The 71,772-nt window shown below is 42.3% G+C and overlaps 2 protein-coding genes across 2 annotated transcripts; both read right to left on the reverse strand.

Moving 5' to 3' along the window:
* Positions 1-17,674: 17,674 nt before the first annotated feature.
* Positions 17,675-19,431, reverse strand: LOC148185173 (serine/threonine-protein kinase pim-1-like). The gene is made up of 4 exons (XM_088058208.1): positions 19,387-19,431; positions 18,706-19,072; positions 18,132-18,308; positions 17,675-17,829 (listed from the first exon to the last, which is right to left on the reverse strand). Exons 2-4 carry the CDS (start codon positions 19,034-19,036, stop codon positions 17,726-17,728), a joined length of 612 nt encoding a protein of 203 aa, XP_087914334.1. The 5' UTR covers positions 19,037-19,072; positions 19,387-19,431; the 3' UTR covers positions 17,675-17,725.
* An 8,681-nt stretch (positions 19,432-28,112) lies between these two features.
* LOC102102777 (serine/threonine-protein kinase pim-1-like) lies at positions 28,113-29,866 on the reverse strand. The gene is made up of 4 exons (XM_014260407.2): positions 29,822-29,866; positions 29,141-29,507; positions 28,567-28,743; positions 28,113-28,267 (listed from the first exon to the last, which is right to left on the reverse strand). The coding sequence occupies exons 2-4, from the start codon at positions 29,469-29,471 to the stop codon at positions 28,164-28,166; spliced, it is 612 nt and encodes a 203-aa protein (XP_014115882.2). The 5' UTR covers positions 29,472-29,507; positions 29,822-29,866; the 3' UTR covers positions 28,113-28,163.
* Positions 29,867-71,772: the final 41,906 nt, after the last annotated feature.

Raw genomic sequence — 71,772 nt, forward strand, 5'->3', positions numbered from 1 at the left:
GTGTCAAACATGGACATGAATATTTCAGCATCCAACCTGAAGAAGATATACTAAAAAGGCAATGTAACAAACAACTAATTACCTGGTAGATGGTTAGGATTTGTTTCAATGATCAGTACTGTGAGCATTCTCTGTTCCCTACATGTTCTCTCAAAGCAGTGGCTACTATCAGAAATAGAATCCTAAGCTTAATATAAATTTGGTCCAGTGTGGAACAACTGTTATGATGCATAGGTGTTTATAAACTCACACATACAAGGAAGATATTTAATAACAGTCTGGGGCTTATCTTAGGCAAACATATAATTTTTGTCTGCTAAACATAACGCAAAATGTGACTACAAGCTCAAAATCCACAAAAGGGTATAGGCAGCTTCTTGAGGATTAACTGTAAAGATTTAGATTTTTCACAGACCAAATTTAAAACTCATAAATGAGCCTTTAAAAATCCAAACCAGAAAGACAGAAACACAACAGCCAAATTGCCTCCGAATTTGAGCCATTCCCTGCATATGTTATGGACTGGCACATCCCATTGGAATTCTAATAATGTTTCCCTCGTATTCATCAAAATAGTTCCTGGGAGGCATTGCACTTCCTCAAAACCTCTAGTAAACTCAGGCAAAACTCCATCACAAATTTGTCTGGAAGGCATCACTTCCTATTTTCTTGACAACATATGGATATATTTAGGTAGTAAGTTGAACTAGGATTCCTTGAGTTTGAGAACCAGTGCTGCATAGATATCTGATATCCACATTCCTTTCATAAAAAATGTTTTAAACTCCTCAAATGCATTTTTCAGCTGGATTTGGTCCAAATCTTCTCCATGTCCTTTGTGACTTGGGGTATTCTGGTCTCAGTAGTGACAAAAACCGTAACTAATTTCCAAACTGAGCAGTGTCTATATAGATCCTCTGAGGGTTTCAACTCACCCTGACCTTCTCATTCAGGGCCTTCCTGCCTGTCACTCCTTTGCCCTACAAAGGAGTTTCCCATTTGACCTCCACTCCTGATGTCTTTCTCTTTCTGCATGCACATCCCGCTCCTGCTATTTTTCCAGCACAGCAAGCTACACATCTTTCAGTAAGTAAGAGATCATTTGACAGTTTTAACTAGATTATTCTCCTATGTTTCTGTCTATGCATAACAATTATACTTATCTCCATTGAATATTAAGGCTTTAACTGAAGTTTAATAATTATCCCAACCACAGATTTAAATGATGCAGAACAGTAAACTTTGTACCTTACTGGTCATTTGGATTTTACAATGCTTTACAAAAATACCCTAGTTTTTTCTTACCTTACAGTTAGAGAGGCTAAGGAGGAGAATGACTTGACTGCAGTGTTCATTAGAACCAGAATGATACTGATAATACAATAATAAGTGATGCAAACATATGTATAATAGTAAACAATAGTAAAATAAAATAAAGTGTTCTTTATCAAAGGAATACAGAGAAAATAACAATAGCCAATTAAGGAATTTCCTAAAATGTGTCAGTTACTTTTAAGTATAAAAATTTTTAAAAAAAGACTAGATGCATCTTCTTTATATTTTTTCAAAACCCATTCTAAAGAAAACCCCAAAGTCTTCAAGCTACATATAAAACATTATTTATCTCAATAAAAGCATAGATGCACTAGGGAATGCAATACCATTAGGCATATATATATATATATATATCTACACCACTGGAATGACTAAGTTGTGTGCTTATTTATGTGATGATAGCAGAAGTGTTTGGTAATGTAATGCAAACATCATACTCTGGTATGACTCTACAAATTATTGTAGAAAAGTCCATTACTTTTAATACTAAGGGATCACTTAAATACTTTCATTCTTAGAATAATTAGTCCCTTCTAGATCACAGGAATATGAGTTGATGACCAACTTAAACATTTTTCAGCTCAATGCAACTCTGAGAACTTCTGTCTTCAGCCTTTAAAATGCTTCTAACACTGAAAAATAAGCATGGATTCCTCTTATTTCTTCCTCCCCATTCACTGCTGACAAAAAAATTGATCCAATGAACTTGTTTAGCTGCTCAGTCCTTTCACTCCTTATTGAACAGGCTAACAGGTAACTGACTTCTTCAATAGAGACAGAATCAGATCCAGATGTACCTAATCCTCAGCTCTTTTCCACCTGAAACCATGGGACTAATGACCAAACAAGAACTGCTTCTAATAAAGTCTAAAAAATGTTTGGGTTGTTTAGAGTAAGGAAAGCTGTTGCAAGCATTTATTTTACTGAAAAATAGACCTTTGATGATTCAAGATTTGGATGCAAACCTGTGATTTTTGTGAGTGGCTGAACTCCTGCTGAAGTTTCAGGATCAGGAAATAATACAGAAAGAGGTAAAGGGAGAAAGAAAAGCCCCCCTAAGTTTAGCAGCCCTGTGACAGAGGAAGTAAGAATTTGTAGCATAATAGCCAGATGTTAATTAAATAATTGACTTTTCCTTGAGGGAAGGGGGCAGGACAGAAAACAGGTAGCGTGTATTTCACCATGCTATGAATCAGACCAGACATGTTAGAACCAACTCAGTCTTGAGCAGGTAACACTGCATTGTTCAAGTGCTGTGGAAAGCTCTTAGCTTAGTCTTGAGCATAGTATAGCTCCATCAGGGCAGTAATTACAAAAGGGTTACTAAGCTTTCCTTCTTAATGGACTGTCATTCTGGCATTGTAATACTACACTGTACCTGACTCACTCTGATGTAGCTTCCATTATTTTATCCATTTCTGAAGTGCATGAAATGTGGTCTGTCACCTGAATTCTTACTTGTTGAAAGAGAATATGCTGATTGCATTTACTCATCTTTTTCAATCTGTGTGTCATGTCAATGAAATATGTACATTCCTTAATATATTAAGACTATATTTCCCAATAAATTAGGCCTTTCAAGAAATTAATTAGGCATGTTGAATGCATTTTTCTTTAATTTTTTTTTTCTTACAACATATATTGCATCATGTAGCCTGCTTTAAGCACCCTGATGAGAACTTTGTATACCTATACAAAAACATTCACTGGATTTCTTAATGTATCAATTTAATTTTACCAATGAAAACCCAAAAAACATAATGCTTCTTTTTTTATTTGAGTGAATGCTGGAGAATTATGAATAGATAAGTGAAATTACAAGATGCTTTCAGCTGTCCACAGGATATTTTAAAAATAGATCTGCAAAAGGGATTAAAAAATAAACAATAATATATAAGTCAAGAAAATCACAGAGTATCACAGACTATTCTATGTTGGCAGGAACCCATAATGATCATCAGGTAATTTTATCCCCAGTAATTATAATTCTGATATACATTAAAGTAAACAATACTTTTTTGTGTAACCAAATACTATTTGCAACTTGAAGAAATAATATTTGGAATTAAAGATGATCTTGCCCGTCATCTCACAGTCTTCAACAATTATAATTGCATTTTTAAAATAAATGTCCAATGAGTTGATTAGGATAGCCAGAACAAGCATACTAATGTTCAGCCTATAGATATAAACCTTTAATTTTTAATTTTTTTTAAAGAATCTAAATTGTATAACAGACTATTGCCTTCAACAATGGAATAAATCATAGGATAAAGAGTTTAGATATCAGAGTCTAAGTAAAGGAGTTCAGAGATTTTTGCCTATTAGCCTTTAAAATGTAATTTTGGAAAGACTGGATAATGGCTCTCTTTCCACTTTTGGCCAAATCTCAAAGTCTGTTTTCATTCCAGGAGTCTGTAGCAAGCAGAAGGGCAGCTTCATGGGATCTTAGCCAGGTTTCTTTGTATCTTAACACAGATGTAATTGTAGCATCTGCACCAAATATAATACTCAGTTTAAAATAAACATCCAAAATTTAAAAATGTATCAGTACTCAAATACACTTAATTTTTTGAATATCCATGTCATTGACATTTGGATGTTGATGTGATCATGTGTATCTGTACCTATGAAAAAAATCTAGACTGATTTAAGCCTTCTATGACTGTGTTTAGACAACAAAACTTTCACTGCCATTGCCACACATGTATAGGTGTGTCAGTGAAGATCTCCAGTGCACACACAGGATGTACCATGCGAAGTAAGATACCAATGCAGTTACATTGCTCTGTGAGCAAAAAACAAACACCAGCTGATGTCAACTAAGATGCAAGCACGGGTTTTGCTGCAACATCTATATACAGCCAAGTATTATAATGTGTTTTTTCACAGAGTTTTCTCTTCACTTTTAGTAAAGCATTTGTGCAGACTGCTCTCTCTTATACTTCTCACTAAAAATCAAATCCTGGTCCAGAGATTTTCAGTCTCAATAACATTGTTTCTGTACAAACAACTGCCATTGTCAGTCACCAAAAAAATGCAGTAGTTCAAATGACTTAGATTTAAGCAATTTCAGTACAAGGAAATGAGTGAAAAATAAGTTTTATTCTTCTTTGTTATGAAAATCCTGAAAAATAAACTACCTAAATAAATTGCAATTTCTTTGCTCAGTTCTAATGCAAATTTGATGAAAACTTGTAATTGTCAAAAATATTTATAAAATCTTGACTCAAGTATTCCTAACAAACTTTACTTGCCCCTGACATTTCAAGTACTTGTTCTAGTAAGTACTTAAAGGTTACTCAAAGTTTGTGTTGTTGCATTCTAGAACATTTGGAGTTTCCATGATGATACACTGACACAGCTTCACAAACTCAATGGTACTATTATAACATTTGAAGATCTAGTTTTCAGGGCTAAAACTGAATTCAGATTCATCTCTTCTTCCAAATATGCCATATTTAAGATTAGTTCTTGAGTGTATTTTGAGAGTAACTCAAGTAGAAAACAAGCACAGTGAGTGCATATCTTGACAAACATGCACTCATTAGACAAATCAGGGAATAGTTTTTTGAAGCTGGCAGTCATATTTTGCAGCAGTTTTACTCATAAAGATTAACAGGAAGAGTTTGGAGGTCCAGTTAGACAAAATACCCACCATTCTGTTATTTATCCATTTTTTCCCCAACCAACAAAACTGGACTGGAGATCTGAACAGCCAATCTCATAGTGGTTTCAGTATTCCTATCCCACCCTACAAAGTTTAAATATTATAGAGGTGTCAAAAATGAGAAATAGCTAATTGTTTTTTTGTTTTGAAGGTACTGTCTAGAGTTGATTAGTCTTGTTTCAAAGACTGGTCAAAACCCAAATGTTTACAAACGTGAAATAGCACACATCTTCTTAGCTGTAAGAAAGAAATACTCTAGAAAATACATACTAAGTATCCCCATGAGACCTTAGAAAAAATTTGGTACTATTATTAGGATTGATTGTATAGTTTTTGAATTATGGTGGCTTCAGAAAATGAATGCAACCTCTTATTTTTTCTTTGGAATCTGCAGTTCTGCCCACACTGAGCAGCTGAAGGGGTAGATGGCACTCCACCTGTCATCTGATGATCTGGCATTTTTGCTACATTCTCACTGCAGAGAGTGAGAAAAGTCTTGTTTTCATACAAAACCCAGGAATCTGAGCTCTAGTAGGCTGCTCCTATTGGTCTATCAGATCAGTATCTGTGGGTTGTGGACTACCTATGCCTGAAAGACAACTGCATCGTTGGATTCTGTACTGTTTATTACTTCTGTGTGTCATAGCGCGTTAAGTTTACAGTGCTTCTGGGCATTCTTCATGCTTTGAATGGGATCAGACATTGAAAGATCTGCCTTAGCACACTGACTAAATGCATCTTCCAAAGGCCTCAGTGACAAATTTTGGTCTCTTTTTAACATATCACCTCACATGCTATATTCTAGTAAAGTTGAGTATTGGCTATTCTAGTTTTTGTTTGGTATCTGGGTAAAAATTGAACCTTACTGATTTACAATATACTAAGGAGCAGGAAAGAAGAGATAATGCATCTGAATTAAAACTCTACAAAAAGATGAACCCTTCCTTCCTTCCTTCCTTCCTTCCTTCCTTCCTTCCTTCCTTCCTTCCTTCCTTCCTTCCTTCCTTCCTTCCTTCCTTCCTTCCTTCCTTCCTTCCTTCCTTCCTTCCTTCCTTCCTTCCTTCCTTCCTTCCTTCCTTCCTTCCTTCCTTCCTTCCTTCCTTCCTTCCTTCCTTCCTTCCTTCCTTCCTTCCTTCCTTCCTTCCTTCCTTCCTTCCTTCCTTCCTTCCTTCCTTCCTTCCTTCCTTCCTTCCTACCTTCCTTCCTTCCTTCCTTCCTTCCTTCCTTCCTTCCTTCCTTCCTTCCTTCCTTCCTTCCTTCCTTCCTTCCTTCCTTCCTTCCTTCCTTCCTTCCTTCCTTCCTTCCTTCCTTCCTTCCTTCCTTCCTTCCTTCCTTCCTTCCTTCCTTCCTTCCTTCCTTCCTTCCTTCCTTCCTTCCTTCTTTCCTTCCTTCCTTCCTTCCTTCCTTCCTTCCTTCCTTCCTTCCTTCCTTCCTTCCTTCCTTCCTTCCTTCCTTCCTTCCTTCCTTCCTTCCTTCCTTCCTTCCTTCCTTCCTTCCTTCCTTCCTTCCTTCCTTCCTTCCTTCCGCCACTTCCTTCCTTCCTTCCTTCCGCCACTTCCTTCCTTCCTTCCTTCCTTCCGCCACTTCCTTCCTTCCTTCCTTCCTTCCGCCACTTCCTTCCTTCCGCCACTTCCTTCCTTCCGCCACTTCCTTCCTTCCGCCACTTCCTTCCTTCCTTCCGCCACTTCCTTCCTTCCTTCCTTCCTTCCTTCCTTCCTTCCTTCCTTCCTTCCTTCCTTCCTTCCTTCCTTCCTTCCTTCCTTCCTTCCTTCCTTCCTTCCTTCCTTCCTTCCTTCCTTCCTTCCTTCCTTCCTTCCTTCCTTCCTTCCTTCCTTCCTTCCTTCCTTCCTTCCTTCCTTCCTTCCTTCCTTCCTTCCTTCCTTCCTTCCTTCCTTCCTTCCTTCCTCCCGCCCTCCCTCCCGCCCTCCTTCCCGCCTTCCCGCCTTCCTTCCTGCCTTCCTGCCTTCCTTTTCTGTACTTCTCAACTTTCCATGCCAGCAGATGAGAATTCAATTTCACAGCTCTCATCTTCCAAAGAGAAAGTGCAAAACCTGCAATGTAATTTCATTGATAATCATTTACAAGCTTACACTTCTGATGTACCCCACGTGTAAGATTCAGGTCTTACAGTCCTTTCTTCTCTCTACATTTTTGCAAAGGGATAAAAAATTACAGACTTCATGTGTAGACTTAATAATAATTTTTAAAACCAATATGATATTGGACATACTCATGCAGGATAAGTAAAAAAATATTCCAAATACCTGAAATAAAATCCTAGAATAAAAGAAAACAAAACACTACTTTTCTGTGAACAAACAAACAAATAAGAACAGCAAAACTCGACTATTTTATTTTGAGTGTTAATTAATTTCCATATTTTTTTTAAAAGTGTTTTGGCTGGAGAAGAACTAAAATTGGGAAGACTTAATAATCACAAAGTAATGTGTAGATGACACAAAATGCCCAAATTTAGATAGCTGTTACTCAACTTTGCATATTGATATCATATTGGTATCACCTCCATTCTTAACCATTTCACACCGCCTGCAGGATATTTACTTAGAAAAATTGCATTTATATATTTTTATAATACTAATGTATTTTTAATAATCCAGTAAGCAGATAAAAAGCATGCAATAAAAAAACCTCAACAAGCAAACGGGAAGCAAGAACAGTCTGCATAGTCTCTCTGTGATGACTAATACACAAAATATGCAGCCAAGCCAAAACATACTCATATTACTTCCCTCTTCTGCCTTTATTTGCAAATAAACTTCCCTGTCCATGACCTTCTGCGACACTGGCACATCACCAAGGACTTTGCATGTCTTTTTGTCAACCCAGCATGCTCACATATCAAAATATCAGAACTGAATGTTCTTCAAGGTTTGTTGAATTTATTTGTTTAGCCCCTTGTCTGAGTTAAAGAGGAATAATCACTTCCCTTGATCTGTGGAGTACATTGACCCTGATAAAATGCAGGAAGCTGTCTTCATTGCTGCCAAAATGCATGGCTAAGTTGGTTTGGCCTACTGTATATCAGCTCCATATTAAAGTGGATGCTGATAGTCCTGATCAAGTATTTTGCATTTTTATGCTATTGCAACACAGTGTTTAATTAATTTTGATTTCAAATAAAAGGACAATCCCAAAGAAATGGACAAATGCTTATAAGACAAAGTGTCTCTATCACATGATTCACCATATGTTGTTCATATTGGCAGTGAATTCATATGCACATTTTAGGATGAGATAGAATGCATAAGAAACAATATACAAAGAGAATAAAAATCAGCATTATTATTATTAGAAAAAGGTGGTCATTTTAGGTCAATTTATATCTCAGTGGTGTTGGAGGTTAGGATTTTTCTTTTTTTTTCCTTCTCTTAAGGAATTTTCTCACATTTGTTGCTAAGAGAGGAAAACTACTGATACTTAAGAGACAACAGAAATGGCCAAGGCGGGAAGGATGCAGCTGGCTACTCTCTTAACTGGGGAGTTTTCTCTTTGGAAGGGCAGAGATACTGTGAGAATTTGGAGGGTGAGGGACTGGGCTTGGTTCCTCTCGCACTCTTGCTGTCAGCAAGTAAAGAACTGTTATTCCTTTTCCCATATCTTTGCCTGAAAGCCCCTAAATTTCAAAATCGTAACAATTCAGAGGGAAGGTGGTCATATTTTTTCCATTCTAAGGGAGGTTCCCGCCTTCCTTGGCAGACACCTGTCTTTCAAATGAAGACAAATAGTTACTGAAGGAAACCATGTTAGATGCTGATTCCTGCTTCTACGTCTCAGAACAGCAAAAACTTCAGCACTAGCTCAGAACGTTTCCCACCAGCACCTTAGTTTAGGACATATGCAAGTAATATTTAGTGGGTTATAATTACAATTAATCTCTGACTTGCAACACTAGGTAGAAAATCATCATCATGTGTATATATCTAGATGGACACATGTAGAATTTCTTAACTATATTACAAAACCATCCTTACATTTCTGAGAGAAAGTCAGATGGCAGTAAAACTTCACAGCAGATTTGCTAATAATTTTACATGCTTGAGGCAAATTCAGGTGAGAATTAATAATACTTCCTGGCAGTATGAGAGCATCATGAGAAGTACTGTAAAGAATGGAAGAAACTGAGACATTTAAAAAAACCCCAAATCTTATAAAATACACAGTTTTGCCTCACAATATGTTTGCAGAGTTTGAAGCACTAGATCCTTCTTTAACTACATCTCAGGATGCACCCATGCCCTGTAAAAACCTAAAATCTTTCATAGCTTTTCCATGTAAGACTTGCACTCAGTAATTAGCCACCTTTCTCTGTAGATTCTCCACATCTGAGTTTATTAATCTGAAGTTCAGGACTCAAAAGTTTACATTTACTTTACAATCTTGTTAGCTTACCAAATTTCTTGCCCAGCCTAATATGGTACCTTTCACCATAGTTTGAAGGTTCTATCTGTGCAAATATCTGTGCACTGCCTCTTTACAGTGGAGGAAACTGAGGCAGGCTGTTTTGTAGCTAGGACAGGCTGGGGGGTGGAAGGCATCTTGGCATCCACCTATCTTGGTTTTTTATGTTAGAATAATTAATAAGTAGTCTTCTGAAAATTAGGCCAGAATTCTAGGGAAAACAAAGTCAAAATACAAAATTAAGATGGACTCGCAAACTAGGTTTATTTTTATCTGCTAACTCATTTCTTAATTTCTTTTTTACAAACCACTAAAATAATGACAGCAAAATTGTCAGTAAAAACAATATTAAAGAAAAGCAATTTGACTTTCAGAGCAAGTAATATGAGTCTTAAGAAGGTCGTTTGATTGATAAGTTCATATTTCTTTTTAGTACAACAAATAGTAAACATTTTCAATGTAGAAATGGCAGTTTATTGCTTTGCATCTTAAATGCATGCCACTATTAAATACACCAACTGCAATCAAAATAGCCCAGTGTCGTGGTTTTAAAGCAGTAACTAAAAATTTACTAGAAAACTTACTTATTTTTTGCTGTGAGATATGGATTAGAACAAGAGCAAAACAGGCTTAAAACTTAAAAGCAATAAACAAAGTTTATTAACAAAACTACAAGAATAAGAACACCAGAATAAACCTCCAGAAAACCCTTTTATCCCCCACTACCCACTATTCCCTTGTTCACATGACAACATAGAGACAAAAAACTTTGGTGTTTAAAACAGTCCCAGTTCCTGCTAGAGTCTTTTCATCAGCCTTTCTAGAGAAACAGAAGTCTTCTTCTGCTAATCTATGGAGTTTCTCACAAGAAAACTACTTCTGTTATAGTTTTCTATTTCTCTGATGCCAGCTGCCCAGAAATCCTGTCATCAGATTTTCTCCTCCCATTTCACATCACTCTGAGGTGTGTATGGGCCATGAGTCTAGGGATGTTATTTTAAGGATGACTTATTCAAAGGCAAAAGTTCTCTTCATCTGTCTCTGTGAGCTTCACTGGAAAACAGTTTTCTCAATGCCCTCAAGGCCTCAAATCTTCGCTTCACTCTGTTCCAGCACTTCACTGTATCACAATTACTCTCTCTTTGCTCAAAAATCCACACTTTGAACACTCCATTCCTCCCACTATACTTTGTCATGAATTAAAGGAGTCTTTTCAAACTACTACTGTCTATCTCCATAGCTTTAACAGAAAGATATTTCAGCTTATAACGCATTTCCTTATTCTCTCCCCATCTAAAACTTAACTCTTTTCTTCACTGTTGTTGGTGGTTTTATAATGTCTTCTTCATGTTGATTGTCTCTCTGTCTCTCTAAGAAAAAAGAGTAATCTGTACGTTTTATCCAGGTAGTAAAAGAATTAAAGCCTTAGAAAAACTGCAGGAGTTCATGGTGTCAGGTTTCAGTCCAGCAGCAGAAACTGAAAACTAAGCCTGGCTGGCCGGCTCTGCTTCTCCCCCCCCCCGCTTTCTGCGGCCTTGTCCGGCCTGGAGGGGGCAGGGAGGAGGCCAAGACAGAGCCTTGTTACCTTTCCAGAAGCCAGAAACACAAAGACAAGAGAGCTTTGACTGTACATCTTAAGAGGGTGTTCACAAGTTGACTTCACTTTTTAATGGTCAAAACTGCTGTCAATTCGTAGAAATGACCGATAATTGGTCAGGAGAAAAGACTCCCATCAGCCACCAGCAGCTTCAACTTCCTTAGCTCTCAAAACCACCTTAAAGGTAAAGCCACCCCATGACAGTCTAATATCCAAAATTCATGACACGTCATGTCACCAATGTAATTTTTGAGACATGATTACTTAAACAGCTCTTGAAATCTTTACCTGATTTTAAATCAAAAATGAATTAAACTTTAATATCTACTCTAAGTAATCTATTTCAATGCTGTGTCATCTCTATAGCTACTAAGTGTGCTATTCACATATAACTGTGACTCTTAAGTGTAACAAGAGGAAATAAACAAATGGGAACCTTCTAAGTAGAAAAGTTTTTTTCTCCAGTGTATGATTACCAGACAAGCAGAAAGAAAAAATACTGTTACCACTGTCTCCTGCAAATATTTGTAAGGTCTCTATAGAAATAACAGATTTAATCCAGACGTATTTTCAGTCTGTGCTTGAAGTATTTGGAGCTGTCATGAGCAAATACTTCATAAGGAAACAAAGTTTTGGTGCATTGTAATCTAACACATTTCCCAACCACATTTGTAAATATATACTTTCATGAAAGTATTTTCCAGGTAAACCTTCTAAGCCACTTGTCAGTGCATCAGTTTGTCAGAATGTCTCAGTCAGAGGCAAACGCCTCTGTGCACAGCAAGCAAATCTAACTTTTTGGCCTTATGGCATCGCAGTTTAAATAAAAGTTTTCCTTGCAAACCTAAAAAGATGGACTTAGTTATCAGGGCATGAATGCAGGCATGAATTCAGGATATATATAACAAGCAATTCAGGATAATAACAAGCAATTAATAGTTAAAAAAATTGTTACATCACGACATGAAAGGTTGTGTAAAACTATAGCACTGTAAGACTACAGGGTTCACCAGATGTGGAAACCAGACATCAGTGGAGCCTGACCCCCCTGTAATACGGCACTTCTCCAATTATATCCATGCCAAACTCACCAAGAAGCCGCTGGTGCTGATCAAGGATCCTGAATCGCAAAAGACATCAGGACCTTTCCCACTGATTACCTGGGGGAGAGGGTATGCTTGCGTGTCCACATCATCAGGACCTAAGTGGCTCCCAGGGAAAAATGTAAAACCTTATTTAGGCCCTACAAACCCTGCACCAGACTCAGAAATTTCCAAGTCTCCTGAGACCCACACAGGTCCAGAAAAACAACAGACCACTGCAGCCTGGAAACGGAGACGTCGTCGGAGTCCACCGAACTAACCTGCCACCAGACCAACAACCAGACAGAAGCCAAACTGTTCTGCTCCCAGGACCGCAACAAGACAAGAGCCAACGTCAAACCCGACACCGTGACATTGCACAAGTTTTCTTAACTCCCTCCCCCTCCCTTTTCCCTCTCTCCCTTCCCCTTCTTACCCTCATTACCTAAGCCAAATTGCCAGTTTACACCAAAATGCACCTCAATGCTGCTGCTGCTGTCTGGTCATGTGTCCCCTATACACAAAATAGCCCTACCAGCAACCAACTACCTCATCCGCAGTACCCGTTCCCTGCTTATAGTTATTTTTTTTAGAAAGATGGGGGAGACAGGAGAGGAAGGGGAAAAAGAAAATAGTCCTCCCATCCCCAAAAGTCAGAGCTAATCTTTTTATGTTTTGTTATAGAAAATGGAGAGCAAAACCATCCTTGGGTTCCTGACATTCCTGACCATCTGGATGCTCCTGAAAACATCAGCTGTGGATGCCTGGCTAGTAGCACAGCCCCAGGAGAACGTGTGGATCACCCTCGCAAAGACTCTCAAACAAGAACATGTGCTTGTCCATGGGCAGTGCCACCAACCCTCTGTCATCCTGCCTGGTAGGGATTCCTTTGAAGCCCCAAGAATACCCTTTCATAGGGAAAGAACCCAAGCCGGTAGACATTTGGGACGAGTGGACAAAGATCTTACCCCATGCACCAGAGGAACCCCAGGAATTGCAGCTTTTGGGCTCCTCCAAGGCTACCTATTGCGTCAATTTTGATTATCACCCAGTAGGCAATGCATGGCCTGCCTCAAAATACCACAGGGCAATTAAAGCAAAGGAAAATGTGACTCCCAAGAGTAAAACTGACAATCAGTTCAAATGGTGCAATTACACCAGCAGCACACAATCCACCTCCTCTCACTGTCCCAGAGTGCTGCCCCGGGGAGTGTTCTTAATCTGTGGGGATAGAGTGAGGGCAGGAATCCCTTCCCGACTCCGGGGAGGTCCTTGCACGCTTGGACACCTTACTATCGTCACTCCAAACTCAACTCTAATGCATGATTGGCTGAAAAAGAATGAATTGGCCTGCCAAAAGAGAGATCTCACTCAATTAGATGAAAATTGTGATAGCCAAATTGAAGATTGGTCACACACAAAGAGGGTGGTGATGTTGGCATTTTTGCTGTGGGTAGCTGCTGCTAAAGCCCTTGGTGAGTTTTCTCACCTAGAGTGTTGGCTTGGTAAGCAGGCCAACCTGACCTCCTCTGTCCTGAGCGACCTCTTGACAGATGAAGAGACTGTTAGGCACGCCACACTACAAAACCGAGCTGCCACAGACTTTCTGCTCCTGGCCCATGGACACGGCTGCAAGGAGTTTGACAGACTGTGCTGCTTTAACCTCTCCAGCCCCAGCGAAGGCATCCACGCCCACATCCAGAGACCCCAACATGCAGTCCAGGAACTCAAGGCTGAAAAGGAGCCCCAGTGGTTTGAGGACCTTTTCGGGAGCTGGGAACTCAAAGGATGGGTTGCCGTCCTCCTCAAAAACATATTTTAGGTTTTCCTAATTAATGTTATTTTCCTATATATGTTTTCATGTTTTAAGAACTTATTAGCCAAATCTCTGGGACATGCCCTTTCAATAAGTAAAGAAGGGGGAGTTGTGGGGGGCAGGAAACCGGCTGATTCAGAGATCCTGGCTCTCCCTTGGAGGCATGGCACTTGATCTCAGAGAGAGAAAAGTGTCACTCCCAGAGATCTTGGAGTTAGTTATGTTGAAGTGTTACACTCTATTGCTGCTCTCCCCTGCCATCCTACCCCGATACATGTATCCCAGTTTTCCCCCCACCCCTCTCCTCCCCTAGAAATACCCCAGTTTTTCCCCTGTTCGGGAGAGCTGCTGTCACTGGCTCCCTTCGCCGAGGGCCCTGCTTTAAGAAAGGCTAGTTCTCTGTGGAACGCCACACAGCGCTCTAGTCTCTCTTCTGCGCGTCGCCTGCACGCTGCTGCTGAGCTGAGCTGAGCTGAAATCAGTCACCAGGCAGAGGATGTGCCCGTGTCCCCGGGCAGTCCAACCGCGGACCGCTTCTTCCCGCTCGTCACGGCACCCCTGCCATCTCCGCCGCCCCCCGCCGCGGCACATTATCAATTTCCTTTAACAGTGCTTGGTCTCATCTCTATGTGATGTCAGCTTGATATGCAGAATCAGTTACTATATTTAGAGGGATATGGGGAAAACGTTGGAAAGCCCTAGCTACAGCATGTAATTCTACCAACTGGGGAGACCCGTTCTGATAACTTTCCAACATTTGCCACTCACCCTCCTCTTCCCATGTTACTATGGCTTTTCCTGTTTTCCCAGAGCCATCTGTAAACACTGTAACACCCTTTAAGGGTGTTCTGCTCTTTAGAGCTTGAAGAGATAATGTGGTTTCTCCACTTCAATTTAACAATCTATGGCTTGGTAAATGATAAGTGGTTTGTCCTGTGAAATTTTTCAGGGCACTTTGCAAGGCTGTACTGTTGGTAAAACACCATTCAAAATGTTCTTGTGTCGCAGGTATAATCCGTGAAGGATCTCTTGTGTTCAACTGTAAACACCTGTGACGACATTTGATGATTAATTGTGCTATTAGCTCCAATACTCTGAGTGCTGTCTTTTCTGGTTGATGAGGTAACAACATCCACTCTAGGATGTGCAAAGGATCAGGCCAGTGAGTGTTCTACTATAGTAGAATATATATTCCATTCTATAGTAGTATAGTATAGAATATATAGTCTATATATTCTCTTCTATAATAGCAGTAGGGTGCAGGGCAGTCTGGGCATATCCAGTGGACTTGCTGGTTTGAGATAGCTTGCTCCACTCTTTTGAGAGCAGCCTTTGCCTCTGGGGTTAATTTTCTAGGGGAAGGTAATTCCGGATCACCTTGTAGTAGGTCAAATACAGGTGCTAATTGTGAATTTGTCAGTCCTAAATAAGGTCTGACCCAGCGGATGGGTTTTTGTGCATCATTCAGTGTCTGAATTTTGGTTGAAAACTGAATTGTTTGTGGTTGTATAGTCTGCTTCACTATTTGGAGTCCTGAATATTTCCAAGGTGCTTGCTGCTGCACCTTCTCTGGTGCTACCTGCAGCCCAAATGTTTTGAATGCTTGCAGAAAGCTTGGCTGAATCTCGGAGAGCTCCTTTTTGGTTTGGGCTGCAATTCAAATGTCATCCATGTAATGGTAACAGAATGCTCCTGGAAATTGCTTGCTCACTGATGAGAGTGCCTGTGCAACGTACCACTGGCAAACCGTAGGACTGTTTTTCGTCCCCTGGGCTAGGACTTTCCATTGATAATGTTGCTCTGTTGCTGTGTTCTTAATGGAAGGCACTGTAAAAGCAAACTCTGGGGTATCATCAGGCTGCTGTGGAATAGTAAAGAAACAATCTTTCAGATCTACTATCAGAATGTCCCAGCAGGTCCCAGGTATCACTGTGGGAGATGGCATACCTGCTTGCAATGGAAATGCAAATGAATTAATATCAGGTGCCAGAGAACCCAATTATAATTGAAATCGGATAATTAGGTTGCAAGCTGTCTTTGAAATAATAATCAACCAGACAGCTACAGCTCTTGACCTTCTTGCTGACCAGTCTACTCAGATAAGAAATGCAGTATTTCAACATCGGAGAGTATTAGACTATTTATTAGCAGAAGAAGGGGAAGTGTGTGGAAAATGTAAAGACTCCAAGTGCTGTTTGCAAATAGATGACAATGGAAAAGTGGTAAAGCAAATAACAAAAAGAATAAGAAAGTTAGCGCGTGTAGCGGTCCAAACTTGGAAAGGATGGGAATGGGACATGCTTTCATGGTTACCTGGTGGCCTATGGGTCAAAGAAATGCTTTTTTTCCTCTTATGTGTTGTAGCAACTCTAATCTTTTGACCATGCATGATCCCTTGCTTAATACAACTCATTCAACATGTGATGGAAGGAATGCAGGTAGTAGCCGTGCCTAGTGAGCCAGAGATAGCTACAAAAGGGCAGAGAGTGATGCCACTGCAAATAATTGCAAAGCCAAAAAGGACCCAGGAACAAGAAACTGGGTCAATGCTAAGTAAAGTTTGTAAAGAGAATTCTTAACAAAAATGAAAAGAGGAGGGATTGAGAGGAATGATGGGTTTGTCTTTACAAACAAGCTGTGGGTCTGCTGCTAAGATGCAGCTATCAGTGGGAGACAACAGAAACAGTGGGATGGATTCCACTGAAAGATCAAAGAGGTACTGAAAGAACGCTATGAATTCCGTCAAAGTTAAGAATTAAGAAGGGATTATGCACTGGGCGGGGGGAAGGTATCGCAGGTATCAGGCGTTCCGGGAAGTCTGTACCTGTCAAGTACCTCAGCCTATGGGGAAAGAGAGAAGGGACAAGCGGCCGGGAATGAAGATAAAAAGGAGGCTGCGCCCTCCAAAAATTGGGGAGGCCCCAGGGGAATGCCCCATGGCCTCTCCCTTGATTCAAATAAAGGAAAAAGGACTCCTCTGTCTCCTTTTTGGACATAAACCTCTGGTGTTTGTGGATTAATTTTCCTGACACTACCTGTTTTGGTAGGTGAGTGCAGTAGACAGAAGGTGGCAGAGGTTTAGTAGACGGCACCTGCCCACAGGGCCAGGGCAGGCAACTGGCTGCTTTCCTGTGACTAGAATAGTTACTGCACTTTCCATCCCCATGAGTTGTTTTGAAGGCAGAGGTAGATATTTTGGGGAAGTGCAAGGAAGCCAGCACCATGGGAGTGACTCCAGCATCTCAACATTTCCCTTGAGCTCCATGTGCATGACTTACGTAGCTGTGGAGCCAGCCGGTCAAAGGCCCAGCCCTGCCTCCCATTTCAGGGGAAGAAAGAGGAAGAGTTCTATCAGGGCTCAATCTGAAAGGAAGTTTTGGTGCTTCCAGAAGCACAGCTTTGGTAGCAGAGGAACAGCTCGGCTCCTGCCACCCGCTGGCCCTTGGAATGCACACACAGCCCTAGTTTCATTTCAGGAGACACCAAGAAGCTGGGCAGTTTGAAAAGGGCAGCTGTTGTTTCACTGTTGCAGTTCTTGGCTTGTTAAACACCCTCCTAGCTGTACTACAGCCTGCGCTTGAAGACGCCAAAGTACCATCCTGGAGGAAAGGCATCAAAAGCTTGACAAAGGCTGAAGGGAGTGCCTTTGATTACCCCTTTTCCCAAGAGGTCTCTTTAGCTGAAGTTGCTAACAAGAACCAGACTTGACAGCCTAGAATATGCTTATGGTTTATGGTTTTATTTTTTGGGTCCTCAGTCCTGCATGGGATTCAGGAAGTGGGTGCTGCAGAGGCTCCAGCAAGGCATCAGAAACGCCGGCCCCGCACCCAAGGGTGGCGCAAGATCTCCTCCAGCTCTGGCCTGTCCGCGGGGTGCTTGGACAAGCACCAGCGGATCAGATGTTGGCACTCTGGGGAGAGAAGCCAGAAAGCGCTGGTCATTTTCAGAAGGCTCCTGCTCAGCTGCTGACGGCGCCCACGGGGCCCGGGCCGAGCTGCGTGTGCTCAGAGCTGCGCCAGCCTCCCAAGGGACTCTGCCCTGTGTGGGAGAGTGGCACGGTGGGACACGTGCACCTCCTTCCGTTGCACGGGCCACCTCCCGCAGCCAGCTCTTGAGGGCAGATCCGTGTCCTGTGGAGCTGTGTGAGGGCCATGCTGGGCTGCGTGCTGCCATCTGGAGCAAAAGTCTGCCTTCTTGAGGCCAGATACCAACCTGGAGAGATCTGCTGCCTGAAGAAGGGCTGCCCCAACCTGATGTCACGGTCCTCCTGGAAGGGGAGGTTGCCACACACCATGACATACAGCAGCACGCCCAGGGACCAGATGGTCGCTGAATGGCCATGGTAGACGCCAAGGCAGATCCACTCGGGTGGGCTGTACGTGCGTGTTCCTAGGGGAGATGGGTGGCGCTGTCCAGACGCAGGCTGCTGGCTTTCAGCGCCCGCTGCCCGCCTCCTGGCAGAGGCAGGAGCTGCAGCGGTGGACACAACTTCTCCCCGAGGCCACCCCACATCCCCCAGGCAACTGGCCAAAGCCAAGAAACCATTCTGCAAGGCAAAGAAGGCCAGCAGAGCAGCCCAAGGCCTTGTGGGCCTGCTAAGCTGAGGGGCCAGGAGCTGGCTTTTGCAGCTCCCCGTGTCGGCAGGGCCAGCAGCCAGCTCCTGGGGCACAGCATCTGCTGCCAAAGGGCAGCCAGCAGCCAGCTGAAGGATGCACCCTGCGGCCGAGGAGGGAATGGGGCCGTGCAGTGCCTGGCACTGGCAGCAGGGCCCGGGCTGTGGGCTCACCGGCAAATTGCGTGAAGACCTGCTCCTGGAGAAAGGTGCCGCAGCCGAAGTCAATGAGCTTCAGGTTGCCGCTGTCCAGGTCCAAGAGGAGGTTCTCCGGCTTGATGTCTCGGTGCAGGACGCCGCAGGCAGTGCAGTGCCGCACGGCCTCCAGCACCTGGCAGAAAAGCCAGCGTGCCAACTCCTCACACAGGAACCCCTGCTCCAGCAGGAAGTGCAGGAGATCCTGCGATGGCTCCGGACGCTCCATCACCAGCAGGAAGCTGTCAGGCAGCTCAAACCAGTCGAGGAGCTGGATGATGTTGTGGCAGCCAGAGCCCACCTTCTCCATCAGCACGATCTCCACGGGAACACGGGTGCCGTCGGGCTGTGAGGAAGAGACAATGCCTCCAGCAAGCCGGATGCTGCCCTGTGGCTGTGCTGCCTCCTGCCTGGGATGCCCCGGTGCCCTCTTGGGCAGACTCCCTGCTGCTTGGCATTCCTCCTGCCCAGGGGTTGCTTGGAGGTGCCCCCTGCCCGGCCCTGCTGTCGATGTTTGGCATCTCTGGGCCCACAATGCCCCGGCTTGCACGCTGAGCCCATGCCCGCTCCCCCAGCCATCTACCGCCTCCCACCCCCGGGACCCCGGGCTTATCCCTGCCAGCCGTGCCCCGCTCTGTCCTGCTGGCCCCGCTCACACACCAGCTCGTCCCACTGCAGGACGCTGTCCCGAGCCACGTGTTTAATAGCCACCTGCAAGCCATGGAGAGAGAGAGAGAGAGAGAGAGAGAGGCTTAGCTCAAGAAGTCCTGCCCCTCCCCATCCCTCACCCTCCTGGCACGCCCGGCCATCACGGCCACTCACAGGGCTCCCATCCGAGAGGCGGATGCCTGAGAAAACGGTGCCGAAGCCACCCCTCCCCAGCTGCGGACCCAGCTGGTACAGCTCCTGCAGCTTCTTCTTTTGCCCTGCGACCGAGACCGAGCCATCAGCCTTGTGCCCAGGAACCTCCCCAGATGCCCGCCAGTGCGGCGGGCCGGGCCGGTGTGGGTCATGTTGCTCTGACCTGCTTCCTGCTGCCTGCCGAGCAGTGGCCACCGCCCTGCAGCCGTCGGGCTGTTGAGCAGCAGAGCTGGCACAGCAGAGCACGCAGAGGCTGCAGGAGCCGGAGTGCAGTGTGGCTGGATGGCACCGTCACTGTCCCCGGCGTTGTGGGCTGCGCTCTGCTGTTGAGAACGGCCGGGGCTACAGCCCAAGGCTTTGCACAGGGGGGTGCCAGGAGCAGCTGCAAAGCAGACGGGTTTTTGAAGCCGTGCCATCAGAGGCACTGGAAACAGCCAGGGACTGGGCTGCTCTCAGGGGCCATGGCCTGGCCTGGGGTGTCCCTCAAGAGCACTGGGCCAGCCTCAGACAGCTCCTCAGGAGATCTCACCTGCTCTTAGAAAGGCCTTGGCGGTAGTCAAGGGCCGTCTTGGGGCAGCTTCCTGGAGATGGAGGAACCTCCTTGGTGTCTTGAGGGTCGTCTCCACCACCAGGCTTGGGCTGTTGCCAGCTGGCACAACTTGCCCAGCATTCTGGCAGCTGTGGGATGACAACTGCTGCTTCCAGGATGCTTGCTGCTCCGCCAGCTGCTCCTGAGAAGGCTCCCCTGGCTTGGGCTGGGCTCCCACTTGGACTTCTGGGCTTTCCCTGGCCACGTCAATGGTCAGGGTTGTACCCTTCTTGTTGAAGTCTGTGAGTCCAAGGGAGCTGGAAGAACTGTCCATGGGCTCTGCACCCTGTGCAGGCGGACAGGTCTCCCTGAGCCTCTGCGAGGGATGGAGGCTGTCAGAGATAGCAGAGGCTCCTGGCAGAATGGAGGGTCTCTGACAGCCTGAGCTTCCTGCATGGATGGTGGGTCTCTGCTGGTGGGCCATCCTTGCAGGGCTTGAGGCTTTCCCAGGGGTGGAGAACTTTCCTGGGAGCAGCCTCTTGGGGTGATGCAGGCTTCTGGAGGAACCAGACGAGCCACAGCAGGGCAGGTGGCCTCGGTTCACCAGCTCCTCCAGTTCTCTCCAGAGGGCCTGCCACATCCCAGAGTAGAGTGGCACACATGTCCCGTTGCGATCCCAGAGCAGCAGCATCACTTCCTGCAGCTCCTGGGCCACTGCCATGCAGGAGCCCCAGCTGCAGGAGCTGCCCAGAGGGCTCGCGGGAGCACGTGGCCACTTGCCAGGGGCCGCCAGGGGCCTGGAGTATCTCGGAGCCACAGGGGCTCCTCGCTTCCTCCGTGAGCCCCTAGGCCGGACCCAGCGGCGCTTGCACGCCTTTACCTTCCTTTTCTGCTGCCTCCATGGTTGCCAGTGGCCAACAGCCCACCAGACAGCCACAGCGGCCAGCAGCAGGAGAAGCGCAGTCATCAGGACAACACCGTCATCCATGACTCCGGCACGTCCCATCGCGACTGCACTGGCAGCCGTGGGTGCTGGCCCGTGTTGTGTAGCGCCAAGGCAATGATGTCACAGTGCTGTGGCCAGGACAACTGTGGCACATCACAGCCCTGCCTCATGCCAGCTCTCAGCCCCTTTGTGCCGTCACAGGCCACCTCAGGGATCAGCAGAAGTGGCTCATCTCTGAAGATGGACGTGGCCCGAAAAAGCCTGGAAGGAAGAACGGGAGCTCGGTCTGTTGCAATGAATCGTTCCCTGGACCAAATGGTGGCACATCAGGAAGGCTGCTGGTGCCAGCAGTGTCAACCCCACAGCTCCCAAGATGCTGCAGCACTGCCAGCTGGAAACAAACACGACTCTGTGCCTGGAAAAAATCCTCCAGAGACAAAGGGAGTTCCTCTGTCTCTGGGGAGCTCTCCTGAACTGGCTGTTGAGGGCAGGAAGAGTTTTTTGTTAGCAGCTCACTGACTTCTGCAGTGCCTCTCTTCTAAATAAATCAGGATTTGCCAAGGAGTGCTCATGCTGCTTCCACTGCTCTGCTTTTGACTGGGATAAGGTGTCTTTCTTCCCAATAGCTGTCACATGTTGGGTTTGGATGGGAGTGCTGTGGATCAAACAGGGGTGGTTTGCTTTCCACTGAGGAGGACTTGCCCTCTTCAAGGACTTTGCAGTGTCCCTTGGTACAATGCAATGTTTTCCACTGGGAAGGGAGGGATGAGTTTTGAAGACAGAGGTAAAGAATGCACTAAACCCCTGTGCCATGTCTCTGTCCCTGTTTGTGAGGTGACCTTCCACACCCTAGAAGGGGACAATGTCATTTCTACAATGTTTTTTTTCCCATTCATGTATTTTAAAACACTTTTTATTGTGTCCCACATTTCTGGCCACCTTCATCTCCAGCTGAGCTTTCACCAGAGCAAATTTCTCCCTCCAGTGGCAAGAAACATCTGTGTATTCTTCTCTTGACCTCACTTCCACTGGGCACACAACTTCCTTTTCCATCCTCTTTCCCACACAAGCTGCCTGTTCAGGCAGCCAGCCCTCTGCCTTGCCTGCTTGGCTTCCAACATTTGGGAATCGCCTGCTCCTGTGCCCTTAGGAGGTGATGTTTCCAAAGTGACCAGCAATGATGGAGCCCAGCACCCTCAATGACATTTTTCCTGGGGACCTTGCGTACCAGTTCCCTGAGCAGCCTGAAGTCTGCTCTCCTCATGCCCCGAGCTGAGGTTTTGCTGGCCCTTTTTCTCTTGTCCTATGTTTGAACCTCAATTTATTTGTGCTTGCTGTGGCCAAGATGGCCACCAATCCCCACTTGGCTCAGGGCATGTGGGGCTCAGAAGGAGGCCTGGCTCTAGAGGGGCTGAGCTGGAGAATCCTGGGCTGTGGGGAGCTCCCCCCTTCCCGGGAGGAGGCTTCCTCGGGACAAAGAAGGGTCTGGCATGAGCCACGAGGCCCCTGGCCAAGGGATGGCAGCGGGGGATGTGTCTGTAGCAGATGCTGTCTGGAAGGAGCTTTGGGAAGGAGTGGGTGTGTGTGGAGCGTGATGGTCGTGGATGGGGAGACAAAGAATGCACAACGCATGCTCCAGGTGCTCATGAGACAAACAGCCTCATTTATTATTTACAACTCACTTGAATACTCAGTTCAAATTTCCCGGGCCAGACAGCCATTGGCTGATACTTCTTTCCCTGCCCAGCCTCCTGGCCAGTGGTGTGCAGTGGTTCACACAGAAATTAGGCCAGCCAGACTAGATTTGTCTTATGTCTAGATTTCCTTTGTCCAGTCCAGACCAGCTGCACTGTGACACTACTGCAACAATTCACCCTTTTCAGTTACCTTCAAAATACAGAAATTGCTCTCAGTTGTCTTAGCTGCAAGGGCCCTTTGCAGACATGATAACAGCTGCAGCATAGGTTTCATTTGAAGTTTTTTAATTAATTTGACTAACTTAGTTCCCTTCGGCTAGCAACATGCTTGGTGTACTAAATTGAGTTTGCAACACTCACTTCCAGGAACTGGCAGGTAAGATCACAATCCTTCAAGCTAACATGCCATGGCTTAACTACTGATTGTTACAAGTTACAACTGAACATTAAAAACAAGAAGCTGCTTAGAACTGACATTGTTCTTGAACTCTAGAAACAAGAAACCAAAACATTCAACATTTAGAACCGTGAGAACAACTCAGCAGAAAAACAATGTGTAAACAAAGGGGTTTTAAATGAACTGTCCTTTTCCAGAGTCTCTGATTTCCATGAGGGAGATGAACAAGTTGTTCTGGTCACTCCTCTTCAATCTTCTCCATTACATCCATTGAGGTTCTGTCAGGAGGGTGTTGTTTGTGCTCCCGGGCAGGACATAGAGCAGGACAGACACATCCGGCAGCTCCCCATTCTGTTGCAGTGTCTGTGGAAACACAGGCATATCCCCTTCCCCAGGTCATGAACGTCCATGGGCCTCCCCACTTCTTAGTGAGAAGGCCTTTCACCATTACCTTGGCTTTAGGCAACTGCTCATCTCCAGATGTAATTGTAATGATAGAAAGGGATTTCAAATGACTGGGCTCTGGGACTTTTCCGATCCTGTTAGGTGATTTAGTGTGTAAATAGCCTTAGCTATCTTGCTCTGTGGTGTCTCACCCTCACCAGACATTCCTGCCTTTTCTTTTCCACTAATATGTTTTAAGAGCACTGCCATGTGCTCTTTCCACAATGGCTTGTCCCATTGCTATTTGAGGAATTCCTGTGTGGTGTGCTACAGCCCAGAGCCGTAGGAAGTGCCTTGTTTGCTGTCAAGTGTATGCAGGGCCATTGTCTGTTTTGATGGTGTGAGGGATGCCCAAAACAGCAAAGGCTGACCGCCAGTGTGCAATGGCATCCCGACCCTTTTCTCCTGTGTGCACTGTAGCCCATATTGCTGATGAGAAGGTATCAGTGGCTAAGTGTACATATTGTGAGCGTCCAACTTCAGGGATGTGTGTGACATGGGTTGGGCAGATTTGTCAGGCATGCAGTCCACGAGGGTTTACCCGCAGCTGCAGTGGTGCAGTGTGGCCCTGGCAGTCAGCACGGGTGCTAACAATATTATGAGCCTCTGTGTTTGTCAGTTGGAATTGCCGTTGTAGGGCTCAAACACCCTGATGGAAGAAATCATGTGATGCTTTGGCTTGTGCTAGTGTGTCTGGCTGTGGTGCTGGCCAGGCAGGGCTCACCAGCGTATCTGCTCTGGCCTTGCCTTCTGTGATAGAACCTGGTAGATTTGCATGACTCCTGATGTGTAAAATATAATAATGGTAGGTTCTGGCTTGGATGCCATGGCATAGAGTCTTTAGCAGATTGAATAATTGTGCATTATTGTGGGGGCCGGGCAAGCAGCTGATTCAGAGATCCTGGCTCTCCCTTGGAGGCAAGGGACATGATCTCAGAGAGAGAAAAGTGTCACTCCCAGAAATCTTGGAGTTAGTTATGTTAAACTGTTACACTCCATTGCTGCTCTCCCCTGCCATCCTACCCCGATACATGTATCCCAGTTTTCCCCCCACCCCTCTCCTCCCCTAGAAATACCCCAGTTTTTCCCCTGTTCGGGAGAGCTGCTGTCACTGGCTCCCTTCGCCGAGGGCCCTGCTTTAAGAAAGGCTAGTTCTCTGTGGAACGCCACACAGCGCTCTAGTCTCTCTTCTGCGCGTCGCCTGCACGCTGCTGCTGAGCTGAGCTGAGCTGAAATCAGTCACCAGGCAGAGGATGTGCCCGTGTCCCCGGGCAGTCCAACCGCGGACCGCTTCTTCCCGCTCGTCACGGCACCCCTGCCATCTCCGCCGCCCCCCGCCGCGGCACATTATCAATTTCCTTTAACAGTGCTTGGTCTCATCTCTATGTGATGTCAGCTTGATATGCAGAATCAGTTACTATATTTAGAGGGATATGGGGAAAACGTTGGAAAGCCCTAGCTACAGCATGTAATTCTACCAACTGGGGAGACCCGTTCTGATAACTTTCCAACATTTGCCACTCACCCTCCTCTTTCCATGTTACTATGGCTTTTCCTGTTTTCCCAGAGCCATCTGTAAACACTGGAACACCCTTTAAGGGTGTTCTGCTCTTTAGAGCTTGAAGAGACCATGTGGTTTCTCCACTTCAATTTAACAATCTATGGCTTGGTAAATGATAAGTGGTTTGTCCTGTGAAATTTTTCAGGGCACTTTGCAAGGCTGTACTGTTGGTAAAACACCATTCAAAATGTTCTTGTGTCGCAGGTATAATCCGTGAAGGATCTCTTGTGTTCAACTGTAAACACCGAGACGACATTTGATGATTAATTGTGCTATTAGCTCCAATACTCTGAGTGCTGTCTTTTCTGGTTGATGAGGTAACAACATCCACTCTAGGATGTGCAAAGGATCAGGCCAGTGAGTGTTCTACTATAGTAGAATATATATTCCATTCTATAGTAGTATAGTATAGAATATATAGTCTATATATTCTATTCTATAATAGCAGTAGGGTGCAGGGCAGTCTGGGCATATCCAGTGGACTTGCTGGTTTGAGATAGCTTGCTCCACTCTTTTGAGAGCAGCCTTTGCCTCTGGGGTTAATTTTCTAGGGGAAGGTAATTCCGGATCACCTTGTAGTAGGTCAAATACAGGTGCTAATTGTGAATTTGTCAGTCCTAAATAAGGTCTGACCCAGCGGATGGGTTTTTGTGCATCATTCAGTGTCTGAATTTTGGTTGAAAACTGAATTGTTTGTGGTTGTATAGTCTGGTTCATTATTTGGAGTCCTGAATATTTCCAAGGTGCTTGCTGCTGCACCTTCTCTGGTGCTACCTGCAGCCCAAATGTTTTGAATGCTTGCAGAAAGCTTGGCTGAATCTCGGAGAGCTCCTTTTTGGTTTGGGCTGCAATTCAAATGTCATCCATGTAATGGTAACAGAATGCTCCTGGAAATTGCTTGCTCACTGATGAGAGTGCCTGTGCAACGTACCACTGGCAAACCGTAGGACTGTTTTTCGTCCCCTGGGCTAGGACTTTCCATTGATAATGTTGCACTGTTGCTGTGTTCTTAATGGAAGGCACTGTAAAAGCAAACTCTGGGGTATCATCAGGCTGCTGTGGAATAGTAAAGAAACAATCTTTCAGATCTACTATCAGAATGTCCCAGCAGGTTCCAGGTATCACTGTGGGAGATGGCATACCTGCTTGCAATGGAAATGCAAATGAATTAATATCAGGTGCCAGAGAACCCATTTATAATTGAAATTGGATAATTAGGTTGCAAGCTGTCTTTGAAATAATAATCAACCAGACAGCTACAGCTCTTGACCTTCTTGCTGACCAGTCTACTCAGATAAGAAGTGCAGTATTTCAACATCGGAGAGTATTAGACTATTTATTAGCAGAAGAAGGGGAAGTGTGTGGAAAATGTCAGGACTCCAAGTGCTGTTTGCAAATAGATGACAATGGAAAAGTGGTAAAGCAAATAACAAAAAGTATAAGAAAGTTAGCGCGTGTAGCGGTCCAAACTTGGAAAGGATGGGAATGGGACATGTTTTCATGGTTACCTGGTGGCCTATGGGTCAAAGAAATGCTTTTTTTCCTCTTAGGTGTTGTAGCAACTCTAATCTTTTGACCATGCATGATCCCTTGCTTAATACAACTCATTCAACATGTGATGGAAGGAATGCAGGTAGTAGCCGTGCCTAGTGAGCCAGAGATAGCTACAAAAGGGCAGAGAGTGATGCCACTGCAAATAATTGCAAAGCCAAAAAGGACCCAGGAACAAGAAACTGGGTCAATGCTAAGTAAAGTTTGTAAAGAGAATTCTTAACAAAAATGAAAAGAGGAGGGATTGAGAGGAATGATGGGTTTGTCTTTACAAACAAGCTGTGGGTCTGCTGCTAAGATGCAGCTATCAGTGGGAGACAACAGAAACAGTGGGATGGATTCCACTGAAAGATCAAAGAGGTACTGAAAGAACGCTATGAATTCCGTCAAAGTTAAGAATTAAGAAGGGATTATGCACTGGGCGGGGGGAAGGTATCGCAGGTATCAGGCGTTCCGGGAAGTCTGTACCTGTCAAGTACCTCAGCCTATGGGGAAAGAGAGAAGGGACAAGCGGCCGGGAATGAAGATAAAAAGGAGGCTGCGCCCTCCAAAAATTAGGGAGGCCCCAGGGGAATGCCCCATGGCCTCTCCCTTTATTCAAATAAAGGAAAAAGGACTCCTCTGTCTCCTTTTTGGACATAAACCTCTGGTGTTTGTGGATTAATTTTCCTGACACTACCTGTTTTGGTAGGTGAGTGCAGTAGACAGAAGGTGGCACAGGTTTAGTAGACGGCACCTGCCCACAGGGCCAGGGCAGGCAACTGGCTGCTTTCCTGTGACTAGAATAGTTACTGCACTTTCCATCCCCATGAGTTGTTTTGAAGGCAGAGGTAGATATTTTGGGGAAGTGCAAGGAAGCCAGCACCATGGGAGTGACTCCAGCATCTCAACATTTCCCTTGAGCTCCATGTGCATGACTTACGTAGCTGTGGAGCCAGCCGGTCAAAGGCCCAGCCCTGCCTCCCATTTCAGGGGAAGAAAGAGGAAGAGTTCTATCAGGGCTCAATCTGAAAGGAAGTTTTGGTGCTTCCAGAAGCACAGCTTTGGTAAGCAGAGGAACAGCTCGGCTCCTGCCACCCGCTGGCCCTTGGAATGCACACACAGCCCTAGTTTCATTTCAGGAGACACCAAGAAGCTGGGCAGTTTGAAAAGGGCAGCTGTTGTTTCACTGTTGCAGTTCTTGGCTTGTTAAACACCCTCCTAGCTGTACTACAGCCTGCGCTTGAAGACGCCAAAGTACCATCCTGGAGGAAAGGCATCAAAAGCTTGACAAAGGCTGAAGGGAGTGCCTTTGATTACCCCTTTTCCCAAGAGGTCTCTTTAGCTGAAGTTGCTAACAAGAACCAGACTTGACAGCCTAGAATATGCTTATGGTTTATGGTTTTATTTTTTGGGTCCTCAGTCCTGCATGGGATTCAGGAAGTGGGTGCTGCAGAGGCTCCAGCAAGGCATCAGAAACGCCGGCCCCGCACCCAAGGGTGGCGCAAGATCTCCTCCAGCTCTGGCCTGTCCGCGGGGTGCTTGGACAAGCACCAGCGGATCAGATGTTGGCACTCTGGGGAGAGAAGCCAGAAAGCGCTGGTCATTTTCAGAAGGCTCCTGCTCAGCTGCTGACGGCGCCCACGGGGCCCGGGCCGAGCTGCGTGTGCTCAGAGCTGCGCCAGCCTCCCAAGGGACTCTGCCCTGTGTGGGAGAGTGGCACGGTGGGACACGTGCACCTCCTTCCGTTGCACGGGCCACCTCCCGCAGCCAGCTCTTGAGGGCAGATCCATGTCCTGTGGAGCTGTGTGAGGGCCATGCTGGGCTGCGTGCTGCCATCTGCAAAAGTCTGCCTTCTGGAGGCCAGATACCAACCTGGAGAGATCTGCTGCCTGAAGAAGGGCTGCCCCAACCTGATGTCACGGTCCTCCTGGAAGGGGAGGTTGCCACACACCATGACATACAGCAGCACGCCCAGGGACCAGATGGTCGCTGAATGGCCATGGTAGACGCCAAGGCAGATCCACTCGGGTGGGCTGTACGTGCGTGTTCCTAGGGGAGATGGGTGGCGCTGTCCAGACGCAGGCTGCTGGCTTTCAGCGCCCGCTGCCCGCCTCCTGGCAGAGGCAGGAGCTGCAGCGGTGGACACAACTTCTCCCCGAGGCCACCCCACATCCCCCAGGCAACTGGCCAAAGCCAAGAAACCATTCTGCAAGGCAAAGAAGGCCAGCAGAGCAGCCCAAGGCCTTGTGGGCCTGCTAAGCTGAGGGGCCAGGAGCTGGCTTTTGCAGCTCCCCGTGTCGGCAGGGCCAGCAGCCAGCTCCTGGGGCACAGCATCTGCTGCCAAAGGGCAGCCAGCAGCCAGCTGAAGGATGCACCCTGCGGCCGAGGAGGGAATGGGGCCGTGCAGTGCCTGGCACTGGCAGCAGGGCCCGGGCTGTGGGCTCACCGGCAAATTGCGTGAAGACCTGCTCCTGGAGAAAGGTGCCGCAGCCGAAGTCAATGAGCTTCAGGTTGCCGCTGTCCAGGTCCAAGAGGAGGTTCTCCGGCTTGATGTCTCGGTGCAGGACGCCGCAGGCAGTGCAGTGCCGCACGGCCTCCAGCACCTGGCAGAAAAGCCAGCGTGCCAACTCCTCACACAGGAACCCCTGCTCCAGCAGGAAGTGCAGGAGATCCTGCGATGGCTCCGGACGCTCCATCACCAGCAGGAAGCTGTCAGGCAGCTCAAACCAGTCGAGGAGCTGGATGATGTTGTGGCAGCCAGAGCCCACCTTCTCCATCAGCACGATCTCCACGGGAACACGGGTGCCGTCGGGCTGTGAGGAAGAGACAATGCCTCCAGCAAGCCGGATGCTGCCCTGTGGCTGTGCTGCCTCCTGCCTGGGATGCCCCGGTGCCCTCTTGGGCAGACTCCCTGCTGCTTGGCATTCCTCCTGCCCAGGGGTTGCTTGGAGGTGCCCCCTGCCCGGCCCTGCTGTCGATGTTTGGCATCTCTGGGCCCACAATGCCCCGGCTTGCACGCTGAGCCCATGCCCGCTCCCCCAGCCATCTACCGCCTCCCACCCCCGGGACCCCGGGCTTATCCCTGCCAGCCGTGCCCCGCTCTGTCCTGCTGGCCCCGCTCACACACCAGCTCGTCCCACTGCAGGACGCTGTCCCGAGCCACGTGTTTAATAGCCACCTGCAAGCCATGGAGAGAGAGAGAGAGAGAGAGAGAGAGAGGCTTAGCTCAAGAAGTCCTGCCCCTCCCCATCCCTCACCCTCCTGGCACGCCCGGCCATCACGGCCACTCACAGGGCTCCCATCCGAGAGGCGGATGCCTGAGAAAACGGTGCCGAAGCCACCCCTCCCCAGCTGCGGACCCAGCTGGTACAGCTCCTGCAGCTTCTTCTTTTGCCCTGCGACCGAGACCGAGCCATCAGCCTTGTGCCCAGGAACCTCCCCAGATGCCCGCCAGTGCGGCGGGCCGGGCCGGTGTGGGTCATGTTGCTCTGACCTGCTTCCTGCTGCCTGCCGAGCAGTGGCCACCGCCCTGCAGCCGTCGGGCTGTTGAGCAGCAGAGCTGGCACAGCAGAGCACGCAGAGGCTGCAGGAGCCGGAGTGCAGTGTGGCTGGATGGCACCGTCACTGTCCCCGGCGTTGTGGGCTGCGCTCTGCTGTTGAGAACGGCCGGGGCTACAGCCCAAGGCTTTGCACAGGGGGGTGCCAGGAGCAGCTGCAAAGCAGACGGGTTTTTGAAGCCGTGCCATCAGAGGCACTGGAAACAGCCAGGGACTGGGCTGCTCTCAGGGGCCATGGCCTGGCCTGGGGTGTCCCTCAAGAGCACTGGGCCAGCCTCAGACAGCTCCTCAGGAGATCTCACCTGCTCTTAGAAAGGCCTTGGCGGTAGTCAAGGGCCGTCTTGGGGCAGCTTCCTGGAGATGGAGGAACCTCCTTGGTGTCTTGAGGGTCGTCTCCACCACCAGGCTTGGGCTGTTGCCAGCTGGCACAACTTGCCCAGCATTCTGGCAGCTGTGGGATGACAACTGCTGCTTCCAGGATGCTTGCTGCTCCGCCAGCTGCTCCTGAGAAGGCTCCCCTGGCTTGGGCTGGGCTCCCACTTGGACTTCTGGGCTTTCCCTGGCCACGTCAATGGTCAGGGTTGTACCCTTCTTGTTGAAGTCTGTGAGTCCAAGGGAGCTGGAAGAACTGTCCATGGGCTCTGCACCCTGTGCAGGCGGACAGGTCTCCCTGAGCCTCTGCGAGGGATGGAGGCTGTCAGAGATAGCAGAGGCTCCTGGCAGAATGGAGGGTCTCTGACAGCCTGAGCTTCCTGCATGGATGGTGGGTCTCTGCTGGTGGGCCATCCTTGCAGGGCTTGAGGCTTTCCCAGGGGTGGAGAACTTTCCTGGGAGCAGCCTCTTGGGGTGATGCAGGCTTCTGGAGGAACCAGACGAGCCACAGCAGGGCAGGTGGCCTCGGTTCACCAGCTCCTCCAGTTCTCTCCAGAGGGCCTGCCACATCCCAGAGTAGAGTGGCACACATGTCCCGTTGCGATCCCAGAGCAGCAGCATCACTTCCTGCAGCTCCTGGGCCACTGCCATGCAGGAGCCCCAGCTGCAGGAGCTGCCCAGAGGGCTCGCGGGAGCACGTGGCCACTTGCCAGGGGCCGCCAGGGGCCTGGAGTATCTCGGAGCCACAGGGGCTCCTCGCTTCCTCCGTGAGCCCCTAGGCCGGACCCAGCGGCGCTTGCACGCCTTTACCTTCCTTTTCTGCTGCCTCCATGGTTGCCAGTGGCCAACAGCCCACCAGACAGCCACAGCGGCCAGCAGCAGGAGAAGCGCAGTCATCAGGACAACACCGTCATCCATGACTCCGGCACGTCCCATCGCGACTGCACTGGCAGCTGTGGGTGCTGGCCCGTGTTGTATAGCGCCAAGGCAATGATGTCACAGTGCTGTGGCCAGGACAACTGTGGCACATCACAGCCCTGCCTCATGCCAGCTCTCAGCCCCTTTGTGCCGTCACAGGCCACCTCAGGGATCAGCAGAAGTGGCTCATCTCTGAAGATGGACGTGGCCCGAAAAAGCCTGGAAGGAAGAACGGGAGCTCGGTCTGTTGCAATGAATCGTTCCCTGGACCAAATGGTGGCACATCAGGAAGGGTGCTGGTGCCAGCAGTGTCAACCGCACAGCTCCCAAGATGCTGCAGCACTGCCAGCTGGAAACAAACACGACTCTGTGCCTGGAAAAAATCCTCCAGAGACAAAGGGAGTTCCTCTGTCTCTGGGGAGTTCTCCTGAACTGGCCGTTGAGGGCAGGAAGAGTTTTTTGTTAGCAGCTCACTGACTTCTGCAGTGCCTCTGTTCTAAATAAATCAGGATTTGCCAAGGAGTGCTCATGCTGCTTCCACTGCTCTGGCTTTGACTGGGATAAGGTGTCTTTCTTCCCAATAGCTGTCACATGTTGGGTTTGGATGGGAGTGCTGTGGATCAAACAGGGGTGGTTTGCTTTCCACTGAGCAGGACTTGCCCTCTTCAAGGACTTTGCAGTGTCCCTTGGTACAATGCAATGTTTTCCACTGGGAAGAGAGGGATGAGTTTTGAAGACAGAGGTAAAGAATGCACTAAACCCCTGTACCATGTCTCTGTCCCTGTTTGTGAGGTGACCATCCACACCCTAGAAGGGGACAATGTCATTTCTACAATGTTTTTTTTTCCCATTCATGTATTTTAAAACACTTTTTATTGTGTCCCACATTTCTGGCCACCTTCATCTCCAGCTGAGCTTTCACCAGAGCAAATTTCTCCCTCCAGTGGCAAGAAACATCTGTGTATTCTTCTCTTGACCTCACTTCCACTGGGCGCACAACTTCCTTTTCCGTCCTCTTTCTCAGAGAAGCTGCCTGTTCAGGCAGCCAGCCCTCTGCCTTGCCTGCTTGGCTTCCAACATTTGGGAATCGCCTGCTCCTGTGCCCTTAGGAGGTGATGTTTCCAAAGTGACCAGCAATGATGGAGCCCAGCACCCTCAATGACATTTTTCCTGGGGACCTTGCGTACCAGTTCCCTGAGCAGCCTGAAGTCTGCTCTCCTCATGCCCCGAGCTGAGGTTTTGCTGGCCCTTTTTCTCTTGTCCTATGTTTGAACCTCAATTTATTTGTGCTTGCTGTGGCCAAGATGGCCACCAATCCCCACTTGGCTCAGGGCATGTGGGGCTCAGAAGGAGGCCTGGCTCTAGAGGGGCTGAGCTGGAGAATCCTGGGCTGTGGGGGGCTCCCCCCTTCCCCGGAGGAGGCTTCCTCGGGACAAAGAAGGGTCTGGCATGAGCCACGAGGCCCCTGGCCAAGGGATGGCAGCGGGGGATGTGTCTGTAGCAGATGCTGTCTGGAAGGAGCTTTGGGAAGGAGTGGGTGTGTGTGGAGCGTGATGGTCGTGGATGGGGAGACAAAGAATGCACAACGCATGCTCCAGGTGCTCATGAGACAAACAGCCTCATTTATTATTTACAACTCACTTAAATACTCAGTTCAAATTTCCCGGGCCAGACAGCCATTGGCTGATACTTCTTTCCCTGCCCAGCCTCCTGGCCAGTGGTGTGCAGTGGTTCACACAGAAATTAGGCCAGCCAGACTAGATTTGTCTTATGTCTAGATTTCCTTTGTCCAGTCCAGACCAGCTGCACTGTGACACTACTGCAACAATTCACCCTTTTCAGTTACATTCAAAAAACAGAAATTGCTCTCGGTTGTCTTAGCTGCAAGGGCCCTTTGCAGACATGATAACAGCTACAGCATAGGTTTCATTTGAAGTTTTTTAATTAATTTGACTAACTTAGTTCCCTTCGGCTAGCAACATGCTTGGTGTACTAAATTGAGTTTGCAACACTCACTTCCAGGAACTGGCAGGTAAGATCACAATCCTTCAAGCTAACATGCCATGGCTTAACTACTTATTGTTACAAGTTACAACTGAACATCAAAAACAAGAAACTGCTTAGAACTGACATTGTTCTTGAACTCTAGAAACAAGAAACCAAAACATTCAACATTTAGAACCGTGAGAACAACTCAGCAGAAAAACAATGTGTAAACAAAGGGGTTTTAAATGAACTGTCCTTTTCCAGAGTCTCTGATTTCCATGAGGGAGACGAACAAGTTGTTCTGGTCACTCCTCTTCAATCTTCTCCACTACATCCATTGAGGTTCTGTCAGGAGGGTGTTGTTTGTGCTCCCGGGCAGGACATAGAGCAGGACAGACACATCCGGCAGCTCCCCATTCTGTTGCAGTGTCTGTGGAAACACAGGCATATCCCCTTCCCCAGGTCATGAACGTCCATGGGCCTCCCCACTTCTTAGTGAGAAGGCCTTTCACCATTACCTTGGCTTTAGGCAACTGCTCATCTCCAGATGTAATTGTAATGATAGAAAGGGATTTCAAATGACTGGGCTCTGGGACTTTTCCGATCCTGTTAGGTGATTTAGTGTGTAAATAGCCTTAGCTATCTTGCTCTGTGGTGTCTCACCCTCACCAGACATTCCTGCCTTTTCTTTTCCACTAATATGTTTTAAGAGCACTGCCATGTGCTCTTTCCACAATGGCTTGTCCCATTGCTATTTGAGGAATTCCTGTGTGGTGTGCTACAGCCCAGAGCCGTAGGAAGTGTCTTGTTTGCTGTCAAGTGTATGCAGGGCCATTGTCTGTTTTGATGGTGTGAGGGATGCCCAAAACAGCAAAGGCTGACCGCCAGTGTGCAATGGCATCCCGACCCTTTTCTCCTGTGTGCACTGTAGCCCATATTGCTGATGAGAAGGTATCAGTGGCTAAGTGTACATATTGTGAGCGTCCAAATTCAGGGATGTGTGTGACATGGGTTGGGCAGATTTGTCAGGCATGCAGTCCACGAGGGTTTACCCGCAGCTGCAGTGGTGCAGTGTGGCCCTGGCAGTCAGCACGGGTGCTAACAATATTATGAGCCTCTGTGTTTGTCAGTTGGAATTGCTGTTGTAGGGCTCAAACACCCTGATGGAAGAAATCATGTGATGCTTTTGCTTGTGCTAGTGTGTCTGGCTGTGGTGCTGGCCAGGCAGGGCTCACCAGCGTATCTGCTCTGGCCTTGCCTTCTGTGATAGAACCTGGTAGATTTGCATGACTCCTGATGTGTAAAATATAATAATGGTAGGTTCTGGCTTGGATGCCATGACATAGAGTCTTTAGCAGATTGAATAATTGTGCATTATCGTGGGGGCCAGGCAAGCAGCTGATCCAGAGATCCTGGCTCTCCCTTGGAGGCATGGCACTTGATCTCAGAGAGAGAAAAGTGTCACTCCCAGAGATCTTGGAGTTAGTTATGTTAAAGTGTTACACTCTATTGCTGCTCTCCCCTGCCATCCTACCCCAATACATGTATCCCAGTTTTCCCCCCACCCCTCTCCTCCCCTAGAAATACCCCAGTTTTTCCCCTGTTCGGGAGAGCTGCTGTCACTGGCTCCCTTCGCCGAGGGCCCTGCTTTAAGAAAGGCTAGTTCTCTGTGGAACGCCACACAGCGCTCTAGTCTCTCTTCTGCGCGTCGCCTGCACGCTGCTGCTGAGCTGAGCTGAGCTGAAATCAGTCACCAGGCAGAGGATGTGCCCGTGTCCCCGGGCAGTCCAACCGCGGACCGCTTCTTCCCGCTCGTCACGGCACCCCTGCCATCTCCGCCGCCACAGCAACTGGTGCTCACCACGGGGCATTCAAAAAGGCCCTGGGGAAGCGTCTGCCTGCAGTTTTACGTGTGGAGCATGTCGCTGTTGGAGCTGCTACCCCTCCAGGAGGCCTTCTTGCGTTTTAGCAAGAGGTGATCCGAGAGGCTGCGACCGGGACCCTCGCCCACCATCTGGGGCAAGGAGGAGGAGCCCTTGAGGACCGGCCGCCAGGTGACCACCCGCCCACCAGCTTTCTTTTTGCCTGTTGGCATCTGCCAAAGAGAAATTGTAAGTCAATCCTGTGAAGGGGTTTTGGGCTTTTCTTTTCATTGCTATTTTACTGCTTGGTGGGGAGTGAAGAAGGATGGGAAATCTGTCCTCGAGATCGAGACTGACCCCTCTTGAGAGGGACTTTTACGTCCAAGTTGTGGGCACCGTAAAAGCGGGAGATTTTAAGTTTTCTAAAGGGGAGTTAAAGAGGTTTAGTCATTGCATTTTTAAACATTTGAAGATGGATGCTGATTCTGTTAAATCGGGAAATTTTTGGGATAATGTGGGGAGAAAGTGTTCAAGCGAGGGGAGATTTTTCTGTTGCCAAGTGTAGTGGTTTAGATTTGTGAATTTCATTTTCCCGGCCATTCTCTTGTTCACATGACAACATAGAGACAAAAAACTTTGGAACTTTGGTGTTTAAAACAGTCCCAGTTCCTGCTAAAGTATTTTCATCAGCCTTTGTAGAGAAACAGAAGTCTTCTTCTGCTAATCTATGGGGTTTCTCACGAGAAAACTATTTCTGTTATAGTTTTCCATTTCTCTGATGCCAGCTGCCCGGAAATCCTGCCATCAGTTCACTCCTCCCATTTCACATCACTCTGAGGTGTGTTATGGGTCAATGAGTCTAGGGATGTCATTTTTTTAAGGATGACTTATTCAAAGGCAAAAGTTCTCTTCATCTGTCTCTGTGAGCTTCTCTGGAAAACAGTTTTCTCATTGCCCTCAAGGCCTCAAATCTCACCTCACTGTATTACAATTACTCTCTCTTTTGCTCAAAATCCACACTTTGAACACTCCATTCCTCCCAATATACTCTGTCAGGAATTTAAGGAGTTTTTTCAAAACACTATTGTCCATCTCCATAGCTTTAACAGAAAAATATTTCAGCTTATAAAGCATCTCCTTATTCTCTCTTCCCCATCTAAAACTTAACTCTTTTCTTCACTGTCTTCTTCATGTAGATTGTCTCTGTTTCTCTGGGAAAAAAGAGTAATCTGTACGTTTTATCCAGATAGTAAAAGAATTAAAGTCTTGGAAAAGCTGCAAGTGTTCATGGTGTCAGGTTTCAGTCCAGCAGCAGAAACTACAAACTAAGCCGGACCGGCCGTCTCCATTTCTCTCCTCTCCCCCCTCTCCGCCTTCTGCGGCCTTGTCCGGCCTGGAGCGGGGGGAGGAGGCCGAGACAGAGCCTTGTTACCTTGTCAGAGGCCAAAAACACAAAGAGAACAAGAGAACTCTGGTTTTACATCTTAAGGCGATGTTCACAAGTTGATCTCACTTTTTAATGGTCAAAACTGCTGTCAATTCTTAGAAATGACCGATAATTGGTCAGGAGAAAAGACTCCCATCAGCCACCAGCAGCTTCAACTTCCTTAGCTCCCAAAGCTATCTTAAAGGTAAAGTCACCCCATGACACCCAGCCAAATTCTCGAAGTTTAAAAATTCTGCAGCCAGAGTATACTATCCCTTAAATTATCTACCAGCTCTAAACTAGTAGCAGTTAACTCAGCTCCAAAGTACAATCCCATGTGCTTTTATGACAGACTGACAGATTAAAATAAGCTTACCTGAAACATATCTTTTGTTAGCAGAAGTTCCAAGACATGAAATTTTGTGAAAAGTCACTCAGAGAGTTTAGATAATAAATATTTATTTTTTTAAAATCATAAATTAGACCAAATAACTACCTAACAATCCTAACAATCCTGTTCTACCTTGAGAGGCACTAAAATACATGCTAGAGGCAGAGATTCCCTGTGCAGAAGAGAAGCTGATAGTGCAAATGTGTATGATGAAAAAATGTAAAAAATAGTGGTTCCACATTACCTATGTCAATGGACCTAATCAAAGGCAGACATTTAAAGTGTGCTAGCCAAATCACAAAGAAATATAATAATGAAATTTTGCAGTGTAATTACAAAGATTTTTGTTTTGATCAGGGATTCTTATTTAAAAAGATTGCATCATTCTATAGCAACAGGATTAGTCTATCCTTTTGTCATCTGATACATAAATGCTTTGACAAATGATATAAAATTCTACAGTCTATTCTCCCAGGATTGTGCCTAAAATAACACATTGTACAAAGACAAACATGGAATACCTTTTTTACTGCCTTTAGTCACAGACAGAAAAGACATAGCCTAGCAAGAGGAAAGAAGAATTATAGAGAAAGGAATCAAAAGCTCACTGAAGAAAGTTTAAAAATTTAGAATGCTGTAATGAATGAAGTCTCTCCTCTCCCCTAATTTTGTTCTGGCACAGTATAATAAATTTCTTATCAGAATTTAAGGCATTATATATATGTTTCAATTTGTTCTCAGCACTCAGAGGGATGTAAGTTGAATAAAACTCCTAAGTGTGTACTACTTCATTCCCTATGTGTATGAACTTAAAATCTTGAAGATAGCACATTTCTCTTTGAAAACTTTAAAAAGTAAATAATTAAAAGCTTTTCTTCTTCATAAGTAAAGCAAGCACACAGAGAAAGGCTTTGAGTAAGAATAGTTTTTAAGAAAAATAAAGTATCCTTTGTTTAATGCTTGTTAATGTGAAATACAAATTATTTACAAAAACCGAGTGCCGAAAGAAACTGTGACTGGGCACAGCCTGAAAGTATTCATGTCTGTTCTCTCTCCTAACTCTCTCTTAGGGTTTAATACGCTGGGTGAAAGTTGTTGCACAAGAGGGGCTAGTACCCAGTATTTTAGTACTGTGAACCTCACCAAACTGAACAGAAATCTCAAATTCAATCCCTTTAGAAGATGAAAAAATGAATCCAGGTTATATTTCTAGTGAAATAAATGCAATACTCATAGAGAAATACACTCTGACTGTTCTGGCTAATATTTTGTCCAAAATAACCAAACAATTGTAGTCAAGCCTTAAAAACACTCATTGAAGTTTCTTAAAGTGTTAGGTAGTAGAGATTTAGAAATCTAAGCAACAGCTGAGCAAATATTGCAACTAATTAACAGCTGATATATCTAGATTTTCTGAAACTTTCCTTGAAACTATTATCTATAAGATTATAACTAATTTATAGAATTCCAGGAAGTGGATTATTTTGTACAATATGGCTTTCAGTAATAATGATTTTTGTGATGAAACACTTCGTAAAATTAGATCATCATCATCATCCAGTCATTGAAATATATTATCTAGGAATTCATACTAGAATCTGCCCTAGAATGCACTTCTTAGTGCAGACAGATCTTAGCACTAAGCACCTACTTATGAACATTGATTATATAAACTTTTTCAGACATACTCAACACCAAATGGAAGAGAAGTGAAAAGAATAGACAAAGATTTTACTTCATTAAGATGTTTCTGTATACGTACACATTATTTAAAACACAAATAATTCTACAGCAAGGAAGACTTAGCAGGATTCTACATCTGAGGAGCTGTTTGGTGAAGCAAAGTCATTGATGTATTTAGGTGAGACTGACATTCCCTGAAGCTCTTTGGCTCAGCACACTATATGGGCACTTTCTGCATAAGCATAGACATTAGGCTGGGAAAAGCACAAATGCATATTTGCATACTTTCAAAGACATATGTGAGTTTTGTTTTGCTTTATTATTGATGTGAATTTAAGAGTGTTCAGCCAAATCCAACCTCTACAAAAACCATTTCACAGGTATCCAGATACATAATGGCATGTCTAGTACACAACATTCCTGTTGATAAAATCTAATCAAAGATCCCAAAGATCAAATCAAATTTGTTGTTCATATGCTGTATATTCAGTAATAATTTTTGGAAATCAAATAGTGCACATATATTATAGAACCACATCTGTATCAATAATTCTTCAGTCTTACAAGAAATGCATATTAAATTTCATGGACTTCCTTTAGTTTACTTCATTACTTCTTTGCTCAGTCTGATCAATGAGATCAAATAATGTTTATCTGTATAAAGCTCACTGTTTAAGTAATCAGAACTACTAATTCTAGCTTGTAGTCTGATTAAAGAAAAAAGAAAAGCATTCACAATATTTCATGTAAAAACCTTACTTGGGCTTATTGAATAGCTGCAGCAAACAAACAAGACTGCACTGTGAAACAGGCCACACTCTAAATGAAGATAAAGTCTTAGTGAAAATCATATGACTTTGCTATTTTCATCAAAAGACTGAGATCAGAAAAAAAAAAGTTTTTATTATCATAGAATCAAAGAATCTTCAGGGTTGGAAGGAACCTTTAAGATCATCAAGTCCAATTCTCAACAGAGCACTACCACTGTAACACATAAACCGCAAAATCATAAAAGTCTTAAGAACTTAAAAAAGATGCCATTAAAAATAAATGCTGAAAAATGAATTCCAAAAGCATTCATTATGTCAGGAACCAGTGTCTCAAGAAAATCCAGTCCATTTTTACAGACATGAGATGGGAAAAACACAACAGTGAAAGTAGTTTGCTAAATTTTTCTGTCTTAAAGAGAGTGAGGAAAATTTATAATCTCATTAAAAGCTCTACATCAGTAGTAGAAAAAGAAAAAAATGTACTGGATTTCCAGATAGTTCTAAACCACAGTCCCTGTTTACAGAAAAAAGATGGTTTAGGTCTGCAAAATGTAAGAGACTACCTGCTTCTCCAAAATTAATATCAAGTGTACTCAGAAATTATGATCCCCTAGACAAATTGTGTGTCAGATTAATGAGGGAAATTTTCTAACTCTGCTTCCTAGCAGAACTTCTGTTTTCTGTGTTGGATAACTGCAAGAATACATGGAACTGAAAGAATGAACCCACCCAGTGTGTCCTTTATGTCTTTCAAGTCTCACAAGGAATGCAGGTTTGAGTTACACACTCAAAAACTGAATTTGTAAAACATTAGTTACAAGTTCAAAACTGATATTTTAAGAGTAAATTTTCTGAGCACAGCTGCATTTAAAGTAGAAGGAATTAATCAGTTTTGTTCATGGGCTGTTCCAGGACTAATTTGTACCACAGGCAGCAGTTATTGCTATTGGGTCATACCATCCCTAGTTATTCATGCTGGTGAAGTTTATTTCAGCACACAGGCTCCCCAAAAGGACACATACACAATGTAAAATTTTAGTTTGTGGTTTAGCTGGGTGAGAGAGAGCCTTTGTGAGCCCAATGCAAGGTGATGAACTTCATCCTGGATGGCAAACACATTATTTACATAAAGTATCTGCATTTTCTGTCACTGAACTAGTGACAGGGTTTCTGATAACTGCTTGGAAATAGAACTGGCATTGTCAGGCAAAATTTGGAAGCCATAATGAAAACTGGGTATATTGGCAAAAAGAAAAGATAGAATTAATTCCAAAAATTACTATTATTGATACATGCATTGTCAATTGTTTAGCCTGAGGTGCCTAAATAACATCTCCTTATTAGATTTTCTTAGAAAAAATTGTTCCAAAAAAAGACTTCTAAGAAAGTCAGTTAAAATCAATGCTATGTTTTATGCATATAAAGACTCCAGTTCATTATGTCAATATTTTATTTGCCAAAGAAAAGCAAGGAGTATAAAATTTAAATCCAGAATAGTATTAATTACAGTTAGAAGCAAGACCTTGGCACACAGTGAGGATCAATCACAAATTTCAGATTCTGTTACACTTACACCCCTTTCAATATTGGTGTGTTTGACTCTTTAGCATTAGAATTGGAATTATCTGATAGTCATGATGCTGTTAAAGCAGCTGTTACTGGCAAAATTATACCTTTTATATAATTATTATAACATCAAAATTTATTATAGTTCGGGTACTTTAACACCTATATTTCATACAGGTAGGTATTTTCTATATAAGACTGTAAAATTCTTTGAGCCACACACAAGCTTTTTGTATTTCCAAAAGTTGTTCACATACATTTGTAAACAAAAGAGAAATATTTTGTTTTGCTTCAAGTATTGCATTGTAATAGCATGACGAATACTCTAATGATTTTTTGTACATAAAAACAATTTCTTCCATACTGTCCTGCAGTGACTTTATGATGCTGGTACATCATTTTTGCTGAGACAAAAACGGGGAGTTCTCCTTGGTTTTTTAGCTGGTTTTCCTCATTAGATACGCCAAGAAAGGTTTTCTCCAAGACTGTTTTTTACGTTGTTTGTTTTTTTTTTTTTTTTCAGGTCCTGTTCGGCCTCTCTCAGGCCCAGAACACCAGGCCGGTGTCCCGGGCCCCGCTCCCTCCCCAGCGGCCCCGACGAGCCCCGGCGGGGCTGCGAGAGACCGAGCGTGCCGAGCCACACCCCACGGAAGGACTCCCTGGACTACAGAAGAACTGTCTGAATTTGCCGTCTCTTCAGAACAACGACAGGTTCCACTGTTTAATATTATTCATTTCCTCATGTTTGTGAGTACTTTGATTGTTAAATAAACAGGTTTTCCCACTTTTCTCGAAGGAGATTGGCTCCCAAACCGGTTGAAGAAGGGGCTGCTGAATTCTGCCCTTTAGAGGAAACAAATTAGCCCCAAACCAGGACACATACCTATTATAAAATTAACTCCACATATTTCTCATATACACAATCAAAATACAAGAAGAAATATATTGGTCTGAAACTGAAACACAAAATAAAGAACAACCTTTCGGGTCAAGTAAACCACTAAGAAATGGCTTTTTCTTCTCTTTTAACCATATTTTGTACTAAACTTCATGTAGCTTGGTTCTTTTGCAGAAATTTTATTATTTGTTTCTCTGTTGGTGGGGGCTTTTTTCTTTACTTTGACATGATGTTATTTATGAAGTGTTCAGTAGCTGGAAATACAACTGAGGAAGTTTGAATGCAAGTCCTGACTTGAGATGCACAAAGCCAGTATAAAAATGGAATAATAATTTCACGTGTTTTCAAAATATTAAAAATATACTTGACATGATGTGTCTATTAAAATGGATACAAATTTGTTATGTACCTAAGAATAGTGACCTTTGAAGAATTAGAATATTTACAATCTTGAGAGCAGAAGTGGAAGAAAATCATGGATTTATAGGGTTAAGCAGATTCCATTGGGGAGTTTTCTTTTTTGTTGATGTTGCTGCAAAACACTGTATTTTTTATTCTTGTTTAATTGCAGTTTCTTTTTCAAATTAGTTGAATCACAATAAACCTTAAGAATTAGTCATGATTACAGCAGAGAAGGTGATAAAATTTTGACTAAAGCAGCTTCTTTAGTATAAAGTCAAACCTATTGTCAGGAAAATTAATCCACAAACACCAGAGGTTTATGTCCAAAAAGGAGACAGAGGAGTCCTTTTACTTTATTTGAATAAAGGGAGAGGCCATGGGGCATTCCCCTGGGGTCTCTCAAATTTTTGGAGGGTGCAGCCTCCTTTTTATCCTAATTCCCGGCCGCTTGTCCCTTCTCTCTTTCCCCATAGGCTGAGGTACTTGAGAGGTACAAACTTCCCGGAACGCCTGATACCGGCGGCGATACCTTCCCCCCCCCACCCCCAATGCATAATCCCTTCTTAACTTTGATGGAATTTATAGTGTTCTTTCAGTGCCTCTTTGATCTTCTTCTGGAATCCATCCCATTGTTCCTGTCGTCTCTCACTGATAGCTACATCTTCTTAAAAACGAGATTCACTTAATAAATTATAAAAATAATTTAATATAAATAAAAGACAATTAGGAGACAAAAGAAATAAAGCAAAGGGTTAAAACGGCCGGGTGCCCTGGCGCCTTGCCAGGAACACACCTGGTATCTCAGGGAATACTCTTTTTATCCCCTCCTTGCTGTGAGGGGTTAATGCATATTCAAGCATGTCCCCTCCCTGGTTCCGCCTTCTTGGATCATGCTCTTCACAGTTTTATTTTCTGCTGGTCAACATATATTTTTTGCTGGTCATCATTATTCTTGCTGGTCAGCATTATTCTGGAGTTTGGTTTCCTTTCTTTTTGCAAATGGTCAGGGCAGATAACAGTCTGGGGCCATCATCCTTCCCCTGAGGACAGCTGGGTTTCATATCTTCCGCTGATAACAGTTTGGCCTCTATTGTTCTCTTGATAACAGCTTGGGCCCCACTGTCCTTGCCCTCTGGGGTTTCCTTGCCTTGTACCTAGGAAATTCTTTTAAGCTTAAGACTTGTTAGCAAGAAAAAAAGTACATACATAGCTAAAAAGTATTTAACATATAATATTCATCTGTGAAAGCCAATATCACAATACAAATTTATAACAATCTTATCAACTGACCCACAGCTTGTTTGTAAAGACAAGCTCATCATTCCTTTCACTATCAACACAAAATTGTGTGATGAGAGGCAAGAGAAAGCTTCAGCAGTAAGTTCCACTTGAAATTTTTATCTTTTAATAGTATTTAAGAAAATTTTCAGCCTACCTTGTCTATATCAATCTTTCATCTAATGTCCTGAGAAGGTATATTCCTCCTGTAGTTTACACTATATGTGTATGTGCTTCCATACTTTTCCCATGTCTTTTAATAAGCTTCTAAGTCGCACAGCCTCAAAGAATTCATTCCTGTGTTGTTTCGACTGTAAACTGCCACACCAGGACCATCAAGATATAAACAAGCAAACTGTATTGTCCACATTATTCATAGGCTGAAGACCATTGGAGAGAGTGTTGAAATAGTATTTAAAGCCACGGTAAGGTGTTTACACAGATGTATCATCTTTTACTCTGTGGAGTTACATCATATTTAGATTCTAAGTCAACTGTCTAGTGTCTTCTAGTGGATGAAAGAAAGATGCTCAATAGCAGGGAAAAATATAACCTAAATTCAGATTGTCTGAATACCTTTACTCCCTGGAAAACATGGAGTTCAATGTGTAGTAGGTGCAAATTAATCATCTTTCCTGTTATAAACGAAATTCAGCCAAATTTATCAATAACAATTTTATTGAAAAATTTGCAAAATCGAATTTTGGAAACAACCACAATCACTGTCAGCGTCGAGCCCGGGATCAGCTCTGGGTGAACTCTGTACAGCCTCTGTCACACTGATTCCCCCAAGTTCACAACTTGTCTTTTGGAGAGCTGTGTTTTATACAGTTTTTTTAGCTTGAGGCCATGCAGTTTCAGTTTCTTTCTTTTTCTTGTGTTGTTACATGTTCATATTTCTGCTGCTGGATCGCTGATGAGTTTTCTGAGACCGAGATGCAGTTTGAGTGTTTTTTCAGGAAGCAGGCTTTGAGATGCAGAATCGTGGTGAGTTTTTTTTGTCTGTGTAGTTTTTTTTTTTGGAAACCAACATTGAGATGCACGGTCCTGGAGAATCAGATCAGGTCTGTATCAGACGTTAATCACCGGGTCGTTAGAGTGCTTATCTTGCTTGGGTGGACCCACCTCTTCTCGGTGTTATCTTAACTGCTGGGTCGTTTTCTTGCAAATTCCTGGTTTTCCAGCAGCTGCTTTTGCAATCTCAAGTTGCTTGTGTTTTTTACATAAAACATGTTTTTATACTTGATTTTATATGTGTACAATAAAACACAAATTATACTAACATATATTACATTTACAATAAAATGTTTGACTAAAGGGTTAATTAATTTTTACAAATTCTACTCTTCACTAAGCTCTGCATTTTTCCTTTGTAATTTCTAGCTGTTCAGTGAGCGCTGAAATATTTTAACAGTGAATAAAGAGCAGGAATTTTGATCAACAAAACTATTGCAAGTACTTTCTTTTTTATATATGTTTTGATTGAATTATTTGCAGTAGTGGACACACTAAACCAAAATGCTTATGTATGTACCCATACACAATTTCTTCTGTTCACTCAACAGATTTTCAAGTTACATTATCATTTTCTCCATGAAAAAAAAAAAAAATCTGTTTGCAAGGGTAACAGGAGATCCTAGGTATACAGGAATATGAAAGAAGAAGTACCAGACATGGCCTGAAGTTGTGTCAGGGGAGATTTAGGTTGGGTGTGTGGAAGAGATTCTTACCCGGAGGAGGGTTGAGCACTGGAACAGAATCCCCAGGGAATTGGTCAGAGAACCAGACTTGACAGAATTGAAGAAGTATTTGTTCTTGGTCTCACAGTGTGACTCCTGGGAATTGTGTTGTGCAGGGCCTTTAAGTTGGACCTGATGATCCTTCTGGATCCCTTCCAAGTCAGTATGTTCTGTGATTCTGTGAAATTTTAATTTTTTTTTAATAATGGTTGTGATGTTTCTCATTTTCCAGTCATGGGAGACTGACCCAACTGCCATGACTTTTCAAATAGGAGAAAATCTTGACAACCAACTTCCTCAGGACCATGTAATGCATGCTGTCAGATCCCAGGAACTTCTGTATGTTCAGATCCCTCAGGAGGTCTCAATCCTAATCTTGTCCTGGGATGAGGGGAAGGACTTAATTCCTTACATTACGACCTTGAGGTTTGGGAATTTGAAAAATGTAGGAAGAGAGATTATTATTTAATGCTGTGGCAAAAAATTACTTCAACCTCCAATGACCAATGTGTTTTCACTATTTCTCTGGACTTATTTACCTGAGGGGATATATTTTTCTTTAATCATCCTTTTCTGGCCAACACACCTGTAAATAATAAATTTCTTAATATTCTTCACATCCCCAAATTCAGCTCCAACTGAATTCCAACTGTGCCTTATCTTTCCTGACCTTATCTTTGCACATCTAGGCAGCATCCCTGTATTCTCCTTACAACACATGTCTCTGATTCCATTTCCTGTGCGTTTCCTTTTTACACTTCCATTTGACCAAGGTGCCCTTACTTAGCCATGCTGGTGTCCTGCCTTCCTTACACATAGTAATCAAGAGTTCTTAAGTTCTAAAACAGCTCTGTTCACCTTCTTTATCACTGAGGACAGTTTTCCTCAATTTCTGAAATAACTGAAAGTTTTATTTCCTACAAATTTGCTCTCCCACTGAATATTATTTTTTATTAGTAAACATACTGATATTTCTCACTGCTACATTTGAAATTCTCTTTGAATATCTCGAGAGTAAAAAATGTTTCGAAAACAGTTTATGCCTATTTTGCTTTCTTGAAAGTGTATCTATCAACAGCATCCAGCAATGTTCTCCTTCCATAAGAGAATAACCCTTTAACTTCTGTTTTTAATATGCATTGCAGTCAATAAGCATTTCTAAATAAATGTTGCAGTGTCAGTATCAGTCCACAACTATTAACTATCAATCTTACGTAAAGGAATAGGACATTTGTTAACCTGAAATGAATTATGTGATAGAAGCTGCTAGTTTTCACAGCTGAATTCACAAAATAAATGAAAGTTTCCATAAAAAGTTTCCTTTCTCTCTAACCCATAGAAAAAAATCTATGATCCCTATAGTTGACCATTAATTTAGACGCATATCCTGCTAAGCTCATGCATTTATTTTTTCCCTCATCATTTAAGTATAGGTTGAATAGCATGAGAAGACCTTTTACTCAGATTTTTGTCATGGGAGTGGTTTACTCTATAACATAGCTGTTCCCTATTTCTCTGTTTACCCAGTTTCAGAGCTGCTTAGTAAGACTGTAGGCTGGTTGTAGGAGTTTATGTGCTACTGAAAGTTTAATTTGTATTTTTCTGACATTCCATTTCCTGCTTCTTGGAACTGTTTTTAACACTATCCTCTCTATAATTCAGCACAAGGTCGGTACTAATCATTCCCAAAATTCCATATAGCTGGTTATTTTATTGTACAAGAGTTCTTCAGCACAGTTGCCTAACCACTGGAGAATATATTTAAGGGACAGTAAAGTGAAACCCTGCAAGGTGATTCCCAGACCTGCCTATAACCAGAAAACTAAAGATATTCCTTGTGTCTGATTACAAAATGAAGCTAAAAAGTGAGCAAAGTATTAAAGTGACCTTTCTATTCCCTTGCTACTTACTAATGGGATATGAGTAAAAGTTTATCTAAGTCATATTGAAGATGCTTGCAAAGCTCTAGTCACCAGAAATACAAAACGTTCTGAAACTGGATGTAGCAGTTAAAAATACTTTATATAAAAAAAAATTACCTGTGTTTTTACAAATTAAAGTCATATATAACTAAGAGATATCAAGAAAGGTTGAGAAACTATTGCAAGTAACATTGCAGTGCCATGATATTTCTGTAGTATGTGATTACTGTATTATTCCTAGTTACACTGCCTTATAAAATAATGTAAGTCAGAGAAAAATAATTTGTATTTTGTTTCTAATGCAAAGAAATTAACAAACATAAAGTAACTAGTATTACCAACAAGGTCATTGATTCCAAGTGTTTATTCTTGTTGTAATCAAAACAGACATAAGAAGTCTTGCTAAGAAGTCAGCTATTTGTCCTGTTCACTCATGGGCTCAATTTCATCAGAAGTTCTACAAATAGAGCAGGATGCAAAACAGAAAAGAGAAACTCTTTAAAATTACAGGTAAATGAAAGATAGCAATACTTTTTCTATGCCACTGTCCAACTTTTCTGCTTTCAAGCATAAGGAAAGGCAGTTCATTGCCACAATACATTTCAATTGTATTGAAAAAAGGAGCTATCAGAAACACCTACATAACTCATCTGCTAATTGCAGTTAGAAATATTATTTCAAGTGCTGGTTTATTTATGAGTTTCATTTATTGGCTCGAAGACATTAAATCAGTGAGAAATAGAGGCCTTTTTCATTTCTGCATAAAATAGTGGGTTGCCTTACAGTTCACATTGGGTTTTTTAAACACAATAATTTTTCCACATCAAAGTAAAAGGCAGACTAAAAGGCATGAGTATGAGGCAGTATTATGTTTTTGCCAAGATTTTCTTCAGGGAGTGAATTTTCATGATTCCTGATTCCTTAAAAGCAAGCATTCATTCTGTGTTGCATCATGACAGAGAAAGTAACCAAACACATTTCCAAAGACAAAAAGTAGAAAACATCTTATTGCTGACAATAGTTTGAGTTGGGGTTTTTGGGGTTTTTTTATTATCATGTGAAAATACATCATCTGATCCTGTTTTGCTTGGCTTCACATATTGGTATTAAGACATTAAATAGATGTTTTAGTATTGCAATGCAATTATTTTTCAAGGATATGCAACAGACAGACTAAAACTTTTTGTTTGTTTTTGTCATCATATTGAAAGGACTGAAGCCTCAAATCAAAGCAGGTCTTTCTTAAAAAAAGGAAGTAATTTTCTCTCTGATATTTATCAACAATAATGTTCAAAGTGTAGTGGGTACAACACAAAATAAATAAATTGGAATAAAGAAAGACAGAAAAAACTTGTTTTCCCAACCCATCTCTCTTTCTTATTAGGGAGACATTCTGGATGTCTCTGTAAGTTGCCATAATTTCAAAAATGGTAACAATTCAGAACCCAGTGAGATGCGAAGCCCATTCTTTAAACCTCTACAGAATAAGAGACATTACAAAGACCATTGTAGCATATTTAAAGCACATATTTTATATAATTGGTTTTTTATATGATCAAGTGCTGAGGTTAATCTGGAGATACATAAAAATACCTAAAATGGTCGCCATTTGCCAGGTGAGTATCCTTAAGGTAAACAGCCCTTACAGTAAGATACTGGAACATGGACCCTTTCTCCCTTGTGAAGTACAGCAGTTAAGAAAATAAGTCCTGAAGTAGCTCAGAACTTTGGCATGTATAATAAGGAGTAAAGACCATACTTTATAATAAAGCCAGAGACTGAATTTGTAATTACTACCAGATTTTAAGAAGAACATAAGACCCCCTTCTTACCTTATATTGGAATGAACTGGACAGAGAAAAGGAGCCCTGAGCATTTTTACCCATGGTTCTAATTTATAGCTCAAATATCTGAAGCTCCTGCAAAGGCAATAGGTAAGCCTAGTGAGCATGTTACATCCATTTGTTCTTCTCTACTGCTCTTATATTTCTCAAATCACTCTAAGCCCACTTTGAACTAAGGACTTTAAACTTCTGACTTCTGGAATTATATACCTGGAAAAACATGATAGCCAACTAACGTATAAATAAACATGCACAATCTGCAAAAGGTTTCCTTTCAAACCAAGAGATTCAGAATAGTCAACAGTAAGCAATGCTGAGAGAGTACTTCTAAATTTATAGTGGTCCAAATGCAGGAATCATCTTCAAATAAAAACCCTAGACTGAAGGCAAAAGACAAATCTATACAGAACATAAAACTTCCCCCTAAAATTTCAGAAAAACTATTTTCTTTCTAAAGAAATTTTTCTACTGCTTAGTGTCGCAACTTTTATTTTGATGTTGTAATTTTTAAAAATTGAAGTTGAAGGACAGAAACATTTATATGAAACAGGATATCTTGAAATTATAAGGAATGCTTCTAACTGAAAATAAGCAGTGTTTGAATGAGAGACACATTTCTCATAACCCAGGGATGTAATAAGAGATGTCCTTTGATGAAATGTTTTTTCCTTTATTCTCAGAATGGCTTTCATAATGATACTGAATTTCAAAATGGGGTGGTTTTTGATAAAAGGATAATTTTTTACTCAGATGATAGGGCATGTCATCTGCCACTTGATGTTGATCATTTACAGCTTATTTCCTTTTTACCTTAATGGGAGAACAGCATAACCATCATACTTTTCTCTGTCTTTCACCTTCTCTGAGAAGCTTGCCCTAATAAGGCATTTAATAATGTAATTTTTAGGATACCTGTAAGTTTTACATAGTGTAAAGAAGTGTCTTTAAGCTGATATCAGAAAAAATTTAATACCTGTACTTTGCCAGCCTCCTGCTGACTTCAGTTGCCTGAATTGTGGGGAGAGATAGGATAGAACTGAGTTACAGGCTGTGAGACGTGTCATGGCAGAATGCCATGACAGCACAATGAAGGTCAGGTCTCTGCCTGACTTTGTGGGGAGGAGGTGCCATGCAGCAGAGCTCTGTGGAGAGGAGCCTGCTGGAAGCTGACAGACACCTGAATGGCTTGTGATCACCCCTGTATATGGACATTAAGAAAGTGTGTTACTGACATTGTGATAGGTCACTTAGTAAAAAATACCATATAAGGAAATACTGTGTCTTGAAAAAGTATATAAAACCAGCTTGCTCCTTTGAATAAATGTCTCAGATTCCCTGTCAGTCTGAGTCAGTGCCTCCATCATTTACACTGAATCAACTGAGATTCCACTGGCCTTACTTACACCTTTCTCAGAGAGATGGACTGCTGTGAGGTTGGCTTGATGAAAAAGTTCTTAATACAGGATGAGTACGTGCTGTTTAAAATGCTCAATTTGTTTGTTAATAGAGCTCGCTAGCATTAGCATGCAGTGTTTCAGTACTAGCTTCGTCTTGCACCTGAGTTAAAAAAAAAAAGAGATCTGTTGCATTTGGCTGCGTTGACTAATAGAAGTTCTACTGGGAAGTGGTGGGCTGCAAACCCTCTGAGCATGCCTTCTTGGTATTTTACAGTGTCAGACATTAATGCATCCAATCAGTAGTCACTTAGCTCAAACCCCAGCTAACCTAGCCTTGAATGCTTGCTGGAATGGAGCATCCATAGCTTCTCTGGGCAACCAGTTCCAGTGCTTCACCACCCTCAAAGAAAATAATTTCTCACTAATATCTAATTAAACCTGCCCTCTTTCAGCTCAAAGCCTTTCCCTCTTGTCTTACCACTCACTACATGTCCCTGCAAACAGTCCCTCTCCAGTTTTCTTGTAGGCTTTCTTTAGGAACTGGAAGGCCATTTCAAGTTCTCCCCAAAGCTTTCTCCTCTCCAGGATAAACGCCCCCAACTCTCCTAACCTTTCCTCATAGTGGAGGTATTTCAACCCTCTGATCATCTGCATAGCCTCCACTGGACTAATTTGAAGATATTTACTTCTTTCTTGTGTTGGGGGGCCCTTCAACAGGCTGCAGTATTCCAGATGGGGTCTCACAAGAGCAGAGTAGAGGGTAAGAATCACCTCTTTCAACTTGCTGATGATGCTTCTTTTGATGCAGCCCAGGATATGGTTGGCTTTCTGGCCTCTCGGCACATATTGCCAAGACATGTTGAGCTTCTCATACACCAACACACCCAAGTCTTTCTCCCCCAGGCTGCTCTCTGTCCGTTCTCCACCCAGCTTGTACTTGTGCTTGAGATTTCCCTGACCCAGGCACAGGACCTTTGATTTGGCCTTGTTGAAATCCATGAGGTTCACACATGCCAACCTCTCAAGCCTGCCCATATCTCATCCAGGCCCCTCTTGATGGCATCCCTTTTCTCCAGTGTGTCAACTGCACCACACAGTTCGGGGTCATCGACAAAATGCTGAGCGTACATTCAATCCCACCATCCATGTCACTGACAAAGATGTCAAACCCCTCCAGTCCCAATACTGATCACTGAGGAATGCTCCTTGTCACTGGTGTCTGTGGGATAAGGGGTTATAATTGTTAAAGTTTTGCTCACCAGAAGGCCCTGTGGGAAAGCACAGCCGCAGGCTGGAGGCTTAGAAGTCAGCTGGGGGGGCGGTGAGAGGCAGTTATGCGTGAGGGGAGGGAGGGCCAGCTGAGTGACAGCTGGGACTGAGATTGTGATTGGCTGGAAGAAGGCTAGGGACAGCATGTGAGAGGGAAGCTGATTGGGTGATAGGAAGCGTGGACAGCGGCACTGCAGCCGGGCCAGCCAATGGGTGCCCTTCTTCTGTTAAATTCTGTTAGGCCTCAGTTTGGTCTCAGTTGTGTCCAGTGGAGATTAAAGGCATAAAAAGGGGGCGATTTCTGCAATAAAGTGATTTTGGATGCATAAGGGGGTCCATGTCACTTTGTTCCCCATTGCTACAGGTCTCCACTTGGACATCCAGTCATTGGGTACACCTCTTTGAGTGTGAACATCCAGCCAATTACCTACCCACCAAGTGATCCATCATTAAAATCCACGTCTCTTCAGTTTAGAGACAACGATGTTGTGAGGGACAATGTCAAATGCCTTGCACAAGTCCAGGTAGATTATGTCAATCACTCTTTCCTCCTTCACCACAGCATTAGGCTATCATATTTATTAGACACTATTTTCCTTTAGTCAAGCCATGTTGGCTGTTGTAAATCACCTCCTTATTTTCTATGTGCCTTGGCATAGTTTCCAGGAGGATCGGCTCCATGATTTTTGCCAGGGACAGAGTTGAGACTGACCAGTCTGTAGTTCCCTGGGTCTCTTTTATTTTCCTTTTTAAAAATGGGGGTTATGTTTCCTTTTTTTTCAGTCAGTGGGAACTTCAATGGAATGCTACAACTTCTCAAATATGATGGATGGTGGCCTAGCTACATCCTTGGACTGTTCCCTGAGGATCTGTGGATGAATCTCATCAGGTTCAATGGACTTGTGCACCTTCAGGCTCCTTAGATGCTTTTGAAACTGATCTTCTCCTAGAGTGGGAGGTTCTTCTCCCAGTTTCCTTTTTTTCCTTCTGCAGTGTGACTGGAGCAATTGCTGTGAAGACTAATGCAAAAAAAGTCATTGAGTACCTCAGTCTTCACTGTGTCCTGGTTAACCTGGTCTCTCATATCCTTTCTGAGAGGACCCACATATTCCTTAGCCTTTTTTTTTATTGCCAACATACCTATAGAAGCTTTTCACTATCCTTGATGGCCTTGAACAGATGTAATTCAGCCTTTAATGTCTAATAGTCAAAGATTATGCCCACATAACGCCCTCATCCATGATTTCCTAATGTACTAATCCCATTCACAAAGAGCTGTATAGAATAAAAAGGAATATTTCCCACTCTTGCTACAAACACAGTGGAAGCTTTCAAAATCATACTGATTCTAGGACCATAACCTTTTCAGACAGTTTTAAAACATGTACAGATAGAGTAAGAATCTGATAGAGCTAAGAATCAGGTTAGAATCAGAAAAAGAGAACTACCTAAGAAAGAAATTATGCTGAAAGGAATGTAAATTTATGTTAATGGCTAAAATCTTTCTTTGAGAGCAATTCATAGGCCAGAACATAAAATAAGTGTTTTCCTAACTTTCATGTTTACTCAGAAGATTCAAAACATTTTCATTGCTACTTCAAATGATTTGTTTTTCTCGTTAAGCTCTGAGCTTGTACTCTGGTCTTTGGTTGGTATAAATATCCTGGGTTACAATATGGAGTGTAACCAAAGTATGTATTCTACCACCAACTACATTACCTTTTTGGTGAACTGTTAAGATGGGTGGAGCCGTGTTTCATTATCTTCACCATGACTCAGCTGTGATAACTCCCCCGGGGAAGCAGCTGTGTCTTGGGGTGATTTTATGATGATACTCTATTCCCTGATCATCTGGTCTATGCCCAGAAATGCTGTAGCTCTAAAGGTGGGTCTGGGAGGAGGCAGGGGGGGGAAGACCTTGGGGCTCTTACATGGGCTTTTTCAAAGCCTCACTCTCAGGTGTCTGTGGTGGAGCAGGGACAGTGTTACCTTGTTGTTTAGCTAGCCTGGTTTTCTGTTAGCTTAGGCAAGAAGGCTTTTTTCCCTTTCCCTGGCCTGGGAGACTGCTACAGCAGTCCTTCAGTGTTTTATTTTTTCCTGAACTGTTCAGTTTGGTTTTGGTCTGAGATCAGAGAGATCAATTAATGGGAGACAAATCAGCCAGGGACTGGCAGGGAGCTGAGGGGCTTCTCCATCCCAGCCCCAGACCTTGGAGAGGCTGAACCAACAAGAAAAAGGGCACCAAAGTCCACCATCTTCATCTGCTATGAAGAGGAGACCAACGTGATTCACCAGGTTCCCATTTGGTTTTGTCTGAGCTGCTGCATGATTATTTTGGGTTTTTTCATCCCTGAAACAGAAGCTGTCACCATTTTGTTTCTCCCTGCCAAATGGTCAGCCATTATTTTTTTCTTTCCCTGGCACTTTGAGGGTTTTATTGTTCTGGTGTGTGTGTGTGTATGGGGTGGGGGTAAGGTTCTGACAATTCAATATCATTAGCATTAGTAATTTTTTTATGTGTTGTGCAGGCATTCTGTTTATCAATAAACTATTGGGTTTTTTCACTTTCATCCACTAATATTAATTTTTTATCAATGGGAAGGGATTGCTGAAACCCTTTACTTTAGAAGAAACACTCATTCTAGAGCGATTTTCTCCTAAACTTAGGAGACAAGCAGCAACACCCACTCTAAGGGCATCATCTCTGCCAATGGGCCCTCAAGGATTCCCAAGAATGACTCATAGAATTACATCATCCCATTGTGAAAGTCCCTGCCCTGAGGGAGGTACCAGATATTCCTGCCTATTTATAATCTGGGGTTTGGGGCACCACAACCACCACTGGACACCCAGAGGACAAGAGCTCCTGTCCACCACCACTGGACCTCCAAAGAAGGACAAGACCTTCCCACAGGACCACTGTTTTTGACAAGACCACATCGATCACTCCAACTTGACTGCAACTAGCATTTAATCACACTGCTACCACCACCCTGACCAACAGGGTGTCAGGTTGTACTCCAACTTCATCAGATTAAGCCAGTGTCCCTGTACTATTGACTTCATTGTAATTTTCCTATTAAACTGCTTCTCTGACCTGAAATCTTTCATAATGTATTTGTGCGGAGTTCATTTCTCCCACTGGTTTACCTTCAAACCAGCACATTAGGGAAGAACCGACAAAGATTTCCACCTGTGCAGAAACTAGAGATATGATTGTCTGACACAGAGACATACCCGGTTTGACTTTAGTTTCACTATCTTGGGTAGCATAAACAATGGAGCCATGAATATGAGAGAGAATATGAGAGGCTCAACAACAGCAAAAACCTTGTTGTAGAGGCAAAATTCTTTCAGTCCTAAGTTACATTGAAATCCCTGGCAACATATCTTCACTGCCTGTGTTGCTAGACTTGTCCAGATTAATACTTCTAAGGATATGTTTACCTGTATCACTCCATTATCTTGAATGATGCTGATTTCCAAAATATTTCCAAAATATTTCCAAAATATTCTATGTATCTGAAATAGAAATAAATAAGGCATCTTGTTTTTCCCCTTCTCCTATAATATACCTTTACAAATATTGAAGCAAAACCTGAAAGAAACAAGTTTTTGTTTCACTTTGACCTTTGACAGAGCATATCTATAAAACATATTTTTGTTTCTATTGCACAACAGTAGCAGTTACAAGTTCCACCTTGCTATATAGTGGTTCCTTGTTGAGAGAAACTTCCTTCATGGCAACGTAAACTCATTCAAATCACATGTAGTATATATTTGCAAGAATGAAGATATTTGCCCCTATAATTTTAACATCTTTGAATTGTAAGAATAAATGCACCAAAAGCACCGCAAGCTCCCTTTCTCCATAGGCCACTTGGACACCTTTGTTGCCAGCCCTGAATGAATCTGAATGTCGATAGTTTTGATCTGAAATGTTTACAAGAAAAATACACATCATGGAGAAAATGAGCGTCAAGAACATATAATATCCCATTGCCATTTTAGTATCTGCACAAGAAAGATAAATAAAAAGCTTCCTCAGAGACTTCTGTGAAAAAGTTCCTCGTTTTACAAACTATATGCAATTTTTTCAGCCAGACCTTTTATTGGCAGTTCCTAAAAAACCTCTGTTGCACTTGAGACGGACGCAACTTGACACAGCAAAGTTCATACAGAAATAGTGAATTTTATTGAGTACAGCTCCTTTTAAATAGGGTTTTAAAAAAGCCATGTGGTTGATCCCAATTAAAATTTGCTAAAATTTGGTTACCACCCAGCTCACTGCCAATAGCTGCCTGCATCCCTGCTCATTGTCGATTGGCAGGTATCTTTTGTTTGAATCCCTTGCCTTCTCAGTGCCTTCTTCACAGAGATGTTTACTTCTTTCCTTAATGGTATAGGCTGGTCAAGTTATAATTAGGGTTATCTATGACTATGAGGCCTCCAGGCCAGCTGTTGGCTGTTACAAACCTCTGAAATCTAGACTTCATCATACAAATAAGGACATGGAAAAATAATGTAAACAAAACATCTGACAATTTTTAACATTTGATTTGTGCTTCTGCTGAGTTAATATTGAAAATTCATGAGATCAGCACTTCTGTGGGCTAACCCTCATACTTAATTTTTCAAAATTGGGACATTTATGAATGAAGTATATAGAGATATATTGCAAAATTAAACCTTTTGGAGTAATTCTGGTCTCCAACAGATATTTATTGCTGTCTTGATGATGAGAATGATGATTCTAGAACTTCTGTGAATTCTCTAATCAGAAGAAATTTACTGTCCATCAACATAGAAGTCAGTGGTGAGTTTTCCCTTGACCTCAGAGACAGGGCTTTATGTAGAGAATGTTAGAGCAACTAGCCCACTTCCATCTGTTACAGAAAACAAGAAAACAATTGGATATTATAAAATTAAAGTAAGTTTAATTTGCTGCTAAAGGAGAACAAATATTTTTTTGGTTGAGCTTAAAAACAACTAGTGCAAGTCTAGCACTGTCTATTCTTTGGAGAAGAATCACATGCATAGATTTGTGGGAAGAACTGAGATACCATGAGTACTGGAAAAAACGAAATCCCTGGAATGCTGTATAAACTTGTACAATTGTCAGCCATCCTTTTAAAGCATGAAAATAAAGCAACATTTATCAGTTGAATGAATTATAAATGTTACAGGATTTTTAAAATGTATTTCTAATGGAACCGATCCAGCTTCTTTGAACAAAATAGTTACTATCCTGGACATAGACACCCAATCTTGCTGAAGAGTGTAACTACATCTATTTATACTTAATACCAGCAAGACACAGCCTAGTGCTCTGAGGATAGCTACGCCCAGTACAGAGGTGTTTTTATACTCAAAGGTACATTTCTTAAATAAGAATTACGGGTTTTTTTCCTTCCACTATTTTTTTAATACATTTGTCTGAGCTTTGTCTTCACCATTAAGACCTCTAAGTAGCTCTGATGCTTATGAACTTTATATTGTATTTTTTCTGCAAGGGATAGTAGAAACCATATTTTATAGACAGTTTTCAAAACCACCATTACAAAACATACACAAAACCCTTTACAACCTGTAAGTCATTATTATTTCTGTAACCATGAAATCTGGAAGAATGAAAATTCATTGATCTTGATGCATTACACAGCAGTTTATATCCTGGAGAAAAAAAAAAAAAAGATATATTGTGATCTTTCAGAGATATGGAATGGTGGTAGATATTCTCAGGCTGAATTTTTAGGAACCTGTTTTTTTTTAAAAAAATGTGATGTCATTCTCTTTGGACCCTGCCATTTTTCCCTCGAGCAGAAAAAAGTTTTCATGTTTCTGATATTAACCATGTTGGAAAAATAACTGGTGGGAAAGAATGTGCAAAATCAAACCAAAACTAAATTTAAAAAGGAGCAAATGTGGAAGGGCTGATAAAAAGATTTCTTCAGTCAATTTTCAAAAGACCTCAAGGAAATAATTTGATTTCAGGACTAGATTTCCATTTTCCATGACAGTTTTTTAATCTTTAAATATAGTTCTCCTTTTAACAACTTCATCCACAGACTAAGCGCTATTTCTGTGCAAAACAATTAGCTAAAATGCTGATTTTAAATCCTAGCTTTTTCCACTCCTTCAAAAGAAAGAGAATCTTAAAGTGGGGGTTATCAAAAACAAAGGAAAGAAATTGGTTTATATTTCAGGACTGGAAAAGGTACTCTATAATCTACAGTGCTCTATAATCTTAGCAAAGCATTAGCAGTCTAATGTCAAGTCAAAGTTTATACATTTTTTTGAACTCTGATCTTATAAACAGATTCAGAAACTGAGACTTCTTTAATTTTACTTTCCAAGGCTTGCATTATATATTGACAAGCACCAAAGCATACATTCTTCTAATATAGCTAAGACACATTTTAAGGAGTAACTGGTGATATCTTTTGTAAATATAAATTCTAGAGCTCGTCAGTACTTTTTGGTTTTATTTCCTTTTTATGGAAGAGGAAAAGTATTACAGCAGTGTCTAAAAACAAGAATGGTCATTTATAAAGTGAATAATTAAAACTAAGATATTTCAGTTAGACATGAGAACAGTGTAAAATAAGAGGCCAGAATATTGTTCTTTTTATTCATGATTGTTACGGTCTATCACTATGTTGTGTTCTGTGTCCCGTTAATTTGGAAATGTTAATTTGGCATGAGATAAAGTCCACGCCTAATACAGAATTATATTGCTATCTTGTCTTGAAATATTACAACCTTGATCACTGTAGGCCAAACTCTAGCTGAAATACAAACCCATCAGTGATTGAAATCGGTCTACATGAACACAGATTTTAGATGTCTTTAATAAAAGTGGTTTGATATACAAAGCTAATTTGATGTGAGTGACATTTTGCTTAGATGCATAAATTGTGATAGAATTATAACACTAGGAAGACATTTGTTAAATATGTGGCAATGAAATGCAAGTATCATGATAGGACAATCTGAAGAAATATTTTATGAGTCCTAAAGCAGCCACTTTTTCTTGCAAGGAATCATAGGTTTCCAGCTAATGCATGTTAAACCTTTTCTGTATTCATTCAAGTGTGTTGTAATATGCCAGCTGAAATTGCATTTTGTCATGGTTGTTTTAGGAAAGAGGGAGAAATAAATTACTACCATGTTTCCTCAGTCTTAACATTCTGATTACCCAACTGAAAAAGCAAACATGTTTGGCTTACATTAGAAAAAAAATAATAATATCTATTAGAGAAAATGCATTGTTTTGCTGAGCTAAATCTGCAATAAATCTTTATACTATTTGTTGATGTTCTGCATGGAGACCACACTTAAAAGGAAGCTAATCTGCAAAGGAAACCATTTTAACCACATTAAAGTGAAAGACTTTTTTGTTGTTGTACTTTATTATTTTTCCATAGTGGACCACAACAGAAAACATGACTGGAAAGAAAATTGAAGAAAGACACAGCTACCATTCTCACAGTCTTAGTTCTGCAAAAAGTGCAAAAGAAGAGAGAGCATGCTCAGCTTCTTGGAAAATATATTTATTTTTCTTGTAAAGCAAAATAAGAATTATGTTGCAAATGAAATCTGCTAAGGCATTCTCCCAGCAGACCTTTCTTATAATTTTAACAAGTATTTGGCAAGACCCATCCTCTCTGGGAATTGGTGGGCTTTCTCTTGATAAATATATTTTAGATCCAAGAAGAGGTTTCAGGTTTAAAACTAAGGGAGATGGCCGGCAGGCACAAAAAATGCTAAGTGCTTGCTTGCTCTCATACTAATGTGTAATAGTGTAGCAACCAGACTTGAACACAGCAGTTTTACATCCCTGGGATATAGCTTGCCCACTGTCCTAAAGAGAAAACTTTCTCTTCTGCACGCTGAATAAACAGCTGTCCAAAGTGAAACAACCGAAAATACAGATTTATTCAAATGCAATCAATATCCCTTATTTGTGCTGAATATGGGAGGTAAAAAAAATTGTTTTGAGTCTCTGCTCCCAGGCAAAGTGTTTGCACCTTTTCCTTAGTAAATACAAGTGCAAATTTTATAGATTAGACAGATAGTTATCAGCAAGGGATTCAAATATTATGCAAAAGAGACAAGTTTTCACAGAAAAATAACAAAAAACCTTTCCTAACTAAAAACACGATCAGATTGATTACTCAGAATTATCAAAGAAAAAGTTCTGAGAGAAGATAAACAGGAACTGACTTAACCGCGGTATCAAAGGCTTTAAAAAAATAATTGAAAACAGAGTTGCTGATCTGTCCTTGTTTTCTTAGAAGAGAAGAACAGGGGGACAGTCAATCAAACTACAAAGAAAAATATATCTAAAGTTGCTTCTTCTCCACAAAAAGAATAATTCACTTATGAATGGCAAATTTTGTAAAAGAAATTTTTTGCTTTTGTATTTAACAGTATTGTATCTTTACTGGTTAGAAAATATACTTAATGAATTAATTAAGCCTGAAGCACAATGTCAATCATTAATTTTAAAAAGCAAGGTGGGGATTTCTCTTCCAACTAATCAACAAAAAAATGGGTTGGCATTTGTGAGTGTTGGCTATGACAATTCCCCAATGTTTTCCCTATTGATGGCTCAAAATCTGTGTTAAGAAGTACTCTACATTTCTCTATCTCAATATTAGCATATTACTACTGTGCATTTTACCTTCCACCTACTGAGAAAGTAGCAAATTTCTTTTACCGTGTCTCACAATAGCTGCCTCCACTTCTGCCTCAGCGGAAGCACAGAATAAAGCAGAGGCAATACCACCATCTAGCAAAGGCTGCTAAAATTTTAGAATTATAGAATCCTAGAATAATTTGGGTTGGAGAGGACTTTAGAGATCATCTAATTCCAATCTCACTACTGTGGGAAATAGACTGGGCTGATCAAAGCCCTCTTCAACCTGGCCTTGAACATTGGCAGGAATTAGGCATCCACAGCTTCTCTGGGCACCATGCTATAGTGCCTCACTCCTCTATTCCTTACCAGAAAGCCATTGTAGTCATTGAGAAAGCAGGGACAAAAAGAAGCATCATACAGAAAATAGGAGAAGAAAACAAATTAACATGACTTTCAAAAGCCCATCACAGCCTGACTGGACACTATTCTATATTGCCGTGGACATACCATGCAGCTAATAATCCTGAAGGGAGAAGCGTCAAAACTTCAGGACCACATAACTGAACACTATATAACTGTAGTTATCTGCTCTAGAATAATTTCTATTAATTAACAGTTTAATAATATAACTTTCTTTTCCAATAGTGTGGAAATAAATTCTCTACTACCATTATCTAAGAGTAATTACAAAGCCCCATATTCTTGCAGTTCACTGGTTGATATTCGTAAGTAGTGTGGTATATGAAAGTAGTAAGTAGTTAGGTATATGAAAATTACCCTATTGCCTTCATCAGTAAATGCCATCTTCTTTTGTTTCAGGGCTCATCAGACTACACAAAGTTCATGACTAGATATTTTTTACAAGGTGGCCTTTAGCTGTTTCTTCCTATTTTTCTTTTTTTTTTTTTCTTTTTTAGTCTTCCTTGCCTTGAAGAAAAATGCCACGACTTCAACGAGAAGTTGATGTTTCTAAACTGGTAGAAGAGGCTCCCCAAGAGCACGTGTAAGATGATACCCGACACTAACAAGACACACACTGATTTCAAAGGCTCTGGATTTATAAGTGCAAATAATAATAAATAGCCAGTTATAGAGCACTGAATGGATGCAACTTAGCTGACTATAAGTGTTTGTCAAAGGAACAAAAAAAAAAAGTATCCAACATGTGCAAAATGTTCTGCATCAAGTGAAAATATAAAATAATTACAAGAAGAAAATTTCAGTTGATACAAAAATAAGAATGAAGAAAGAATAGATGACTGCTCCAGTATCTCCTCCCCAGCTAAGGATGGTTTGTCTTAGCAGTGCTGCCACTAATATGCAGCAGGCTCTGCCTCACCCTGGACAAGGAGGAAAACCAGGATTTTTTCATTTTGCCATTCATCACATTTTGCTAGTGATGACTTAGAAATCATATGTAAGACTTTATTTTCTACCATAAAACTGTTCAAGCAAATCAAAACTTTAAAGAGCACTGATAATGCAACATAGCTACAGTAAAACACAAATGAAACAGGAAGAAGTATAAGGAGAAACGTCCTCTTCATGGAGCATTATACTATTTGAGCTTGATTTTTTATTCATATTTGTTTAGTTCCCTGCTTCTCAAACTCTTCCACCAATAATGTTTCCTAAGAAACCACTAAACACACGTTTTAATACAAACAGACATTTCTGTCCAGCCACAGACGTTGTAAAATCCCCAAAATGTGTAGGCTGTTCCTATTTTAATGTTTAAAATCAAAATTCCTATCCTAAGAAAAAAGTCAAAAATCTTTGTTGATGCAAACTGACAGTTTGCTTAAGTTCAAATGTCGATGCACCAGTTTACACAAACTAGTTGTTATATCTTAATGTTCTAAATCAGTAAAAAAATCATTACTACAATACTAGCTACCTTATTGGTAGCTTAGGCCAAGAAAAAATTGGGTAATTTTACCATATTCATAATTTTGGGATATTAAATGGGTATTTTCAACAGCTCAACTCCTTCACTGTTCAAGCACCTATGTGATCTAAAATAAACAGATCACAGCTGACACTTACCTTTAACCTCAAAGTGAATTATTCTTCAGTTCTGAATTATTTACACATTTTATTGTGGTGTGAGCAACAGATCTGTCAGGAGGATTCACTAGAAGGCTTCTAGTGACATGACTCTTCACTGAGTGCCTTAAGAAGCTAGTTTTAGCTATCTTTTAGATCTTTTTTTTCACCTGCTTTTCTCCACTCTTTTTGCAGGAGCTAAGTAATGTTTGGCTTGCAATTTGTTTCAAGTCCAAATAGTAAGTCCTATATGACTTTCAGAAGTGAGGTAATCTCAGAGGAGAAGGACCTCAAAGGTCCTTCCTGTCTAAGTATTTTAACATCTTGGTCTGTTGGAGTGAATTGTGGCATTTACAAAACAATAGAAGCAGATCAGACCTTCTCATGCCTGAACTGCCAACAGTGTGAACTGCAACACCCAGTCACCTATCACACATAAAAAGTTAATAATATTAAACAATAAAACGTCTCGCTCTTCTGAAGAGATGGCAAATTCAGAAAGTCCTTGTCATGGGGTGTAGCTCCTCTCACTCAGCCTCTTATCTGTCCCTCCTGCACTGGAAAATGCCACATCCCGAGACCCGCTGGGTGACAGGTGTGAGCTCCTGCTATTTTTTCTGGGTTTTCAGTCCAGAGCAGGGCCAGTCAGTTCCAAGAAAAAGAAAAGCCACAGTGTGGGGAACTTCTCTGCCTCAGCTAGCTAGCTAAACAAACCTGACTAAAAGCAAAGGAGAGCTCTGTCCCATTGTCCAGGCTGCAGACAACACAGTCCAGGAGCAGGAATGTGGAGGAGTGAGTGCAGTTTCTGAAAATAAACTGTGCACTACTTTTTCCTCCACCTTCACTCTCAGAACCAGTCTCAAAGGTGCAGGACTTAATATCCAGCACAAACAGAACAGACAATTTGGGGATACAAGCATCATAAGGTCACCCCAGGAAGGAGATGCAGGAATAGAGTGAGGCATTGTCTTCAGCGATTATAAACTTCTACAGACTTCGAGCAGCAGGTTCATTTTCCTTTCAGGAAGAACAACTATGGAAACACTCAGTGAGCTTGTATTATATGGCTTAGAGTTCTATTCTCCTTGCAGTCAGGCCCAAGAAGATACTTATATGGTGTTTCCAATTAGTAGAAACTGGCAGAAAACAGAGACTTGTGAATACTTCTGTAAAAAATAAAGAGGCCAAATTTTAACCCAGAAAATGTCACTGGTTTTGAATAATTCTAGCTATTCTACACCTTAAGCTGTATTTTTCTTTATTTGTTTCTCTCCTTCCACTCTGCTCCACTCTCTTGAAGAGCAGGCTTTCAGATCAATCTGGCCTATAGCAGGACCTTTAACAATTTTAATTAAATCTGCAAAACCCTAATTCTAATTCATGTGTCACATTTAAGGTCATGGTCAAATTTTGTTTCAGAGTCAGTATTTTTCCAACAATGGGAGATGAGGGATTTTTGTCCTTTCCATAAAGTACTACAACATTCTGAATCCCTTATAGTGAAGTTTATGTATACATCAAAAAAGTTATGAAAAGTGCAAACCACAGGGTGAGGCACATAAAGTGATCCTGGAATGAACAGTTAAAAAACACTATGAAGGAGAGAGTTGAGAAACGAGCAATTCAGCCATCTGCATCAAATCAAAACAGTGTCTCAAAAATGGGATTAAATTAACCTACACTGAAATGAAAAAACAGCCTTCTCAATATGCTAACAGAGAGATTAAAGAAAGTTAAAATGGATCTTGGAGGGAGTGCATTATTTTTAACATCTAATAATGCATTAAATTCCTTGATTAGTCATTTAATCATTATGGGTGTAACTAAGAAACCAGATAAAAACATAGAAAGACTGACAACCCAAGACACTGATGAGCTTCATTTTATTCTCAACATAGCAATACATTGCAGTACATTCCATTAACTTGATAAAAAGTCCACAAGCCTACCTGTGGTCATCTTACTGCTGATTTTGGGTTTGTTAGTCCTCACATCTCAGACTGATGTGTGATGTCCTCATGCTTGCAGGCCCATTCTCCAAGAAAAGTCCAAAGGGACTTCGGAGGCAAACTCCAAAGGGGTTAAGAGAAAATGAACTCCACACTCAGTAAATTCCAGCCACAGTTCTGCAGAACAGTGATAATGGCTTTTTTAGTGGCGGCTGCACCAAGGGTCATGACAGCCTCTGTGTGCACTGCCATACAGTGCCATGCACTGCCATGCAGCTCTGGCTTTGATGTCCCCTTTCCCTCCTGAATTTATATTACTTCTTCATTCTTTAAAAAACTTGCTACAACATGAACAGAAGAGTTACCAAACAAAGATAGATGAATACGAGGTAACAAATATTTGAAGAGTTGAGATGTAAAATCCTTAGACAGTGATAAAAGAAAGTTCTTCAAAGAGAAGAAGTTAGACTTGTGAAATTCAAAACCATTAATGTTTCTTGGTTTCTAATTAGTCTCTTATTGTTTTAAAGCTGAACATTAAATGAATTATTGTGAGGATTTAGAATAAAATCTTTTATAGTTCAGCACTGCTGAACTTACACCAGGATGAAGTGCAGATAAAATAGACACCCAAAGATCCACAGAAGACCAACACATACAAACACAAAATATCTTAAGATTTTTTGGGATGGTGTATATCATAGAGAGGCAATAACTACTACTAAGAGATACTACAAAAAAAGAATTCTGTGACAGAGTTAATATTTTAAAAACAAATATACTATGTACCTTGTACTAGTAGTCATAGTAATAGTATTCTTGAGTCTTAGAACTGCCTTTTAAAATTAAAAAAAAAAAAAAAAATTAAGAGACAGACAACTGGTATTATTTAATTTATGTGAAACAGAAGAGTACCATAAAGTCCTCAGAAGTTTTTGTGGACAGATTTAGTAGATATCTTTTCATGAATATGAAAAGATGAGGGTCAGGATTGTAAATAGTAGAACTTATTCAGGTTATGCTACAATAGTTTTGCCTATTGTGTTCAAGCAACCTACAACTGGATTAGTTACAAATTATTAAGTCTAAATGATTAAGATGTTTGTCCCAGAATATGCTGCCCTACTTCTATATGGCCACTTCTCCAGACACATCCTGTTTTTTCTCACATTGTGTTACCTACAATCCTTGGCCATTATTTCCAACAATCCTTAACAACCTCAGATACCTGGCTATCAGTGTTTGAGACGAACACATAAAAGCCCCTTATCTTCTGGGATTTTACAATGTGTGTGCATATGCCCACATACACATGTGTATTTTACATTTATATTTCAGGAACTTGGAAATTACAGCTTAGTCAACATAAGTAAAAAGTCTAACAAAGAAGCAGTATAGAGGCATCACTAAAAGGATCTTCAAAAACATGCCTCTACTAGAGTTATAATCCTGGCTATGGTAAAGAAGTAAAGCACCCTTTGAAAGGTTTATTCTCTACCTATGAATTAACATGTACAGAGTGGAATTTCCAAGTAAAAATAATTGCATGTATATAATAGGGTGTTTACATGGATACACACTTGCAAACACATGTGCTGGCTTGCATCTGTTCCAAGTCAACACTGCTAGTAGTCATGACTGTATCTAATTGCACTGCTCCTGTCTGAAGGGTTATAAATGGGGAAAACAGTATAAAGAGACCAATCTTGTTCACATGTATTACTTCTCTCTACCTATACTCACATTTTAATGTTACTCTCTTATCCTCTCTATTTAGACTTGAGCACTCTCAGACCAGAATGGGTAGCACTATGCCCAGTTTTGTTCCATTTGGCTGCTAAAGAACCACTACATTTACAGCAAAAACCATTCTAAGACCCCTGACTCAGCCAAGGCCAGGAAATTCATGCCAGTACAGAGGAAATTTTGTGAGGATTTATCCAAAGTATTCTGTTAAGGTTCCAAGGATGAGAAAATTCAGTAATTTCCAACAGAAATACAAAATTTGTATAGAAACAAATTTAATTTGTTTTTTTAATTTATCCAAATTTAATGAAGGAGTGGTGAACTCCTACAGTGTGTTTTTAAACCTGTAGGTGGTTTGATAGAAGGCACTGAATAAAAATCATTTGCAGTGATTATTCAAGCATTACTGCAGCTAAAAGGAAGACAATTTTTACCAAGCAGAAGAAAAATTTGATCTCATTAAGATATCTGGTCAAGGTCTGAAAGTAATCCTGAACATGTACCTGTATGTTATTAACAACTTTACAGGCAAATCATCAGCTTCAGTTTAAAATGCCATCAATAATTTATCCTCACTACCAGTAAAAAAAAATTTCCATTTCCCATTACATCACCCAGAAGATGTCCCACACATAAACAAATATTTTTGCATCTATCTGAAGCAAAAAAAAAAATCCTGATTTTTTTTTTCTGTTACAAAAGAAGGTAAACCTTGGTGTTTGCTTTAAATGTGAGAATTATTGTTGGTTTGTTGGGGTTTTTTTTCAGTAAAGTGTCATTGTAATTCAGGGGACAATTTTGGAAAAAAAAAAAGAAAATAAGAGCAAAACAGGGAATATCAAGTCGTTACTTCACAAACTGGATTTCCTTTATGAGTGATTCACTGAGGAACCAAAGCCAATGTGGCAAGAAGCTATGTGTTCTTCTGGGTAAAGGTTTAAATATAAGCTATAACTGATTTATGAAATTTACACTGTAACACAATATATATGTTCTCAGACATTTTCTCAGTTACTTAAGGAGGAGCATCTAGACAGCACCAATAATAATTATGAATATATAATTAGAATAACTTTTGTTTAAGCATACAGTAAAACTTTGAACCAAAGTTAGTGTCAACAACCATAGGTTTCAGAAACAAGTGCTTCAAATTGTGAGGATTAAGAAACCTCAGAAACATGGATTTTTAAGTTTTCATTCTACTACTTCTAAAATAAGGCTGAATCTAGTTAAACAAAAATAAATATTAGTTCTGAAATTTTTTAACTGACTTTTCAAGTTTTTATTATAGTTGAGACTACACACAGGACATTTCATCCAGCTGGACATTTGATAGGCCACTATACAAAGGCCACCATTCAAAACTCCTGTTTGAAGAACTTGCTTAATAAAAAAAAAGATGCCTTCTAAGGTAAAGTATTATGATCAGTGTTTTTCTTTCTGTTACTTTTAAACTTTTTCAATCACTCAATTCAGATGCACACCTGAAACTTTCCAGAATATTTTGACTACCTGCCATTGGTTTAACAATATTTTTGCTCCCTCCACCAGCTCAAAATATCCTCAAGGTTGACCAAAGAGGATCCAGTACTGATTGCAATCTTCTTGCACTTGTACCAGCTGTGGTCAAAACATTTCTAAAAGTGTGAACAAAGGCTAAAAAATGTTCTGGGCTGAATGCACATGCCACTTCCCTTAGTTTATAGGATAAGTTAAATAACCAGTTTATTGATTTTTTTTATTCATCTCAAACATTGTGGTTTGCACTAATCTGAGGAGATGTCTTTGGGTTTTAAGAACTCCACTATTTAGTACAAGCTAAATAGATTCAGTATTTATTTGCTTCTATCTGACCTGATCTGAACAAGTACTAATGCTATGCCTATCAACATTTTGATGCACTAATTATCACACAATGACTGTGATGTGGTCTCATTATGTAGATCAGTAATAAAGTGTAATGAAGGACTAGCTGAGAAAAGGGAGATGGCACAAGCAGGTGTATGTGTCAGTAACAACATGTTTGTATGAAATAAAAGACCATCAGGTTGGATTGGCTGTATTTATTTCTGTGCTGTCTGTTCACATGAGCCAATCCCCAGATAGATTCATCTCTTTCATAGGAATTTTTCCATAATAAAACATTTTGTTCCTGGAAATACAAGAAATGTGCTACCATCTGTGAAGACTTCAACATTCTCTAACTTCTAAATTTATTTTATAGGAACATAGAACTCTTCAAAGAAAATATTTGAAAGAAGTTCATAAGAAAGGTAAATATTTGCAATATACTCGTCACATGATTCAAGAACTGAAAAGGTAGAAAGAAAAAAAAATTAAGAGAACTAATAATAATGTATCTTCTTTAGTGGTTATAGCCTATTCAATTCGGGATCTCTTTCAATGGCCTGCTGTTGGAAATTCAGCACTACTTTGATTTAAATCCATGACTAATCTTTAAATGTCTTCAGATGCAAACAAGCCCAGACTTACAGTAACAACATTAATTTAAGAGGAAATAAAGTGAGATGAAAAATCTGTTTCCACAGAGTATCACCCACCAAAGAAGGTCTTTCCTCTTAGCGGATACAGACACTGTTTTTAAAAGAGACATATGGTCATATCAACAAACATTCTAAATATAGTGTAAAAGGGCAAAAGAAACAGGAATGTATGACCATTACGTATTTGTGCTATTTTGTTTTGTATTCTTTTCCTCTTTGTGGAGAATATTCTAAGAAAAAGAACAATGTTTCCAGTAATTTCTCTGCCCATGATATGTGTTGTCCTCAGCTGCACTTAACTTTGATATCTGCAGCTGCAGTGTTAAGGAAAAGGCAACAGCCACCCAGGCAAACACACGTTTGTTGCCTTGCAAGAAACATCTACTTAAAACAGCTGGTTTATAAACAGTGCTAACTTCAAAAACTTAGTTTCTCACTTCAAGAAAAAATACAGCTTAACACCATGCAGCTTTTATTTCTTCCCAAAGACTTCAGTGTTGTGTGACATATCAATGCTAACATTGTGCAGAGCATTAACCTCCTGACATGAGTTTTGCTCCTTTGTTTCTCCTTCCAATAAAGAAGACCTCATGTGACTTATGCATATACAACTGGTGGGAATGCAAATATTTTGAAAGTCTGCGGTTAGATGCAAGCCTGGGTCACATCATCTGGACATGAATGTTCTCTTAAACTTTGAGAAGTAAGAGAAATTTAATACAGGGCTTTGTTTTTGGCTTGTTAACAATAACATTCATATTAGGGATAAATTTCCTCATACCTCAGGTGCGAAGACATTAAGGACTTTGGTTTACTTCTGAACACTGTCCAGGGTGACCCAAAATATTATTGTATTCCATATCTATCTGTTCTGTGCCAAAAATTATTAATGTCTCTTTAAGATCTGGTGTCCAGAAACAGAACTGCAGAGGTCGGTGGGTGCCAGGACCTTTTTAGGGTCGGGAGCGCTCAAGCACAAGCTCTATTGCCTTGCTCTTCCATTCTTGTGGGGAATCTGAGATGGTGCAAGGCAGAATCCTTTTTTGTCTCTCTCTGGGCTCCTGAGGAGGTTGCTTCAGGCACATCTGAGGGCTGCAACTGGGCTGCCGTTCTTTGGTGCTAGATGACTCCACTTCTCCCCTCTCCTCCGCTCTGGGTCAGCGGCAGCGAGCCCGGCTGAGCGCAGCAGGCGGCGGGAGGGGGCAGCGAGCGGCTGCCCGGAGCTCCCACACGGACACACCGAGCCGCAGCCGCCGAAAGGAAGCAGGGTGATGTAGCACGCCCCCTCTGCCACCACAACTGCTTCATTCTCCTTCGTGCTTCAAACTCCTACCTTCCTGGCTTTTATTCCAGAGGGAAGGCTGAGCCGAGCAGGGTTTGTATACCACATTTGTCTCTCAGACCACATGATTGTCTGCAAAGGGCACCATCCTGGGGGTGGGGGGGAGGTTGTCCACCATTTTTCTGCCTTTGTCTCTCAGACCATCCTGGGAGAGAGGTTTCTCTGCCATTTTCTTTCCCTTTGTCCCTGGGGAGTCTTTGAGATTCAGCAAAATTTTATCTAGTGATTATCACTCTTACTTTTGCCTGCTGCTGTTCATTTTTAGTAAACTGTAGGTTTTTTTCCACTTATACCTACTAGTGTCTGTCTCTCTTGATTGGTGAAAAGGGGGTGGTTAAAACTAAAAAGGAAGGTAACACATTTTGGAATGTCAACCCCTTAAATTGTCATAAACCAAGACAAACATAGCACAGTTGAAAGGTATTCATTTGGACATTAATCAGATGATATGGAGTAAGGGGGTGGATGATGTCCCAGGTAACCCAAAATGTTATTGTGTTCCACATCTGTCTGTGCACGAAATTGTGAGTGTATCTTCAAGACCTTGTGACGGAAATGGAACCGCAGGGATGCCGGTCCCCTTTGAAAGCTGGAACACTCGGGGAGGGCTCTCTCTCTCTGGACGCTTGAGTTGCCTCTTCTGTTCTTCTTGCCTCTATTCATAACAGTAGCAACTTGAGAAGCTGCACTTTGCAATCAAAAGCTGTTTCAGAATGAATTTTGCAGCACTTGTCTGCAGCTGCGGTGTTGCACCGAGAGGAGAGGAGCATCACCCCTTCGTGCAACCACCCCAGCCCGCCCACAGCACTCGCACAAGGTGAGAAGACTCCAAGCTGCCCCACCTGGCTGCCTTGCTCTTCTGACAGGAGGGTGAAGTGCCTCCACAAGTTCTAGCCCTTGACCGAGTATCAGCTGCCGGAATGTGCCAGCTGCATTTGCTGATGGAGCCGCTGCTGCAGCTGGAGAGACTGGGGGGCGGCGGCGTGGGCAGAGGGCTGCTGACATTTTCCTTTTGTGCCCGACTATGCGCATCTTTTGTGGGGGTATGCCACCATTTCGAGTTTCTCTTTGCTCCTGGGGAGTCTGGTGGATTACAGCAACTTTGTAACTAGTGAATAATACTGTTAAATTTTGCCTGTTGCTATTTCCCTTTTATTTAGTAAACTATTATGTTTTCACGTATATCTACTCACATTCATCCTCCTTGTTGGTGGAAAGGGATTGGTTAAAACTATAAGGGAAGGTAACTTATTTTAGAGTGTCCCCCCTAAATTGTCTTAAGACAAGCTGCAAAGTAGGACAGACCAGAATATAACAGCTACAGCCTGTCAATTAAAATTTCCTAAACTCCTAGGAAACAGTAATTATCACAAATTACATTTGGGAGTGCCTTCAAGTGGCACAATAACTTGATGTTCCCCTATTCCAACTGAGGATGCTAGCAGCCAGGCTGTCATGGGAAACTCCCAAGTTTTTGGACTGAAACATGCTGCCACAATATTTCCATGAAGTCTGACCATGTCTGTTGGGAAGACCACCACACCAAGGCTTTCTAAACTGACTGAGT

The sequence above is a fragment of the Pseudopodoces humilis genome, chromosome 1, assembly GCF_049639895.1.
Source record: "Pseudopodoces humilis isolate 2021_Gansu_Grassland_sample_001 chromosome 1, ASM4963989v1, whole genome shotgun sequence".
In the NCBI taxonomy this organism is placed as follows: domain Eukaryota; kingdom Metazoa; phylum Chordata; class Aves; order Passeriformes; family Paridae; genus Pseudopodoces; species Pseudopodoces humilis.

Bases quoted from the DNA above. Each gene is read 5' to 3' on its own strand.
- LOC148185173 (XM_088058208.1), bottom strand. From the start codon at position 19,036: ATGGAGAAGGTGGGCTCTGGCTGCCACAACATCATCCAGCTCCTCGAC. The intron at 18,309-18,705 runs GTGAGCCCACAG...CATCTCCCCTAG, and splicing joins GGTCTTCACGCAATTTGCCG to GAACACGCACGTACAGCCCA. The intron at 17,830-18,131 runs GTTGGTATCTGG...TTCTCTCCCCAG, and splicing joins CAGGCAGCAGATCTCTCCAG to AGTGCCAACATCTGATCCGC.
- LOC102102777 (XM_014260407.2), bottom strand. From the start codon at position 29,471: ATGGAGAAGGTGGGCTCTGGCTGCCACAACATCATCCAGCTCCTCGAC. The intron at 28,744-29,140 runs GTGAGCCCACAG...CATCTCCCCTAG, and splicing joins GGTCTTCACGCAATTTGCCG to GAACACGCACGTACAGCCCA. The intron at 28,268-28,566 runs GTTGGTATCTGG...TTCTCTCCCCAG, and splicing joins CAGGCAGCAGATCTCTCCAG to AGTGCCAACATCTGATCCGC.